Genomic DNA, 72089 nt, shown 5'->3' with positions numbered 1-72089 from the left:
ACCCTGAACCTCCCAGAGGCCACTCCACTGCCAGGAGGGGAACACAGAGGACCGCAGCCTCCTGTGTTCATTGGAGATGAGGCCTTTCCCCTGTGCACAAACCTGATGCGGCCCTATTCTGGCAGAAACCTCCCCAAACAGGAGAGGATTCACAACTACCGTTTGTCACGTGCCAGGTTTGTTGTGACTTCTATACATGCCATTTAATTATTTATGATTTATCATCTATTTTCAGCCCTCAATATACTAACTATCTTCAATATATATATATATATATATATATATATATATATATATATATATATATATATATATATATATCCTCCAAACATATATTTTCACCTACAACACAAAATATCAGAGTATCCACTCCCAGACCATTTCAAACAGTACTTCCAGGCAAATTCCAGTTTTCATTCATATCTACAGGCAAGCAAACCAACTACATGTCCCACTATGTAAGACCACCTGGGCGCCGTTCTCTATCAAATTAGTAGGCGGCCCAAGAACTGGCCCAAAATGTGTTTTTGTCTTTTCGGCTCATTATGTACTTTTATATCATTGCTCTCGGGCAGAAACAAGCGATCTCCATATTTCAATTTCTTTTCCCCCCAGGAAAGTAGTATATTACGCGTATGATATATTCTGTTGTGCAAATCAAATAAATCAAAATCTACTATCCAGTATGGAATACAGTATGGGTGGCTAGGGTTTCCAAGTTTAAACTAACTTAGTAATATGCTACGTTCTGTTCATCAGAATAGATAATGTCTGTTTTGAAAGTAGTTTTAAAATGACCACGCTTTATTCTGCATCTAATCTCATCTTGTTTCCTTTTCCCATACATCAGGATGGTGGTGGAAAACTCGTTTGGCATCCTCGCTTCCCAGTGGCGCATGTATAAGCGTGTTGGTGGTATCAGCCCAGAGAACACAGAGGCATGTGTGAAGGCCACGTGCATTCTTCACAACTATCTGCAGAGGACTTCAAGGGATACACCTGGTCCACATCACCCCGACAGAGAGGATCCTTCAGCAGGGCTCTTTGACGTCCAGAGGATGGGGAGCAATAACGCCTCTCGGAGGGCGATGGACGTGAGGGACACCTTTGCTGCTTACTTTTCAGCAGAGGGAGCAGTGCCCTGGCAAGATGGGGCAATATAAGCCGTACCAAACTGAGAACACTGTATATAGTTTCTATATGTATGTATGTATGTACAGTAGTTTCTATCCTGTTTTTTTTCCCAATTTTCAGTACTTTTACTTCTACTCCACTACATCTCAGAGGCAAATATTGTACTTTTACTCCACTGCAATCATTTGAAATGTTTAGTTACTAGTTACTTTGTAGATTTATTATTACAAACCATACAGACAGTAACCACTTCAGTCCTATACATTTGGACGCTGCAATTTGCAATTTTGGCAATTTGAAAATAGCCCATCTACAAGCTCACAATGCATCGCCATGCGACGCATTGAGCTTGTAGATCTGCTATTTTCCAAAATATTTTGATCCATTTTATACATTTGAAAAGTTGTGAAATGGGATATTCTGCATAAAGAGTACTTTCTACTTTTGGTACTTTAAGTACATTTTGATACCAATACTTTTGTACTTAAACCAGAGCAGGAAAACGTCCTGCTAGGAAGATAGGAAGAGATAGGAAGAAAAGTGGGTCTGCTGGAGGAAGTCCAGTGAAATGGAAGTACTCCACAGTCATGAGTTTCATGGACTCAGTTGTTGTTGAGCAGGAAAACTTCCTCAAATATAGGCAGTGAGTGGACAGGAGCTCCAGTTGAGGAACATGAATTTGAGGTTCAAGATCAAGAGGTAATTTAGTCAGGAGCCCCAAGTTGATACACATGACGTGAATTTTGAATTCCGGACTTCAAGTAAATAAATGTTGTACTTTTTCCACCACTGCTCCTCCTCTCCCCTCTTTCATCTGTGATGTGAGAATAAATTAAACTTTTATTCTGATTCATGATCAACGTTGTTTTGCTGCCAACAGTGATGAAACTCCCAGCACCTCCCCAACCTCTTCCTCTATAGGATTTAATATTTTTAGGTTAAAACAAAGTATTGTTAAAAGGTTAAAGCTCTATATTGTGATAGTAATCATTGCTATAGTGTGTTCAGTAACAGGGATCTGTTCAGCTCTTGAGTCTCCAGCTCTTTATTGAACAGAAAATACATTTTCATGTGGATCGCCAATTTCACCCAATCAGGAGAGAGTACCCATTTATCAGCTTCTATTTTATAGTGTTCCTATTTCACATGTATGAATTCTCTCACCTGAATCACAACCTGAAAATGCATTCCGTTTACTAAAGCGCTGGAAAGACAGGGAGACCACTGGTACAGAACACTACTACATTTCAAATAGAAAAATTGTACTTTTGACTCGAGAATATTTCTAGAAATTATGAATGAACCACTTTAGAATATAGTAAAAATAACTGATCTACAAGCTCACAACAAATTGACGCGTTGAGCTTATAGAGCAGCTACTGTATTTTCACTTTCATTCCATTTTCTGTATGTATATATACATATACGTACACACACGTGGGAAATGTTCTAAATTTAAGAACAGCAATGCATTGATAAAGAGAAAATGTTCCTGGCAATATTTGTACTTGGATATTCAATCGACTATAATCTTGTCCACCCTTTGCACTGAAAAATGTATATATATATTCCTGGATCAATCAATTGTTATTACATCTTCAAGGTAATGAGAACTGTCTTTTATAACTGGATTTATGTATCCCCATAAATCCAGTTTTGGATTTATGGGGTAGCAGTTTTGTACTGCTACAACAGCAGTACAAAACAGTATAGTTACAAAAACAAAATATTTATTCCTCTTTGACCTTGTGAGGGAGACAATACAAACACTACACCTGCTCTGAAGGGCATAGGACAGCGCACGTTGTCGCCGTGCAGTGGTACCGCTACAGACAGAGGCATTGACACACACAGACAAACACAGAAAACAAATATGACTGCTGACGATGATTTTCAGACTGATTCTGAAACAAATTCACCTCAGTTATTACTTTTTAAACATATTTCTATTGTACTTGTAACAAACAAAATTCACCTGTATTCTGCTAATGTGAAGACGTGCACTCAGGCTCTTATCAAAAATCAGCTCCACGTTTCACATATTTAAGGTAAATTGAACAGAATTGAGTGAAAATTTGTCAAATGGACAAAGGACACATCACGCAACAGTGACAAGATTTACAAACTGTCTGAGTGGCAGTCATGACTGCATGTGCATCTGGAAAGCACAAACACATTAGGTAGAGATACAAATGAGATCTAACTGACTTCAACTGTCAGTAAATTAAACTGCCTTGCCTCACAAAAGTCCTGTAGCACTCTTCAGCATAGTCTGTTTTTTTGTGATCATTAACACCGGGCCAACCTGTACCCGTACCAAGACAAAATAATAAATAAAATAAATAATAAAAAAGCATCCATTCTCACTGAAGGTTGAACACATATATTGAAGGAGCAGTTAGCCCAAAACATGACTTATCTTCTATCTATTACACAGCTTGATGAGATGCTGACACTGGTACCCTGCGATGGCCCTTTACAGCTGGACAACACTGCTCAACAGATGACTGTGGAGCTCGTAGAAGCCCTGAAATCAGGGAGATCTTTTTGTTTTTGTTGCATTCCCAAGCCAATAATCTGAGTCTCCTACTGACCGATGACCTGGCCATCAGATTATTGGATCAGGAATGCAACAAAAACTAAAATCTCCATTCATTCAAGGCTTCATGGGGTGTGTAATTGATAGAAAAAATGTAATAAATCCTGGAGCACTTCAACCCTGTACCAAGACAAAATAATAAATAAAATAAATAATAAAAAAGAATCCATTCTCACTGAAGGTTGAACACATATATTGAAGGAGCAGTTAGCCCAAAACATGACTTATCTTCTATCTATTACACAGCTTGATGAGATGCTGACACTGGTACCCTGCGATGGCCCTTTGCAGCTGGACAACACTGCTCAACAGATGACTGTGGAGCTCGTAGAAGCCCTGAAATCCCATGAAGCCCTGAAATCAGGGAGATCTTTTTGTTTTTGTTGCATTCCCAAGCCAATAATCTGAGTCTCCTACTGACCGATGACCTGGCCATCAGATTATTGGATCAGGAATGCAACAAAAACTAAAATCTCCATTCATTCAAGGCTTCATGGGGTGTGTAATTGATAGAAAATATGTAATAAGTCCTGGAGCACTTCAACCCTGTACCAAGACAAAATAATAAATAAAATAAATAATAATAAAAAGCATCCATTCTCACTGATGGTTGAACACATATATTGAAGGAGCAGCTAGCCCAAAACATGACTTATCCAACCCATGAAGCCCTGAAATCAGGGAGATCTTTTTGTTTGTCGCATTCCCAAGCCAATAATCTGAGTCTCCTACTGACCGATGACCTGGCCATCAGATTATTGGATCAGGAATGCGACAAAAACTAAATTCTCCATTCATTCAAGGCTTCATGGGGTGTGTAATTGATAGAAAATATTTAATAAGTGCTGGAGCACTTCAACCCTGTACCAAGACAAAATAATAAATCAAATAAATAATAATAATAATAAAAAGCATCCATTCTCACTGATGGTTGAACACATATATTGAAGGAGCAGCTAGCCCAAAACATGACTTATCTTCTATCTATTACACACCCCATGAAGCCCTGAAATCAGGGAGATCTTTTTGTTTTTGTCGCATTCCCAAGCCAATAATCTGAGTCTCCTACTGACCGATGACCTGGCCATCAGATTATTGGATCAGGAATGTGACAAAAACTAAAATCTCCATTCATTCAAGGCTTCATGGGGTGTGTAATTGATAGAAAATATTTAATAAGTAACAAGGGGTCGCTCAGGATCAAACTCAGCAACATAGAAGTCCTGGAGCACTTTCATCTTCAGCTCTGCTTTTCTGGCGGCAGGCAGCCTCTTGAATGCTGGTAGTAAGCTCTTGAGGAAAAGCTCGTCCTCATCATCTGGGGACTTTGTGGGATGAGAGGTTTGAGAACCAACCTTCTCCACAGCTTCCAGGAGCTGTTTCTCAAACTGTGTTTCGAATGGTGTCGCGGAGCGACGCTTCCGCGGATTATTCTGCTGCTGCTGAGTGGATCGCTGAGTATTCTGCTGCTGCTGAGTGGATCGCTGAGTATTCTGCTGCTGCTGAGTGGATCCCCCAGGTGGCGAGGGGCCCTGACTCTGCTGCTGGGTGGAGGGCCCAAGAGGCACAGGACACAGATTCTGCTGCCGGGTGGTGCCATCAGGTTCTATAGGAACAGAATTACATTGCAGTCATTTAGCAGACACTTTTATCCAAAGCGACTCACAATAAGTCCATTCAACATAGGTAGGCAAGGAAACTACTACTTACCAGAACTCTGCTGCTGAGTGCTGGCATCAGGTTCTATAGGACCAGAATTACATTACATTACATTGCAGTCATTTAGCAGACGCTTTTATCCAAAGTGACTTACAATAAGTGCATTCAACATAGAAGGAAAGGAAACTACTAATCACCAGAATTCTGCTCAGTGATGCCATCTGGCTGCGCAGTCTTCCGCTTTGCCTTCTGTGGAACAGTCTTCCTCTGAACCTGTTCAGAGGAAGCCTTCCTCTTCCTCTGAACAGGTTCAGAGGAAGAGGAAGCCTTCCTCTGAGTCAGAAAAGGGCCCTCTACGAGCTCCACAGTCATCTGTTGAGCAGTGTTGTCCAGCTGCAAAGGGCCATCGCAGGGTACCAGTGTCAGCATCTCATCAAGCTGAGATATTGACAAGCCACTCATTGTGGCTTCCAGCTGAACAAACAAATAAAGTGTCAACTAAAAACTATATATATATTTTATACATATATTCTATATATATATATATATATATATATATATATATATATATATATATATATATATATATATATATATATATATATATATATATATATATGTTATACATATTATATACACACACACACACACACACACGTATGATATAGATATATGTACATACACACAGAGCACACATGACATAACAGTATTTTCCATTCACTAGATAAGATAGATTAATCATCTTTGTCTGCCTGTTCTGACAAATTGAACTTTCTCTCTGTTATCAGCTACACAACATCATGTGTATCAACTTGGGGCTGCTGACTGATCTAAATGGGGTCATCCCTATGTTCCCCGGGTTCAATGTTCCCCCACTAAGGTTAGGTTTAGGTTTAGGTTCAGGGTTAGGTAGGCAGGGAACATAGAACCAGGGGAACATAGACACGCTCCCATCTAAATTACCTCTTGTTCTGGAACCTCACATTCCTGTTCCTCAATGTCTGCAGCTCCTGTCCATTCACTGCTAGTGCCTATATTTGAGGATGTTTTTCTGCTCTCAACAACTGAGTCCATGAAACTCATTACTGTGGAGTACTTCCATTTCACTGGACTTCCTCCAGCAGACCCACTTTTCTTCCTATCTTTGTCATTGTTTTTAGCTCTTCTGTGCTGATCACAGAGGCTTTTCCACTTCCTCCGACAATCCTCCTCTAAAGAGAATTAATAATAGAAAACATGCAATAATAGAAAACATGCATTGTACACTACACGTGTTTGTTTACTTTAGTGCACTCAAGAGAGGATCTCCTCACGTCCGCAACAGTGGTGCAAAATGTACTATTTTTTTGTACTTAAGTAAAAGTATCAATACTGCAATATGGATATACTCCGCTACAATTAAAAGTCCAGAATTCAAAATGTACTTGAGTAAAGGTACCAAAAGTGAAAGTACTCATTATGCAGAAGGTCCCGTTTCACAAGTGTTCAAATGTATACAGATATTTTGCAAATAGCTGATCTACAAGCTCACAATGCGTTGCATGGCGACGCATTGTGAGCTTGTAGATCTGCTATTTTCAAATGGCCGAAATGTATATATGTTGTGATGGCTGATGTGGTTAGTATGTTTTGTAATAATAATCTAAATCTACAAAGTAACTATACTAGTTGTCAAATAATTGTAGTGGAGTAAAAGTACATTTGTCTCTGATGAAGTGGAGTAGAAGTAAAAAATACTGAAAATTGGAAGTATAGTAAAGTAAAAGTACCTAAAAAAGTACGGTACTTAAAATGAGTAAATGTACTTAGTTACTTTACACCACTGCCCAGTAAAGTACAAGCAGAGGTGAGGAGAGCCTCGCTTGTTTTTAACTTAACCATAACTACAATAAATTATATTTATAACTTATATTACTCAATACCTGTCTTTCAACGTGCAAATGCTGTCAATTTTGTCACCAAAAAGTTGTGTGTTAAAAAGTCGAGTGAGTTTGCTAGAAGCTAACGCTAGCATAGCATAGCTTCCCAAAATAAGCAGACACAGAGCAGCCATTGTGAGTTTAAAATGTCCATACCTGGTATTCCTGTAATCTCCTGTATGTTCCTCCACGCATCATCCTTTTTGTCTCTTTTTATGTACAGCTTTTTATTTTTATTTTATCGTCCTCCAGTCCCATTCTGTTTGCACACACTTCTGGTTCTGGCTGTAAAGCGGGGGGTAAAAAAATAAAAAAATAAAAAACGTATTTGATTGGTTCTCGCTTCACTGCGTCATCGGAGCCATAGCTGTAGCTTGTATCTTTGTATCTTTAAGTTGGACCCAGCTCAACTTGAATTTGTAGCTTTGTATCTTTGTCGCTAGAGCTACAGCTACAAACGTCGGATGTGTCTTTGTCTCTTCATGTCGCTGGTTTCCATTGGAAATGAATGGTAGAGTGTATCTTTTAATCTGCCCGTGTGAACGCACCATAACACCAACTTAATTCTCAACAAGTCCCAGCAACGGCTCTTCTTTCTAAGAAGACTAAAAGAGTTCACTCTCAATGGTCAGATTTTCTTAATTTCTATCGCTGCATTATTGAGAGTATTCTTACTAGTTCTTTTACAGTTTGGTTTGGTAACCTCACAGTGAAGGAGAGAAAATCCCTGAATAGAGTAGTGCGCCTTGCCCGAAAAATAACTGGTGCCAACCTACCAGCTCTAGAAGAGCTCTATAGTACTAGACTCTTATCTCGGGCCTCCAGTATCATGGAGGGGTCTGCTGGTCATCCGGCCGCAGGCCTCTTTGCTCTACTCCCCTCGGGCAGACGCTAGCAATCTATTGGTTGCTCCACAAACCGCTCTGCAAACAGCTTTTTCCCAAGCGCAGTGCGTAAATTAAATGAAAAATTGCCCCTGTCTAGATCGGGTGCAGTACGTTAGTCCGACAGCGCATTCCTCCGACAGCGCAGCGCTCCGACGTTTCAATACTAAACCCGAACCAAACCCGCACCCTAACCCTAACCGCACACGGATGCCACATAGTCGGAGAAAAGGTCTGTCGGATTATCGCATGCCTCCCGTCTAGATCCTAGACCACGCTCCCCTTCTTCTCCTGTTATCAATCTCCTGTAAAGGAAGGACTGGTCCAAGGTGTATCCAAAAAATGCTCATGTCCCTCTCGTATTTATTTCCTCATGCCTCTATGAATTGTTGATGTCTTTTTGTACCTTTTTGTATCAATGTCTTGTAAATGTTTTTAAATGTTTTTAGCTCTTGCACCCCATTTCCAATGTAGTTCACTGCAAATGGCAAATAAAATCACTCTGACTCTCTGAATCAAAACAAAGACAGAAAATTAGCACCAATTCACAGGTTCAGATTCAAATTTAAAATGTGAGGTTGGTCTCCCTCAACCTCTCAAATTGTGAAAAATGCTCAAAGCGGATCAGAATAAGTTTTGAACTAACTAAATGCTAAAGGCCAAGTGGCATAACAGTAAAACCGAAGCAATGAAAAACAAATTTAAACTAGAAAAAGTGCTCCTCGGAGCACAAGTCTCCGCCAGCAGACTTGTGTTGGGAATGTTGGGAATGTTCTAATTCTTATGTTCTAATTCTTACAAAAAATAGAACATGTTACTGTGTCATAGTAACATGACACAAGTGTCCTATCCGTCTGTATAACTGTCCTATCCATCCTGTCTGTATAAGTGTCCTATCCGTGTCCTATCCGTCCTGTCTTAATAAGTGTCCTATCCGTCCTGTCTGTATAAGTGTCCTATCCGTCCTGTCTGTATAAGTGTCCTATCCGTCCTGTCTGTATAAGTGTCCTATCCGTCCTGTCTATGTAAGTGTCCTATCCGTCCTGTCTGTGTAAGTGTCCTATCTGTCCTGTCTGTGTAAGTGTCCTATCCAATTGTTACAGTATCCGCCATTTCTCAGCCATTTAGTGATTATTCCTGTCTTACCTCACTTTGAAAGAGGCAAAGACTCTTTCAAAGTGACACATGTATTTATAGCCCGTTATATGTCACTAGCCAATCAGATCACACTATTTCACCGTATTGTCAAGTGTCACGTGAGGCTCGACCAATGTTTGCTTGGCTGACGGAAAGTGAAAACAAACTCTCCTGGCGGAGACAATTAGTATGTGATGGTATCAAATACCGTTTCACAATTTAGAATTAGTGACAAAAAAGGGGAAAACTTGACTAGAGCATATTCACATCACACAAACGAACGATAGAACACACGATCATGGGGCGTGAGAGTGTCCCCTACCTTCCCATGGTCGCTGTCGGTTAGGGAGGACGTGTCAGCCATCATCTCCACAATCCACATCCTCACCTAACCCCCAGACGCACTCACCGTGGCAAAGAAGAAGGTTTGAAGAAGGTAAGAAGGTTTTCACCGTCAGTCAGGATAACCTAATCAGTAAGCTGCTTTGACACAATTCCTTTACCTCCGCCAGATATTGAAAAATTTAGAGACCAGCAACAAAAGTGCAATGAACTGTTTCTCTAAGGGTGGACATTTGCGCAAATGTATGACACAAAACATACTAAACAAGACCGCAATCTGTCAATTGCTAACTTGCGCCTTGAGAAAAAAAACTGAAAAAAAGATTGTAAACAAACCAATGTTATTTTTAAAATATAGTCAAAACTTCAATCTAAAAAAAAATGCAGTGTTAGTAAATAAAAAAAATATTGAATTAAAAAAAAAAAAAAACAGTGATTCAAGTATATTATGTTAATGTAGTAATTATTAGGAAAAAAATAGTTCAGTTAATATCAAGTACAACATTTTCTTGGTTTGTAGATAAATGTATCCTAATTAAGTCATGATCTGAATAATATGTGTCTTTGACTTCAATAGTTATATTATTTTCTTGACCATTGTTGTAGTACACGTGATCTAGAAGACTTCCATGATCTGTTGTTGGAGAATGTACTAATTGTTGATCTTCAACAAATCTAATGCATCTAATATTTTCTCAGGTTGAATTAATTGATACATGTAATGGCCTTTATATTCCAGTTTCCTTTTCAATTTAAGAGCGATAATCTGTACAGTTGCAGGTAGATGTGGGAGTAATGTACATATTGGTGTTAGGTTGCTTGGAATATTTACTGCTGGACCAATATTTTTTCTCTGTTTTCCTCTAGGAAGTATAACCATTTTCATAAAAGGTATACGTTTAGCTATGAGTCTGATTTCCATGCAATTCAAACCACTCAGTTCATCTGGTATAGTATCAAGCATTAGATTATTTGCAAGTAATGTTCCAGCAAATCCCTAGACTGCGTTGCATGGGGATATCATCAATAGAGAGGTTAAGGTCCTTTATGCTTTTGGTGTGATCACTGGAAGGGAAAGCGGCCATGACCTCTGTTCTGTTAAGAGGCCACTTTGTGCAGTCTGAGGTTAGACCGTGCCAGCGTGTCCTGCATCTCTGGTTTCTTTTTCAGAGTGTGGCAAGGTGAGGTTAGGCGCTTGTAGGGATACTCCCTGTTGTTAGGCTGCTGCCTTCTTGGTGAGCAGAAGGGTAAAGGTGCAACCCAACTATTTGTGTTGTCACAAAAGACCTCTTTGTCCATTATCTGCATGAAACGCTGGTCATCAATGGAAGGTCCAAGTTTATGATCATTCTCGGTACACAGGAACACTAAGTGACCTATGGTGCGGGTCAGCCGAAGTCATAGCTGCGCTGACCAGGTCAGATTGTACCAAGGTAAGTGGTCTGTAAACAGAGTCTTTGACACTCTCCTTCACTTGTACGAGACTGTCGCAAGGAGTAAGGTAGTTTGGTTGGCAATTTTCAAGAATGTCTTATTAAGGACCAGATTAATGGACGAGATTAATGTGAATTAATATGTTTTACACTATATATAGCATCGGTCTTTGTATTCATGACATAATAGTCATGTCATCAATAGTCCCTATGCCTATTTGTTCGTGCCAGTGCCTGAGCTCAATTTGATTGGCTGGACTTCACTTGACATATGTGCATAGTGCCTATAAAATACTAGGACGCCGCCGGATGAGACTATATATATACATAATAATTATACATATGTACATATGTACATATGTACATATACTAGAAGTTCGGGCCGCTACGCGGCCCGAACGTCTAGCGCGACGCGTCGTCCACTTGGCAGTGCCCCATGACAGGCACTTCACAGTGTGAGACGGGCGTTGTGTCCATATTCGGGACGACCGTCTCATCGTCATCGTCGTCTTGGTAACAGGTTACCGGCACCTCACAGTGTGAGAGAGAGTTTTGTGCTCCCCTAAATCCACGCCAGGCTATGAAAATACCCACTTGACAAACAGGTGACGTGCATGACCTCTGCAATGACCAAAACCCACTTTGTGATTACTCACACCTGGCATGGCAGACCTGTGAGCACGGACCTCTGACGTCACGCTCATGTCACACGACAGCCATAACCATATAAAGAGTGGACGGAACGTACATACAGACAGATTCAAATTGTATTAGTAGATACATATGTACATATGTATCTACCTTACAATTTGAATCCTGCGCCATGTCGGTTGTCAGTATGTTTGTCAGTATGTACGTTGTATGTACGTTGCACCGAATATGGACACAACGCCAGTGTGACGTAATCTCACGACAGCATGACATCACGATGAGACGGTCGTCCCGAATATGGACACAACGCCAGTGTGACGTAATCTCACGACAGCATGACATCACATCCTACCTATACATTCTAGGATGCCGTCAGATCGCACCAGTTCGACGGCTTCCATCCTCAACACAACCCACGCCGCCAAAATGACCACCACTTCACCCCATGAAGGAACTCTCTCCACCACACTGCACACTCCCCACAGGTCTGCCATACCAGGTCTGAGTAATCACAAAGTGGGTTTTGGTCATTGGAGAGGTGATGCACGTCACCTCTTTCTGAAGTGGGTACTTTCAAAGCCTGCCGTGGATTTAGGAGAGCACAAAACTCTCTCTCACACTGTGAGGTGCCTGTAAGGTGGCACTGGCCGAACTTCTAGTATATAAGCACTTTATATTTAAACGTTTATATAGATGTACGGACCGCAAATGGAGAACACCAGGTTGAAGTTGATCCATGACTGTAACAGGAGTTTTCATGTACCGCAGGGTAAGACTGCAGTAGCAGTTAATAAATAGACGAACAAATGAATTAATATACTTTAACGTGCGGAATCCGAAACAGGCAGCGATGTGATTCTGAATTTTGTTACGATTACGGTGATTAGTAGCCTATTTTTGACATCACCTAGGCGAGTGAGTCGTGTAACTTTCCTGACGTTAAGCTGTGTACTGTATGTGTTCAACAACACAGCCATGCAGCCTTGCAGTTTAAGTGCAGATTTCAGCTTGGGAAAAGCAGCCTCCAACAGGTTTGGGTACGTGGTTCATAGTCACCATTGCGTTATCGTGGTATTCCTATTCTTGCTATTATGTTGCTATATTATCCTTCTCCGTTCTCTGCACTGGCTCCCCGTAGCAGCTCGCATTCAGTTTAAAACCCTGGTGCTAGCCTATAGGGCAGTGAAAGGAACAGCTCCTTCTTACCTCCGGGTTTTGGTCAATGCCCACACCCCTGCCCGACCACTCCGGTCTGCCACCTCGGGGCGACTGATTCCCTCGCCACTCAACGGTCCTTCTGGTCGATCGACACGGTCACAACTTTTTTCTGTTCTGGCCCCACAGTGGTGGAATGTACTTCCCACTGATGTCAGGACAGCAGAGTCACTGCCCATCTTTCACCGCAGGCTGAAAACCCACCTCTTCAGGAAACACTACCCTTCCTCTTTGCCTGGCCTACTTGTTGTTAACTAGTTGTACGAACTCTTGTTTTATTTTTGTATTGTTTTATTGGATCTTGTTTAGTCGATACACTTATTTGTTTTAGCTCGTGCTCATTTGATTTTGCCATTTTTGTCTCATCTGTTTAAGAAAGTAGGTAGCTGATATATTGCACTTTTACCTTAGCGCTAGGTATACTCTTGGTTGCTTGTTTTTGCAGGAAATGCACTTAAAACTTCTGGTGATTAGTAGTTTTCGTTCCCTACCTATGTTGAATACACTTATTGTAAGTCGCTTTGGATAAAAGCGTCTGCTAAATGACTGTAATGTAAATGTAATATGTTGCAAATGATTGTGTGTGTGCGGGCGAAATAACATTGACAGCTATGGCAGGTGACGAAAGCTTGCCAGACCTATGCCAGGCTAACAACGGTTGCTAAGCTGGCATTGGACAATCGCTTTTGGGATGGTTTAGCGAAGGGTCCATTGTATTGCTCTCCGCTGACGTTACCTCCTCTCTCCTTGTTCTAGATCTCCAATTCCTGTCTATGTGTAAAGAGGAGGTTTCCCCTGAACACCAGGAGAGGAGTCCCAGTCTGGTCCAGGTGAAACTAGAACCTCCACAGATTAAAGAGGAACAGCAGGAGATGAATCCCAGTCTGGTCCAGGTGAAACTAGAACCTCCACAGATTAAAGAGGAACAGCAGGAGATGAATCCCAGTCTGGTCCAGGTGAAACTAGAACCTCCACAGATTAAAGAGGAACGGGAGGAGACGCTACTTCAAAGACCAGAGGAGGCTGCAGGGTCATCGTTGACATTACTAGCAGTGAAAAGTGAAGATGATGAAAACAGAGAGACAGAGCCTCTAGCCAGCACCTCAACTGAACACATGAAAACACAAGCTGATGTAGAGCACTGTGGAACATCACAACCAACTAGTGATGACCAGCTCCTCTCTTCACACAATTCTGAATCTGACATTACTGAGGACAGTGATGACTGGGCTTCACACTGTTCTGAATCTGATACTGAAGACAGTGATGAGTGGAAGCCCAGTGATGATCAGTCTGTTTTAAACACACTGAAACCACACAAGACACAACGTGTGGAAGGACAAAGGTTGTCTTTGAGCAAGAAGTTGTCAGCAAAACAAACACCATCCATGAGGAGTCAAACAGGAAAGAAAAGTCTTTGTTGTACAGAGTGTGGCAAAGTCTTTGTTTCCAATGGTAATCTGAAAAGTCACATGAGGATTCATACAGGGGACAAGCCCTTTGCTTGTTCAGTTTGTAACAAAAGTTTTACCCATTCTGGAGATTTGAAAAGACACATGAGGATTCATACAGGGGACAAGCCCTTTGCTTGTTCAGTTTGTAACAAACGTTTTACCCATTCTGGAGATTTGAAAAGACACATGAGGATTCATACAGGGGACAAGCCCTTTGCTTGTTCAGTTTGTAACAAAAGTTTTACCCATTCTGGAGATTTGAAAAAACACATGATGACTCATACAAGAGAAAAGCCATTTTCTTGTTCAGTTTGTCGCAAAAGCTTTAATATTGCTCATAATCTGAAAAGACACATGAGGACTCATACAGGGGACAAATCCTTTGCTTGTTCAGTTTGTAGCCAACGTTTTACCCATTCTGGAAATATGAAAAAACACATGAGGACTCATACAGGGGACAAGTCTTTTGCTTGTTCAGTTTGTAGCAAAAGCTTTACCCTTAATGTAACTCTGAAAAGACACATGATGACTCATACAAGAGAAAAGCCATTTGCTTGTTTAGTTTGTCGTAAAAGCTTTATTATTACTCATAATCTGAAAAGACACATGAGGACACATACAGGGGACAAGTCATTTGCTTGTTCAGTTTGTAGCAAAAGCTTTACGCGATCTGGAGATCTGAAAACACACATATGGGGGAAAAGCCCTTATCCAGATTGTGAGAAACCCTTCAATCTAAAATGTTCCCTGAAGATGCGCATAAGGATCACTCGGGTGGCACAGTGCTAAAAACCTCCACCACCACGGAGGTTTTGGGTTTGAATCCACCGTGGTGTAACCGGCTTTGTCGGGCGTCTATGCGAACACAATTGTGTGTTTGCCGTGTTCGGGGGAGGGAAGCCGGACGGGGAGGCTGATATTGGTCATTGCATGTAATCCTCCGGGTTGGGGGCGGAGCCTGTCAGCGGGGAGTTTTGGGCAGGAGGAGTAGGACGAAGGCTATACATCCTCCCGGTGGGGGCTCCTCACTGGCAGGTGAGTCAGGAAACAACAGCAGTGACAACACAGACGTGTGTGGGGAGGAATCATTTGGCTTAACGACTTAATTGGGGAGAAAAGGGGGTAAAAAATGATTGGCTCTCTAAATTAAAAAAAGAAAACAAAAAGATGCACATAAGGACACATACATCGTAATAACGCATTATAACACTGTAACCCTGCCTAACTTTAAATCCTGTCATTTCTGTATTAATGTTCTTTGAAAGAAAAACGGAAGACCTTTCTGTTTGACACAGCCTTATACTGCGGTTATTGATTCTAATCTGCATTGTCATTTTTTATATATATTATAGTATATTATATTAGTGTAATATATATAGTGTGGTTGCCCTTACAGGGCAACCACACTATAATACTCTATACACTTTATTTATTCTAGATAAACTTATTTTGGCGCGCTACTCCTCCCACAGTTTATTTTTCCCAATTTTGTGCCATATGTCAAAATGACCGGCTTCACCGGGAATCGTGTGCATCCATTTTGCTAAGAGATTGGTTACATAGTTTCATTGATATTGATTTATTAGTGCATTAAATTTCCCCATCCACTTTAATGGGAAAATGAAAAAACTCCCATTCAAGTATTTTTTTCTCAGAAACCGTAGGGGTGAGTTACAAGCCTTGGAGGGGTGGTTTATGATTTAGTCCGAAATTATTTTTAAAAAATCGCAAATAGGCCTATATAGGGAGTTGCGTAATGACCCAAGGAATCCAGGGAAAAAAAGGATTTTTATTTTACGACCAACGGTTCAAGAGTTATAGGCCAAAACGTAAAGTGGGCTGTCATAGCGCCACCATAAGGCCGATTGGTGTAATTATTTTTTAAATAATTTCGCACTAAATTATGAACCTCCCCACCAAATCTGGTAACTCTAGTTCTTACAATTTCTGAGAAAAAAATACTAGAATTTTTGTTTTTTCACTTTTCCATTAAAGTGGATGGGGCATTTAATGCACTAATACATCAATATCAATAAAACTATGTAACCAATCTCTTAGCAAAATGATAGCACACGATTCCCGGTGAGGCCGGTCATTTTGACATATGTTGCAAAATTGGGAAAAATAAACTGTGGGAGGAGTAGCGTGCCAAAATAAAGTTTATCTAGAAAGCGGAATAATGAAGTGTATATAGTCTGGTTGCCACACTAATAAAAAATAATCACTTTACCATTTCAAACATTTAGCTATTTATATGAATATTATTGTTAATTTCATATATACTCTCAGTAAATTTTAATTAATAATTTTAATCCAACTACATCATAAAGTCTTTATCTAGCAAGCTACCCTGTCCATAAAATTCAGTGGTGGGAAAATAAAATACAATATGCTCTGACACGTGACTAAATGGCACACTTGCAACTAGAAAAAGTGCTCCTCGGAGCACAGGTCTCCGCCAGGTCAGGTAAATTGTGGCAAATTGGTAGGCTATTGTGGCCTCCTGGTGGCGCTATCATAGGCCAATCTGAAAAGGGTGCCATTTCTTCTTAGGCCTTGCACGACAATCGGACACTGACTGCATTCATGATTTGAGGCATTTTGTTAAAAACATTTGTTTTGCTAAATTAGACCTCCTGGTGGCGCTATAACAGGCCAATGTTAAAAGGGTGGCATTTGTTCCTCAACATAGTGTGAATGTGTGTGCAAAGTTTGACCGCAATCGGAGGCTGCGTTCATGATTTGCGGAATTTTATTTAAAACAAGCCAATAATGCAAACTTTAGATGTCAATCTTGATCACATGACTATAGAGGTCATGTGTACCGATTTGCGTGAAATTTGGATAAAATTGGAAGTTGTAGTATAAAATAATGTGTTTCACATAAGTCGGCCTCCTGGTGGCGCTATAAAAGGCAGATGTGAAAAATGCAGGGCAAAGGTTTTTCCTTGACCTCTAGGGAGTGTGCATACAATTTTTTACACAGATCGGTGCAGTTATAGGTAAAAAAAAACCGAATCGGCCTGTTATAGCGCCACCATGAGGCTGATTTGGGAATGTGGGTGCAAAACTTGACGGAAATTGCATGCTATGTTCATGATTTGAGGCATTTTGTTCAAAATGGAGCACTCCTGCAAACTTTGGAAGACAGTTTTTTTTTTTTTTTTTCTCATTGTTGTTTATGTTTATTCAGCTTTCAGCATTATCACAGATGTTTAAAAAGACAGGTGCCATTAAAAACACTGAATTATTTTGCTGATTACAATACAAAACTTCAAATCTAAAAAAAGCAATTGCCTATCTAAAAATCTAATACCCTAAAACACAAATCTAAAATCCACTATCATTTAAAAGTCTGCACATATATGGGATTGGTGATTTCTTGTATCTCTCAGTTCGGCAATGTAGAGTGTCCAGTTCGTCTCCATTCCTTGTTTGGCGACCAGAGATCTCCTTTCTGAGGCGGGGAAGCCAGTTTCTGAAGTTGGACTTAAACAGCTTCCTGGCAAAGTCGAGACACAGTTGAGTGCGCCTCTCTGCTAGGGTGCACAATGTGAGGCTGCGTAGAGCCTCTATGTATCCCGAGTACCTCCGGCCAAGTATGATTTTGCAAGCCCGTTTCTGAACTCTTTCCAGTCTTTCCGTCTGGTCGACAGTCAAGGAACTGTGCCAGACTGGGACAGCATACTCCAGCACCGGGCGCACATAGCCTGTGTAGATCGAAACCAATTCAGGGTCTTGGACCCCAAATTTCTTCTGGCGACATAGGACGAAAAGCTTTCTATTGGCTGAGGTCAACATATAGTCCACCTGACTGTCCCATTTCAAATCAGCTTGGATGGTGACCCCCAGAACCTTTACTGTGTCACAGACTTCTAGTATGTTTTGGTCAATGGAAAGTGTTGGCAGGGCCGGTTTTTGTCTCATGAAAGTGACATGTACAACTTTGCATTTTCTTGGATTGAGTTTCATTTTGTGCTCGTTTACCCAGATGTCCAGACCATTCAGGGTCTGTTAGAGGGTGCAGGGTACCTTGGGCCGCCACGACTGGGCCATAGTCATATCATCCACATATTTCCAGTGGTTTGGTCCATCCTGGAGGGCACTGTTAATCAGTGCAAGGAAGACTATAGGCCCTAATACGGTCCCCTGTGCAACTCCACAAGTGGGATATTCCCAATCAGACAGATGTCCCTGGTAGCGCACTTTTTGCTGCCGGTCAGTCATGAAGCTGCAAATCCATGGAATCAGACCCGGTCTCACTCCTAGATCAAGGAGACACTGCACTGCCACTGTGTGGTCTACGGCATCAAAGGCCTTGGCAAAGTCAGTTTTAGCCAATCAGGTTGGAATATGAAAAATCTGAAAGACTTCTTTCGTTTAATGACTATAGAGATACTGTGTACCGATGTGCGTGTTTTTTGGACAAAATCTGTAGGAGTACTGTCAAAAAATATATTTGCACAAATCGGCCTCCTGGTGGCGCTATGAAAGGCCCATGAGTGAGAATGTGGGGCAGAGGTTCTGAATTGGCATCCAGGGAGTGTGTGTGCACAGTTTCGCTGCGATCAAGCCAACGGTGCCGGAGATTAGCTGGTCACAGACGGACGGACGGACGGACGGACGGACGGACGGACACATGGACGGACGGACAGGGGGAAAAACATACTCTCTCGCCATGCCTTTCGGCTTGGCGGAGACAATAACACATTAGTCATTTGACACATGACCTCATTATATTTATTATTTATCCCTTTACTGGAGTATTTCCAATGTTCTATACTTTTACTTTTACTCCACTAGCCTTCATCTCAGAGGCAAATATTGTACTTTTTACTCAATAACATGTTTAAACAACATTCATTAACCACAAGTCTTCAGCCCTTTTTAAACTTTGGCTATTTTACTTTTTATACATTGTGAAACGGGACATTCTGCAAAATGAGTACTTTTACTTAAGTACATTTTGATTACCAGACTTTTACTTGTAACAGTCTGGTAAGAGTATTTCTACATTGCATTGATACTTTTACTTAAGTAAAGAAATTGAGTCATTTTTCCACCACTGGGTATCACTTTATATTGCTTGCTGGATAATAAGACTCGTAATTTGGGGATTCTGCTGTGTTTTGACTCGTTCATGAATTTGTATTTCTCGTTGATCAGACGTCGAGTTGAAGCTAGCTAAATAAATGCGCACCGTGCCGTTAACCACAGAAGACTCGCCCCAAAACACGCTCGCCCCCATTTTTTTCGCGGACCCGCGGTTCTTGTAGTCTTGTATTTGTTTGATGATAAGGTTATGAATACGTTTAGGGTTAGGCATAGTTTTACTGAGTTTAAGTTTAGGAATAAGGTTGGGTGAATACTGCCGGATTTTCCCCGGTGCGAATTCATTTTGGGGCGAGGGTTTTGGTATTCACCGCTCAGAAACAGCGTGGAGCGGTTAAGTAAGTTAACATCGCAGACAATCTTTGTTCATATATATTTCTTACTTATATAAGAATATATATATACTTATATATATATATATTTCATTACTACATAAAACATTATGAGGAAAACAGGGCCCCCTCCCCTGGGACCAAGCCAAATGTTGGTCCCAAGGGAACATAAGAAGAGGAAGACCAGGAGAGAGGAAAACAAGGCCCCAGGCCTTCTCAACTCCCCCCTCTAACTAGTGACAGCAGCCACGCCCAGGACCGCGTGCGCCACTGATGACGCCGCCACGTCCAGGCTGTAGCAGGCCGCAAAAGTCGAAGCAGACGACCAGTTTGCAGCCGCGCATATCTCCTGAACCGAGACCCCCCTGGAGAGGGCCCAGGATGCCGCCACGCCTCTAGTAGAGTGAGCCCTCAGTCCCAACAGAACTGGGGCACCACCACTAGCGTAGTCCAGCTAAATGGCATCCACGATCCAACCAGAAAGCGCCGCCTTAGCAACCGCCTTCCTTTGACCACCATGGGAGACAAAAAGGTTGCGTTGACGACCGGCCGGCCACCGTCCTGTGGCAATGGAGCCTCAAGACACTTACAGGACAGAGACAGTGCAAACGTTCATCCTCTGCTGAATCAAAAGGAGGTGGATGGAAATCCACCAGTTCTTCCCATGCCCCAGACAGGGGGCATGGTCCACCACTCGGTTCTCGGGTACGAACACAGGTTTTGAGCTAAGCAGAACCCACCCTGCTGCCCAGCACCCTGCTGCTCGGCACTCCGCCGCCCTGCATTCCTCCGCCCGGCACCCTGCTGCCCGGCATTCCGCCACCCGGCACCCTGCTGCCCGGCATTCCGCCGCCCGGCACCCTGCTGCCCAGCATTCCGCTGCCCGGCACCCTGCTGATCGGCGCTCCGCTGCCGAGCACCCCACTACTCAGCTCTCCCAGCATCTACGAGCCCTCTCCAGCTGCCTCCATTGGTGACCTGCCTGCGCCCTCTGCACCCTCGCTGGCTGTATCTGCTGCTGACCTGCCTGAGCCCTTGCAAGCCATCTCCCGAGATGACCTGCCTGCGCCCTCTGCACCCGCAACAGCCCTATCAGCCAATGACCTGCCAGAGCCCTTGTCAGTCATCTCCACGGGTGACCTGTGTCTGCCCGAGGTCATGGAAGCCCTGGTCCTTGGTTTTCTGTTCAGCTTCTTCCTTCAGCTGACTGGTGCGTCGGACGATGGTTCTCCAGGGTCTGCAGCGTCGCCTAGGGTCCCATCTCCAGAGCCTGCAGCTTCGTCGGTGGTCCCGTCTCCGAAGTCTGCAACGTCGCCGGTGGTTCCGTCTCCGGAGTCTGCAACGTCACCGGTGGTCCCACCTCCAGAGCCTGCAGCGCCGTCTGGGGTCCTGCCTCCAGAGCCTGCAGCGCCGTCTGGGGTCCTGCCTCCAGAGCCTGCAGCGCCGTCTGGGGTCCTGCCTCCAGAGCCTGCAGCGCCGTCTGGGGTCCTGCCTCCAGAGCCTGCAGCGAAGTCTGGGGTCCCGCCTCCAGAGCCCGCAGCGCCGTCGGGGGTCCCGCCTCCAGAGCCGTCCGGGGTCCCGCCTGCAGTGCCATCTGGGGTCCCGCCTACAGAGCCTGCATTGCTCTCTGGGGTCCTGCCTCCAGAGTCTCCAGCATCTGCAGCATCTCCTGTGGCGTCGCCTCCAGCATCTGCAGCATCCACTGTGGCGTCGCCTCCAGCATCTGCAGCATCTCCTGTGGCGTCGCCTCCAGCATCTGCAGCATCCACTGTGGCGTCGCCTCCAGCATCTGCAGCATCTCCTGTGGCGTCGCCTCCAGCATCTGCAGCATCCCCTGGGATCCCATCGCCAGAGTCTGCAGCGCTGTCTGGGGTCCCGTCTGCAGCGTCCTGTGTGGCTCCGTCTGGTTATCCTCCAGATCCTTCTCCATGGGGTTCTGAGTGGCCTCCAGGCCGTCCACACGATGTCACCTATGCTGCCATATCCCAGTCTCCAGGCCGTCCGCCAGACGACATCTCTGCTGCCTCGTCGGAGCATCCAGGTCGCCCGCCAGACGACATCCCTGCTGCCTCGTCTGAGCATCCAGGTCGTTCGCCAGACGACAGCCCTGCTGCCTCGTCCGAGCATCCATGTCGTCCGCCAGACGACAGCCCTGCTGCCTCGTCCGAGCATCCATGTCGTCCGCCAGACGACAGCCCTGCTGCCTCGTCCGAGCATCCATGTCGTCCGCCAGACGACAGCCCTGCTGCCTCGTCGCAGCCTCCAGGTCGTCCGCCAGACGACACCTCTTGGACCTCGTCTCAGCCTCCAGGTCGTCCGCCAGACGACACCTCTTGGACCTCGTCTCAGCCTCCAGGTCGTCCGCCAGACGACACCTCTTGGACCTCGTCTCAGCCTCCAGGTCGTCCGCCAGACAACACCTCTTCGACCTCGTCTCAGCCCGCAGGCCGTCCACCTGACGTCACCAGCTCAGCCCCGGTCCGTCCTGGCCGTCTGCCTGATGTCACCCGCTCAGCCCCGGTCCGTCCTGGCCGTCTGCCTGACGTCACCAGCTCAGCCCCGGTCCGTCCTGGCCGTCCGCCTGGCTTCACCAGCTCAGCCCTGGACCGTCCGTCTGATGTAAGCAGCTCAGCCCCGGTCCATCCTGGCCGTCTGCCTGATGTCACCAGCTCAGCCCCGGTCCATCCAAGCGTTCCACCTAATGTCCCCATTGCCTCTTCCCAGCTTCCAGGCCGCCCACCTGAAGTCACCACTGCCTCTTCTCAGCGTCTAGGCCGCCCACCTGAAGTCACCTGCTCGGTCCAGTCTCCAGGCCGTCCGCCTGCGGTTCAGGTTCCCAGACCGCTCCTCCAGACCGGGCCAGCATGGTGGGACGTCTGGCAGCCGTCCCTTGAGAGGGGGGTACTGTCACGGTCTGCCCCCCCACAGACCGTGTCTCCACTTCGGCCACTCCCACATTCCATTCCATCTCTCAGTTCTAGTTGCACACCTGTCCCCACTCCCTCATCAGCCCTGCAGTGCCCTGCCCTTTACGAACCTGTGAACACTTCTCCAATCAACCTGCTCCCTATAAGACTGGACTCATTGCACTCACTCATTGTCAGTTCATACCTTCATACCTTCATGTTCTGTGTTGGAGGTCTTGCCTTGTATTTAGTTTCCACTGGACTTTTGGACTCTGTGTCCTGCCTTGAAGCTTCTGGTAATTTGCTCGTTCCTATTGTTGTTTTTGTTGCATTTTTGGTCTGCTTTACTTCTGCCTGTTTTCACCAGTTGTAAACTTGCCATTCTCTGCTTTATTTAATAAACCCCTTGTTTGAACACTATTCTGCTGGTTGTGACTCTGCATTTGGGTTCAGAACATTCTGCAATCGTGACATCGTGCAATAGTGGGACTCGCTTCCAGACAGGTCAGGTGATCAGAATGATGTTCAAGTTCTCTGTCAGTGTGAAGGCAATGCGGCCAACATCTGTAAGTTTGGACGAGACCTTAAACTCCTGCAGCACCGGTGTTGCCAGATTTTGTGAGAGAAATAAGCAACCAGGTCTATGAAAATAAGACCAAAAGAAGCTAGCCTTATGAGAACTGTAAACCTATACTTTATACATTGAAATGATATACTGTATACATTGGAGATAGCCGATCTACAAGCCAATCTACAAGCTCACAGCGCTTCGTGATGCGATGCGTTGTGAGCTTGTAGATCTGCTATTAAAAAAAAAATCTGAAATTAGACTATGACATTTAAAGTGAATTGTTGAGAAAGAAAAACTCTGAGCTGTGATCGCTTATTCCCTCCGGACCCTATTTTCTGCCGGTTGCTTATGGCTAGATATGACAACTCGCAGATTGGTCTGATTTCCAGGCTATAGAGTCACCATTCCAACTTTGATGAGACATTTGATGAGGCTTTGATTTGAGTGATTTCCTGATTAAAGTTAATATTTTGAACACAGCTGGTTTCTGCCCGACAACAGTGATATTATATAATAATAAGTAGGGCAACATTTCAGAGCACCATTGACATTATACATTTAAGGGTTAAAAAGTTGAATATAAAAAAATATAGAAATGTCGTTCTAATGGACCAAGTCACCATCAATACATGTCACTTCCTGTTGGCCCATATATGGTAAACAACCATTAGTCCATTAAACTACACCATTCTCCATTCATAGAATCCCCAGCACACCCTGGGTTTACCATATATGGACATACAGCACTACTCTATTATCCAATCAGCATTTTACAACACGCTCTCCTGGGTTTACCATATATGGACATACAGCCACCATCTGATTAAGTGTCAGTGACAGTGTCACAGATCTACAAGTTAATAACACATTGTGACGACATGTGTTTGTAGTTTGTAGATCTGTTCTTTTTGACAAGAGACATCCTCACACAATGCAGTATGATTTAAAGGAGCACTTCACCCATTTTCAACCTTATCTTCATATAATTTGTCATCATTAATATTATAATATTATGTTATACCTTATCTTCATATTATTGGTCATACTTAATGCTCATTATAATATTATATTGTATCTTATCTTCATATTATTGGTCATCATTAATGCTCATTATAATATATTATATCTTGGCTTCATATAATTGATCATCATTAATGCTCATTATAATATTATATTATAATATAGCAGTATATGTCCTTACCTGAGTGACGCTGTGCCTTCCTTCAGCCATGAGCAGATGTTTGTGTATTTGATTTAATAATAAAGGGTCCATCCATGTGATTTGTATGGGATTGTAATCGCTGAAATTTAACAACACACTTTCTTCTCATTTGAAAAAGATCTAGACACTATTTGGATTACGATGACATTATCAGGGGTTAAAACTTTTTGTATTACACTGTTATTGTTTCAGTGTTTTTTTCTTTATTTTTTTTGTGTCGTGTTGCCCTGTGTAATTGTATTGCCTGTTATGTTGATTGATCGCGTAACGTAAGTCATATCAAAGTAGGGTGACGCCGACGTAATATCTAAGCTAAAAGGTGTAAAAACATAAATAAATATGTAGACTGCCTATTATTATTTCAGGTTATTTCAAGAGGTTATTCAACTCTCTCCAACTGTCTTTCAATCGCACGTCATTTGCGGCATGCACGACTGACAGCTTGCACTACCTGCCTACCTGCCCCCCCCCCCCCCCCTTCTTGGAGGGCCTACCATGACGTTTCCAGGCCTTACCCACAAAGACATTCTGCGTCCGCCACTGCTTCATGGGGTGTGTAATTTATAGAAAATAAGTATTTTTTGGGGTGAGCTATTCCTTTAAGTCCTGGCCTATAGAACTGATGTGTCTGTAATAAGTTATCACCTGATCTAGCTGGTTCTCTGTCAAAACCATGTGCAGAGGACGTCTCTTACTGATTTAGGGATCATGTTTTCTGACTTGCTGATATGTAATGCAGCCGTGTCTTTGTCCTTGGACTTTAAAATCTGTAACTCTTACTCAATTCTAATTGTATTACAAACTAGTTTATTAATGGACAGATTGTTATGGGTATAATTGGATTTAAGTTATGTGCAATAATAATGCAGGAGGGGTTGATGTTCACAGATCTGGTTTATCTTGTAAGTTATTACAAGATAAACCAGATCTGTGAATCTGTAGCCCATGGATTTAACCCATTCAAACCAGGAAAACATCTGTGTGTCATGTTAGATTTTAACTATATTTTATACTTTTAACTATTCAAAAATAACACCTAAAAAAACACCGTAATCCAGTGGTTCCCAAACTGGGGGTCCCCAAATTATTTTAGGGGGTCCCCAGATGATTATCTTAAAGGGATATTTCACTTTCAAAAAAACTTTTGGTCATTTTATCGTCTACTCAGGCTTTTGAGAGCCCCCCAGACAGTTTTTAAGTTGCTTGATTCAGTATTTAGATATTTGATAATCATATTATCAGACACGCCCCCTTCCTATACAAACCCATTATAACTTCAAATTCCATTTTTAACATGTTAGATTCATCAAAAACATCCGTCCTTGGTTCTGGTGACTCACCCTGCCCTCCTAATGCGTGAGGGGGCCGTGGTTTTTCGATAACTTTTTTCATTTATTTTATTTTATTTTTTTAATGTATTTAATTTTTTTCATTTTCCAAATAAAATATTAAAAATAAATGAAAAGAGTTATCGAAAAAACACGGCCCCCTCACGTATTAGGAGGGATCCAAGGAGATCCAGAACCAAAGACGGGTGTTTTTGATGAATCTAACATGTTAAAAATGGAGTTTGAGGTTTGTATAGGAAGGGGGCGTGTCTGATAAAATGAATATCAAATATCTAAATACTGAATCAAGCAACTTAAAAACGGTCTGGGGGCTCACAAAAGCCTGAGTAGACGATAAAATGACGAAAAGTTTTTTTGAAAGTGAAATATCCCTTTAATGAGCACTGAAGTCCTGACGTTCTGCTAGTTCGTGGCTTTATTTTTTTATGTTGAAATCCTCATTGGGGAATCTTTGATCGCCTCATATAAGAACTTTGTTAAAAAAATAAACACACCACCCCAGCGATGGTACTCGGGTGCAGTACGTTAGTCCGACAGCGCATTCCTCCGACAGCGCAGTGCTCCGACATTAAACAGTAAACCCGAACCAAACCCGCACCCTAACCCTAACCGCACGCGGATGCCACATAGTCGGAGAAAAGGTCTGTCGGATTAACGCATGCCTCCCATGGTACTCATATGGATACGAAGCATCGACTGAAATGTACACATTTACCGAAAGAGTAACACAATATACGCTAGAAACGAGTCAAACGACCCAAAGACCACATTTGCCATGAATGAGGCTGCTGTAGGGACAGTGATTTCAGACCCGGAAGTAGTAGTTCTTAAGACTTTTAAGGCAGAATTAATTCAATTTTTGCCATAAACAGGCTGTATCAAATATGAATGAATAAACGATGCAGAGCCACCCCCCTGACAGAAACGTACCCTAACCTAACCCTAACCCTAACAGGGTGGTGTGTTTATGTTTGGAACACAGTTCTCATATGATGTGATCTAAGATTCCCCAATGGGGATTTCAACACAAAAAAATAAAGCCACGAACCAGCGAAACAGCGCCCTCTAGTGGCAGTGACGTCAGACTTCGGTGCTCTATGTGCAACATTGTTTTCTCTCTCAACAGTAAACAAACCAACATGCAGTATAAGTGTATACAGGGTATCTGTCTGTACATTTATAAAGAGACAATTTAATGACTTTTAAGACCTTTTTAATACCAAATTGGTAATGTCAAAAATGACGTAAGAAAGAGGCAAACATTATACAAATAGCCGATCTACAAGCAGCTTGTGAGCTTTATCTGTGGAACCGAGTCTAACTAAATCTAACGACTACAATTTCAAGTGCTTGTCAGGGCGGGGGGTCCCCAGCTCAAATATGAATATGTTGGGGGTCCCCAGTTCAAATATGATTATTTTTGGGGGGTCCTCACAGTTCAAATATTAATATTTTGGGGGGTCCCCAGTTCAAATATGATTATTTTGGGGGGTCCCCAGCTCAAATGTGAATATGTTGGGGGTCCCCAGTTCAAATATGATTATTTTGGGGGGTCCCCAGTTCAAATAGGAATATTCTACGGGGTCACGGCCTGAAAAATGGGAACCCTTGCCGTAATCTATAATAGACCAGTAGTCCAAAACCTGAAACAGTTTTAATTACATGTTTATTACATTTTTTAATTACATTACACATTGTAATTGATGACAACAATCTTAAATTACATTCTCTAGAGTTGTGCTTTATAAAAAAATGTGCTTGTGTAAAAGTAGCAATACCACAGTATAAAAATATTCTCTTAATAGTAAAAGTACTGTATTGAGCATTTGACTTAACCGTACAATACACGCAATACAATGAATCCATTGGAACAGCTAAGCAGCTTCTTTTTGACATTTCCTGAAAAGTAATAGTTTTGGACAAACAAGGTTTCCACCTGACAGTGACACTTATCTTCCTATATCAGGGGTCTTCAACGGGGGGTCCTCAAAGTTACTACAGGGGGGGCTGCAAAATCTTTGTGTGATAGAAACATTATGTCTTTTTTACCACTTGAACCCCAGCATCCTTCATATTCTAGAGAACATTCGCAAAAATAGCAGATCTACAAGCTCACAGTGCGTTAAATCTGCTATTTTCGAGGTTTGGTGTAGAAAGGGAAAAAAGAGCAGACCAAATAAAGAGCCAAAGGTTAAAGTTTACAAGTATTGAGGGTTTAAGTGGTTAAATGTCTGAAAATACACATTAACATGAATCCAACATATTAATAGAAAAAGATAATGTGTAAACAAACAAACAAAAACAAATACATTTACACACTGATGACAGTGTCAGTCAAACAAGTCTATGAAGCTATCTATGAAATCTATGAAAAAGTTTAATACGTGACACAATTCTATACAATATGTAGTGAGGGTCCCTGCTTCATCTCTCTCTCAGCTAAGGGGTCTCTGCTTCATCTCTCTCTCAGCTAAGGGGTCCCTGCTTCATCTCTCTCTCAGCTAAGGGGTCCCTGCTTCATCTCTCTCTCAGCTAAGAAGTCCATGCTTCATCTCTCTCAGCTAAGGGGTCCTTTGGTCTGAAAAACCTTGAAAGACCCCTGATCTACATCATAACAGCGGCCTGCGGCCACGTGACGTTAGGGATCGCCAAGGGCAACCGTCTGTCACACGAGGGTAGTGTCTTCTCTTGACCAATCACATCCCATCCCTCCTCCACAGGCCCCTCCTCCTCCCCCTCGCTCCGTACGCAATCCGAGACAAAGTATACGCCCACAGACCCGTCCCGGAAGCCAACAAACACACACGGCCGCCGTGCACGCGCACACACACAAAGCACCAGGAGGGTGGAGGGGTTCTTACACAGACGCACCCTCCCCACCCTCTTCCCGTCCGCCAGTCGCACCGCCGTGAGGACGGGAGCAGCGTGCAGCGAACACACGCAGCCGCCGCCATCCGAAGGGGTCGAGACGTAGACGGCGTAACGTCCCGTATCGTCCAGGCGGGCGAGGGATATGGGACCGTCGGCCCTGACCGAACACAGCCTGCCACGGGATAGGTCCAGCAGGGAGATGACATTATCACCAGTTGACGACAACAGCAGCGTGAAGCTTCCGTCGGAGGACGCCTGGAAGACGTCGGGCGGTCTGGGGAACGACGACACGGCGGGCAGCCGGAACTGAACGCACACCGTCTCCTCGGCCACCTTCCAGGTGTAGAGGCCGCCAGAGGCTGTCAGCACCAACACGAAGTCCGGGTGCTCCGCCAGGGTGCTGAACGCCACGACCACCGAGCGCTCCGAGCTAGTTTCCGCCGTGCGATCCGAGCTAGCTTCCGCCGCGCACGAGAAACGCTTGCTGACGGAGCCCGACCATAGGCCGACCGCCAGGAGGTCACTCCCTTGTAGACCAATCAGGTACGTGCTCTCAGGTGACACCTGGGCGTCAACCAACTGTGGGTGGATGTGACAGACCACGCCCCCGTTTAGCAGCTTCCAGACACAAGACAGACCTGCCTCGCACCTGGACACACTCGTCTCACACCCGGACACACCTGTCTCACCACACAGACTCACCCCAAACAGGCTGTTCGGGGTGATCAGGACATCGGAGGCTCGGCTGCCAGCGATACGGAACAAGTTGCTTCCCGTCTCTAGATGCCAAATGTAGATATCTCGCCCTCCCAGCGTTACCAGTCGGCGGCCGTCGGGAGAGAGGCGGAGCTTCGCCACCGGCCCGTCGTGCAGGAAGTGAGCGTGCGGCGCCGTTGCCCGCCAGCGCCACGCCCACACCGCGTCCGAGCCGTCCGTCACGTAGAACCTCCCGCCCGTCTTCCTCTCCACGGCCATCTCCCGCACCGCCGACGCCATTTTGGGGGCGGCGCCCGCCGCCTCGATGAGCTCAGAGTCCCACATGGCGAGGCGACGGCGACCGCCGCCCCCATCCCGACTGACGGACACGACGTGATAGTCCGTTTTGAGGAGAGCGAGAGGCGGCCGCACATCGGAGGAACCCGTGTCCAGGGAGAGAACGCACCGTCCGGAGCCGATGCTCCACACCAGGACCAGCGGGCAGGAGCTCAGCGAGGCCAGGAAGTGGAGGCCGTCCCGGGCCAGGAGCGCCTGGGAGAAAGCTCTCCCTCCTGGAGCCGAGAAGCTCTCCCACAGCTCCCACTCGCTGGCGTCCCACAGAACCACCCGGTGGTCTTCACAGACCAACAGAGTGCTTGTTTCCTCTGAGAAGTCCACCTTGAGGACCATGCTGCTTCTCCTTCTGGTTCCACTTCTCTCACTCAAACATTCTGTCACCAGACCGGTTGATTGTGTTAAACATTCTGTCACCAGACCAGGTGACTGTGTTAAACATTCTGTCACAAGACCAGGTGATTGTGTTAAACATTCTGTCACCAGACCGGGCGACTGTGTTAAACATTCTGTCACCAGACCGGGCGACCGTGTCGCCACGTTCCACACGGTTATGTTCCCTGTGACGTCGACGCACACCATAAGTCCTCTCTCTTCTTCTTCTTCACGGAGGAAGACCGAGGTGATCGCCGTGCGGTTTGGGTTTGAACAGCTGCCGACCAGAGTCCTGCTGTCGGTGTCGAATACGGACACCGTTCCGTTCTCCTGCCCGCAGTACGCCCAGCGGCCATCGGAGGAGCAAGCCACGCTGGTCACCGAGCTCTGACAGCGGACGTGTGTTAGCGGCTCGTCGAGGCCGTCGCACATGCTCACGGCGCTCCGGTCGCTCCACCAAACGCATAATTTATCTCTGCGCACCACAAACCCCTCGACCGTGTTCAACGTGCGTCCGTCTGACTCTGACTCTGACGCCTCTGTTGTCAGAGAGTCTTTAACTTCCTGAAACGTCTGAAGGCCTCCTGTCACGTCCCACAAGAACAGCTTACCGCCATCGGCCGACAGCAAGACGAATCGCCCGCTGCTCTTTACACTTGTAAGCGTCAGTTTGTTCTCCTGACGTCTCAGACACAGCTCCTCCACCTCGCCACACGGGCCGTTCCACAGCCACGCAGAACCGTCCCTCCTAACGCCCACCACACTCCCACATTCTGTAGAACCACCACTCCTAACGCCTACCACACTCCCACATTCTGTAGAACCACCACTCCTAACCCCTACCACACTCCCACATTCTGTAGAACCACCACTCCTAACGCCCACCACACTCCCACATTCTGTACCAACCACTGCTTTGACTAAACCTTCCCCACATTGTGTACCAGCCTCTGCTCTGACTAAACCTTCCCCACATTGTGTACCAGCCTCTGCTCTGACTAAACCTTCCCCACATTGTGTACCAGCCTCTGCTCTGACTAAACCTTCCCCACATTGTGTACCAGCCTCTGCTCTGAGTAAACCTTCCCTCCTGGCTCCATGGTGGACTAACCGCTGGACGGAGGGGACGGTGGAAGGAGCAGGACACAGCGCTACACCCATCCTCCCCTCGCCTCTCCTCCTCCTCCTGCTTTGCACCACCTGTGTGACGTAGGCGTCTAGTGCAGGGCAGACAGACAGGTGAGGGCAGACAGACAGGTAGGGCAGCAGTCTGCTCTCCATCACCACGCTGAGCTCCAGAGGGTTTCTCTGCAGGAGGCAGGCGGAGGTCCTCAGGACGCCCGCCAGCAGCGCTTTCTCTCTGGGTACAGAGCGTCTGGGAAACCCTTCCTCCCATTCCTCCCCTCCTCCCTCCTCCAGCATGGCGAGCAGATCGTTGAACAGCCCCGCCCGGAGCATGGCCTCGTGGAACTCCAGTGACAGCATCAGGCCACTCAGTAGCTCCTCCCACCTGCAGAGAGAGAGAGATCAACCAGGTGCTCAATGGAGATGCAAACGTTGAGTTAAAAACGTAGATTTGGTGCTTCTAGGATCAACGAGATCCAAAACCTGAAAAAGAGGAAATAAGATCTGATCACTCAAACAATAACGGAGGAGAGGGCGTAAAATATTATGTACTTTAATTATGTCTAAGACATTTTAAAAGCCATGTCTTGACCAGAACTGGTCTTCATCAGGGCAATTATGATGAAACCCAGTTCTGGTCGAGACATGTTGGCTTTATTAATTTTGTAGACATGATTAAAGTACTTTATTTCACACCCTCTCCTCCGTTATTGTTTGAGAGCTCGGATCTTTCCACTTTTTCAAGCTCCTCCCACCTGTTGCTCTCTCGCAGGTGATAGGGCAATTCCAGGAATATCCTCATGTCGACGGGAGAGGATGTCGATGATGGATCTACGGAGGTGAAGAAGAACGGCCGCCGCCTCTCGTCAGCGTCCGTGGGCGTGGCCTGGCCCGCCCACTGGGGGGCAGCAGCGAGCGGCGGTGGCTTCCATCGGCTACTGAAGTAGTAGGCCATGTTGGAGTGGATGTGCCTCCTGGCCTCGGGGACGGACAGGTACCTCCTCCTCAACACCAGGATGAAGTGTGAGTTCACCCAAAAGAACACTCTCACCCCCAACACTGTCCTCCTGAGGAGAAACACCTCCTGAAGGTCCTGGAGGAGAAGCTCCACGGCCACCTCTGGCACCCCGCTCCCACAGGGAGGGAACTATAATAGAAACATTTATAGAGTACATTTTTATTAAAAAAAAAAGATAACTAACTTAAAGGGATAACTGAAATCATAGAGAAAATGTCCAATATTTCAAACATGCATAATTTTGCTGTCCAGTTTTAAGCCCTGTTGTCAAGAATTGTCTACAAGCTTTTTGGATCAAACTATGATAAAAAAAATTCAAACTAGAAAAAGTGCTCCTCGGAGCACAGGTCTCCACCAGGTCAGGTAGGTTATTGTGGGGCAGCAATGTTCGGAATTCGCCAATCAGGATGGAATATGAAAAATCGGACAGAACCATCTTGACCACTTGGCTATAGAGATAATGGGTACCGATTTGCATGATGTTTGGACAAAATTTGTAGGAGTAATATAAAAAAGAAAAGTGTTGCAAAAATTGGCCTCCTGGTGGCGCTATAATAGGGTGGCATTTGTTCTTCAACGTAGTGCGAATGTGCGTGCAAAGTGTCACTGCAAGCGGACGCTGTGTTCATGATTTGTGGCATTTTGTTCAAAACGGGCCACTCCTGCTTTAGATGTCAATGTTAGCCAATCAGGATGGAATATGAAAAATTAAAAAATCCATCTTGATCACATGACTATAGAGATCATGTGTACCGATTTGGGTGAAATTTGGATACATTATGAAGGCTTAATATCAAAAAAAATGTTTTACATAAGTCGGCCTCCTGGTGGCGCTATGAAAAGCAAATGTGAAAAATGCAGGGCAGGTGTTTTTCCTTGGCCTCTAGGGAGTGTGTGTGCAAAGTTTCACGCAGATCGGTGCAGTTATAGTTAAAAATGCAAATCAGCCTATTAGAGCACCACCATGAGGCTGATTTGAAAATGTTCAAGTGGCCTAGTGGGAATGTGCGTGTCTTCATCACCCCCACGGACGGACGGACGGACAGACAGACAGGGGGTAAAACATACTCTCGCCATGCCTTTCGGCCTGGTGGAGACAAAACCTTGGACAGCAGTTCCTGATCCATGGTGGCTCCAGAGGGAGGGGTGTCACCCTGGGGGTCCCTGGCTCCAGAGGAAGGGGTGTCACCCTGGGGGTCCCTGGTTCCAGAGGAAGGGCTATCACCCTGGGGGTCCCTGGCCCCAGAGGAAGGGGTGTCACCCTGGGGGTCCCTGGCTCCAGAGGGAGGGGTGTCACCGTGGGGGTCCCTGGGGGGTCCAGAGGGAGGAGGGGTGTAGCACAGCAGGTCAGTGAGCTCAGCCTCAGTAAGGCCAGTCCTGCTCAGTGAGATGTAGGAGACACAGAGAGACACCAGACTGGATCCATGTCTCTGTTCCAGATGATCCAACAGACCTGAGATGGAGTCATGAACTCCTTCTGGAAGATATGATGGAGTCACCTCTACTGCTGATGGTGGAGAGAGAGAGAGAGAGAGAGAGAGAGAGAGAGAGAGAGAGAGAGAATATGATAGATGGATTCTTTATTTAGTACTAGTGAGCAATGGTCACCGAGTTATGGCCATTTTAAATGTTTTAAATAAGCACAGCAATGTAGTCTTTTTTTGTGTGACTATTGTCCTCTGAATGTGTCTCTTTATTGTAAAATAAATAAAATAAAATAAGTGGTACCAGAGCTCCAGAGTTTGACGTGTGCGTGCAGGAGGCGCGCGTACAGCGGAACAGGAAATGACATCACAGCCTGGTTGATGAGCGCCTGCTGTCCGGACGACACCGTCCGTCCTGAGCGCAGCAACATGGCCGCCAACATCCTCACTTCCTGTTTCCTGTCCAAACAACCCATCTCCATGGAGACCAGACCTCTGCTCTCCTCACATCCTGAAAACCCAACAAACAAACACACTCTGAAACGTATGAGGTGGGGGTCCACCGCTAAATATATATACATGTGGGGGTCCTTAACATGAAAAGCTTTGAGAAACACTGTGCTGTCTACCTTTATGTGTAATATACTGCCACCTTGAGGCCTTGTATGTATATTATGTGTGGTATGTACCTTAGCCAAATTAGTAATCCTCTACACCTGGTCAGGCTCACCAGGTGAGTTAATTAGGGGATTAGTCAGTTTCTGAATCAGTTCAGTGCAAACCAGCACACCATCAAGAGCACACTGCATGTTGAGTGAATCCTTTATATCAGGCCTTGGACAAGATAAGTCTGTAAGTTTGTGTTTGTTATAGATATGGCTCGGCTCTTAAAGCCTGTTTTTATGTTGCTAAGCTGTCCTATCATGTTTGTGTAAATTAAATCTTTGAATGTAACTAGTCCAGCTACTACAACATGTGATGCATAAGAGTATGTTTTTGAATTATGACACAAATGTTTGTGTTTTCTATTTTCTATATTTTCAGTTTTACAGTGACCCTCAGTAAAGAACCTAAACGATGCCAGTGTCTAAGGAGCTTTTTTGGGACCACTTTGTAAGCTCTCTGCCAAACCATACAGACTGTATATGTGACAGGGGGGAAACGGAGTATTATTATTATTTTTCGTTATTTATTTATTGTGTAATTTTTCATCTCTTAACCCTTTTTAAGCCTACATTTATGATGATCCGAAATGTATTGTGTGCTTTTATTGTTGGACAATGTTTCCCCCCGGTCCCCAAGCCACTTAAACAGCAATGAGTGACAATGACAGCGAACAGCTGAGACGCTGACAGAGACTCGGGCGTGGTTTCCACTGCCCAATCCCTTAGTAGGCGACGTCACCAGCGGCCAATCGAGAGAGAGGAGGGCGCGGTGAGCGGAGCATGAACGAGAGCCGCGCTCATTCAAAAGTAGACAGCACAGAGGAAGGTCGTGTGTGAGAGCTGGTGAGGAAGCCGAGTGTGAACCGAGAAAAAGACCAGTGCATTGGAGCAGTAAGAGGGACCAAGGGCGAGTACTCACACCACCGAGACAGTGTGAGACGCTGTGTGGACGAGGAACCCTGCGAGAGACCAGAACATGCAGAGGAGGAGATGAGCCTGGAAAAGCAGCGAATTCAACAGTGACCAAGTGATCGAACGGAGCGGGACCTGGAGCGAGCCAAGGACGACGGGGTGGCTACAGTGTTGCACGCGCAACCAACGCAGCGGCAGGTTAATACCTGCCGTCGTTGTAAGTACCATCATATGCAACACTAGCTGTGTAAACCCACTGAGTTAGACCTCGCAGTATATTATCTGGGAACAGATGAACTGGCCCCTGCTCTTGTGATTACAGATTGAAGACGATGATGTGGAACTAGAAGATTACAGAAGATTACCTGCTTGGTCCCTCCCCACCGAAAACCCCCCATTTGCACTCAGTATATGGTCTTTATTTATTATAGCACTTTAACAGCATTTGGCACTTTACTTACAATTAAGTTAAAGTTTGGTTAAAGTTAAGTAAAGTTTGTCCGACGAAAAGAGAGCTGAGCCAGAAGGCAAAGCTCTCGGTCTACCGAGCAATCTTCGTTCCTACTCTCATGGTCATGAAGTGTGGGTCATGACCGAAAGAATAAGGTTGCGGGTACAAGCGGCCAAAATGAGTTTTCTCAGACAGGTGGCTGGCATCTCCCTTAGAGATAGTATATAATGTATTGCGACCAGAGAAGGTGAAATATTTGCTGGGCCATTAATAGGAATAGCAGGCTGAACGAGAACCCGGAAGTGAGCTTCAATTCCCACGAAGAGGGTTTTCCCCTTGGTTGCGCTGCATAGCGTTGTGAGCTTTGAAGATCGGTTATTTTCAGCTAAAGCTTTCCCCACAATACTGATGCTGGGGTTTAAGTGGTTAAAAGCTCACCTTCTGACTTGCCAGGAGACGTGCTGCTGCTGCTGTTGCATTGTGGGTAGTGTAGTTGGATGGCGTGTAGAAGACGTGTCCGTCTGGAGCTGACGGCCAGGATGAGTCTGACGTGGGGGGGGATAGGCGAGGGGAGGCAGGAAACCATGTGGAGCCCAGAGTCTGTGAGCTGATCCATTCCATCTAGGATCAACACTATGGGCTGATGAAAAACAACCACATAATGAACAATAAACAAAACATTCAAGTTAAAGGTAGGGTCAGTGATATGTTTTGGTTCAAACAAAAAAGTGTTTTGTTAAAACGTTAAAGCATTATATTGTGATAGTAATCATTGCTATAAAGTGTTTGTTCAGTAACAATGATTACTATCATAATATAGAGCTATTTAACACTGTTACTGAACAAACATTCTATTTTAATGATTACTATCACAATATAGAGCCATTTAACACTTAATTTAACAAATATATCACATACTTTACTTTAACTGATATAAAAACAAAAAAAAAGACAAAACTACACTAACCCTTGTGGAAGAGGGGAGGAGCCTGAGGAGGAGGAGCAGATGTTCTGTGAGATCAGACACTCTGAGGTCGGGGTTCAGATAGTCGGGGTCAGAGGTTGTAAGGTCAGGGGTCAACGGTGGTGTGTAAGCCTGAGCGATGTGGTAACACAGACTGGACAGCAGGTGTCTGGGCGACGGGTTGATTGACATGTTGAGAAAATACGGAAAGACCATCGGATATGTGTCACCACCAAGCCACGCCCTGACCTGAGAGAGAGAGAGAGAGAGAGAGAGAGAGAGAGAGACAGACAGACAGACAGAGACGGTATTAAAAAATGCGAGGCATATCTGGATGATATGGTGGCATACTCGTCCACATGGGCGGAACATATCCAGACCACCTATGAAATTTTCGGTGAGCTGCGTGAGGCTAATTTGACAGTTAACACATGGGGTGCCAAAACCGTACCGGTGTGGTTTTGCAAATACACCCGTGGAGTGCCAACTTTCCTAAAAAACGTATAAATATGTGAGTTTTGTGTTTTTGTTTTTTTTCGTTTATATCCACATGGGAGGGGCTGGAGCAGCTCTGAGAGTACCCATTGTGATCCTGAGAAGGATAGGCCAAATGGATCACTGGAAACAAAAACATGGCTCCCATCCGCTTCCTGTCTATTTCCTTCTTTAAAACGCCTATATCTCCGAATCTGTTTCCGGTGGAGAAAACCGGTCATGCGCGATGCGCGATCCGTCCCCGTTGTAACTCGCGAGTGAAATGTTATTGTTGCAGGATGTAGCTAGGGTCCTCGTGCTACATGAATGGATGTTTTTTTTACGTGGATTTGCTCGTCGTGGAGTCTAGAGCTTTAAACAGCAAAGCGCAGTCAATGGGGAGAATGCTGGCACCCAACGTAAGTTATGAAAAAATGCTGGCACCCAATGTGTTAATTTGACAAAATATGAATTTGGGAAGGCTATCGTTACCTATTTGGGTAAGGAGGTGGGTCAGGGACATGTGCGCACAATTGCGTCAAAGGTGCAGGTGATTCTGGACTTTCCAGTACCCCAGAGTAAATGCGATCTTCACCGTTATATAGGAATGGCCGGCTATTATCGCGGGTTCTCCAGGAATTTGCCGAGGTAGTAGCGCCGTTCACAAGTCTGGTTAGTTCTAAAACTCTGTTTAGTTGGTCCCCTTGTTGTCAGGTGGCATTTGAGTGTGCTGAAGCTCTTCTGTGCGCGAACGGCCTTTTTGCATGTAGTTTAAGCGCAAGGGGTCGGGGGGCGGGTGGGGAGAGAGCCTGGCGACGCGAGCTATGTTAGTGCACTGACTGGCAGTTGGGGCAAACGCAGTCCCCACAACATCATTTACGATTCTGTGCCTATCGGTACATAACTCGGACGGCGCTAGTCGACTAGCAGACCATCGGCCGGTCGTCATGGGCACTCGCGCCTGGAGGCGCTTGGGCGCGACTCCTCTGCCTCAAGGTCTGCTGAGTCGGCGCGCCTCCGTCATGGTCCAAAACTATACTTTATCGGCGAAAAAAAAGAGTCCACGGTTGTTTGAAAAAGTATTGTCCCAAGCGGGAGTCTAACCCAGACTCCTAGTGATAACGGTTTTAGAGTCTAGTGATTAGCGAGGTGCGCCACCGAGGCCGGTGCTAAGATTGGGTATTTGGGCTGTATTAGAATGTGACGTCCTATCTCTTCTAATGTAGAGGAAAGAAGTCCCCGCCCGCGCGCCCGCCCAATAGGGGAAGCCTCGCCCCTTCGGGGCGAGGCTTCCAAATTACATGCAAAAAGGCTGTTCGCCTTCTGTGCAGCGTGCCTGTCCTTGCAGCCCCGGATTTCTCGCAAACTTGAGGTTGATGCGAGTGCCCGGGGGGCAGGGGCAGTGCCCGGGGGGCAGGGGCAGTGCTGGTGCAAGAAGGATGGTATTGATCATCCAGTTTGTTAAATTTGAAAAACGTTACTCTGTATACCTAATGTTATGACTTGTTTTATGTTAATAGCTTCCCCCCAATATCCCTTAAGGGCCGTGGATGAAATGAAACTGAGTTAGGTTGGTAAATCTTTTAGCGCCCGTGAGCCGGGTGGTCTGACTCCTTTCTCACTACGCTAGCTGAGGAGTGTTCCATTAAGAACCAGTGGTGGAATGTACTCAAGTACTGTAGGCCTACTTAAGTACAATTGTGAGGTATTTGTACTTTACTTGAGTATTTCAAATTACTAATACTTCTACTCCACTACATCTCAGAGGCAAATAGCAGATCTACAAGCTCACAATGCATCGTGATGTAACACATTGTGAGCTTGTAGATATGCTATTTTCAAAAAATTGTTATACATTTGAAAACTTGAAATCAGAGTACTTTTACTTTTGGTACCCACGAGAGAGCAAAAGAGAGAGAAAAAACATCATGAGAGTAAATTGACGTGTGATCAGTTAAACGTGTGTTCTCTCCTCTCTAAGTTTGATCAGTCAGTAAATAAAAAACAGTAACGTTGAAATCTCTCTCTCTCTCGGCTGTCTGTGTTGATAACAGAGATACAGTGTATCTGTCTGTGTTGTTAACAGAGCTGTGTATATAACGCTTGACTGCCATTGACTTCCATAGACGTCATTTGGTGTTTTCAGTGATTACGATAGAGGGCGCTCTTCCGCAACCTGTGACTGATCCTGGGACTCCCGAAGAAGAATACACCTGGACATCACGTGTTCTAAACAAATTACAGCCCGTCCAGTCTAACGTTATGAGATTTATAAAAAACATTTATCTCTGATTTATTTTCGCAGATTGTGTTTTTTTGTGAAAACAAGCCATATTCAACTGTCGACAACTAATAGTCTAGGACCTGGCTAAGATATGTATGCACTTAATTTAGGAGAGAATATCTCAACTGTTCTAGGCTAATATGACCCCAGGGAACAATTTAGGAACGTTGACTAATTCTCTATCCGGGACGAAATACCTGAAAATGACCACGCCCTTTTTAAAATGACCATAACTGGTGCACTGCTTCCAACATGGGTCTATCTGCTAAACTGTTGGAGCTGCAGATTTACTGAGATATTAAGTGTTCAGAATACTGGTTTAGGGAAACATAGTAAAGTGTAACATTTCTAAATTGATATTTTATGACAGCTAAAATAAACCACAAAAAACATACAGTCCAGGGCCATATGGGATATTTTTGCACGAATCAATCTAAAAGCACCACATTTGTCCCAGACGTAACCCAGGGCATGCTCTAATGATTTAGCAAGGGTGCCCGAGCCAGCGACCTTCAGGGTCATCATAGTGGCCAAATCCAATATGGCCGCCACCTGACAAAGTTTTTGGCTATAACGTTTGAACCAAGCGTTTTTTTGACAATTAGAAACATGTTTGAATGCTTATCTTTATGATTTAATATATCTAGAGGACACTAATTTGATTATCACAAATATGGCCACTATGTTATGAAACAACCAATGCATCTTACAATGTAATTTTGTTGAAACAATAGAATGATTTAACAGTAGAACTCATTCCTAATGATACAGCTACAGCTAATACAGTATGTTCAACAATGCTCAGCATAAAATGTAATACTATATAGTATTACTATTCTATATACCATTGACTAGTATGATATCATACTAGTCAAAGGTGTATAGAATTGTTTACAATCTTACAATCAAGTTCTCCCACACAACTATCCTTCTCCGTTCTCTGCACTGGCTCCCCGTAGCAGCTCGCATTCAGTTTAAAACCCTGGTGCTAGCCTATAGACGGGTTTCATGTTTGTAAACATTGAGAGGATATGACCGCGCAGAGGAGGGGGTAAGCCTATGGGTGCGTTTGGAAATTACGCACCGGAGCACACTCGCCTATTAGTTTGTATTGGCCAGTGCGCTCACTGCCGCTCAGGGCTGTATTTTCGAACGCGCCTTTCCCCCAGGCATGCGCAGATTGCGCATTCTGCTCTGTGATGACGTCGCTCGGAAACCCGTCTATAGAGCAGTGAAAGGAACAGCTCCTTCTTACCTCCGGGTTTTGGTCAATGCCCACACCCCTGCCCGACCACTCCGGTCTGCCACCTCGGGGCGACTGACTCCCTCGCCACTCAACGGTCCTTCTGGTCGATCGACACGGTCACGACTTTTTTCTGTTCTGGCCCCACAGTGGTGGAATGAACTTCCCACTGATGTCAGGAGAGCAGAGTCACTGCCCATCTTTCGCCGCAGGCTGAAAACCCACCTCTTCAGGAAACACTATCCTTCCTCTTTGCCTGGCCTACTTGTTGTTAACTAGTTGTACGAACTCTTGTTTTATTCTTGTATTGTTTTATTGGATCTTGTTTAGTCGATACACTTATTTGTTTTAGCTCGTGCTCATTTGATTTTGCCATTTTTGTCTCATCTGTTTAAGAAAGTACGTAGCTGATATATTGCACTTTTACCTTAGCGCTAGGTATACTCTTGGTTGCTTGTTTTTGCAGGAAATGTACTTAAAACTTCTGGTGATTAGTAGTTTTCGTTCCCTACCTATGTTGAATACACTTATTGTAAGTCGCTTTGGATAAAAGCGTCTGCTAAATGACTGTAATGTAATGTAATGTACAATATGTTTATATCACATGATGGTGTTACAACAGCAACAGCTTTACTGGCACCTGCAAGATAGGTCCAGTAAGGTTCACAAGTCTTAGTCATGGAGTCCCATACCAGCCCAACCTATTTGAATCTGGGATATTTTGTTGGACGGAGGTTGTCTGATTCCAATAGAAGCTGGTCTGCAGCAGTGTTTACATGCTGAATCAGTGCAGCTTGGTGGGAGGAATGATCTTGAGGGACTGAGAAAAGCCACTGTCAAGATTCATCTACTCTGCTGTGGCCACCACGGCTCTTGCTGTATATGATGATGACCATACACACTGTCCAATCTTTGGACATGGCCATTGGAGTTGATCTTTTCAGGCTCCAAGGGGATGGTGACCAGGGTTTCTTTGAGATACCTGCACTCCTTTTCCCATAGTCAGGAAAGGGTGATGTTGGTCAAATGGTATCAGGTCCCTTGAGAACCTTCCTCCCACCCAAGCTGCACTGATTCAGCATATCAGAACCTGGGAACCTTACTGGATCCATCTTGCAGATGCCAGTAAAGCTTGTGTGTGTGTGTGTGTGTGTGTGTGTGTGTGTGTGTGTGTGTGTGTGTGTGTGTGTGTGTGTGTGTGTCGGGTGCAGTTATTGCAGTGCTGTTCTGTCAGGGTCATCATAGTGGCCAAATCCAATATGGCCGCCACCTGACAAAGTTTTTGGCTATAACGTTTGAACCAAGCGTTTTTTTGACAATTAGAAACATGTTTGAATGCTTATCTTTATGATTTAATATATCTAGAGGACACTAATTTGATTATCACAAATATGGCCACTATGTTATGAAACAACCAATGCATCTTACAATGTAATTTTGTTGAAACAATAGAATGATTTAACAGTAGAACTCATTCCTAATGATACAGCTACAGCTAATACAGTATGTTCAACAATGCTCAGCATAAAATATAATACTATATAGTATTACTATTCTATACACCATTGACTAGTATGATATCATACTAGTCAAAGGTGTATAGAATTGTTTACAATATGTTTATATCACATGATGGTGTTACAACAGCAACAGCTTTACTGGCACCTGCAAGATAGGTCCAGTAAGGTTCACAAGTCTTAGTCATGGAGTCCCATACCAGCCCAACCTATTTGAATCTGGGATATTTTGTTGGACGGAGGTTGTCTGATTCCAATAGAAGCTGGTCTGCAGCAGTGTTTACATGCTGAATCAGTGCAGCTTGGGTGGGAGGAAGGATCTTGAGGGACTGAGAAAAGCCACTGTCAAGATTCATCTACTCTGCTGTGGCCACCACGGCTCTTGCTGTATATGATGATGACCATACACACTGTCCAATCTTTGGACATGGCCATTGGAGTTGATCTTTTCAGGCTCCAAGGGGATGGTGACCAGGGTTTCTTTGAGATACCTGCACTCCTTTTCCCATAGTCAGGAAAGGGTGATGTTGGTCAAATGGTATCAGGTCCCTTGAGAACCTTCCTCCCACCCAAGCTGCACTGATTCAGCATATCAGAACCTGGGAACCTTACTGGATCCATCTTGCAGATGCCAGTAAAGCTTGTGTGTGTGTGTGTGTGTGTGTGTGTGTGTGTGTGTGTGTGTGTGTGTGTGTGTGTGTGTGTGTGTGTGTGTGTGTGTGTGTGTGTGTGTGTGTGTCGGGTGCAGTTATTGCAGTGCTGTTCTGTCAGGGTCATCATAGTGGCCAAATCCAATATGGCCGCCACCTGACAAAGTTTTTGGCTATAACGTTTGAACCAAGCGTTTTTTTGACAATTAGAAACATGTTTGAATGCTTATCTTTATGATTTAATATATCTAGAGGACACTAATTTGATTATCACAAATATGGCCACTATGTTATGAAACAACCAATGCATCTTACAATGTAATTTTGTTGAAACAATAGAATGATTTAACAGTAGAACTCATTCCTAATGATACAGCTACAGCTAATACAGTATGTTCAACAATGCTCAGCATAAAATATAATACTATATAGTATTACTATTCTATACACCATTGACTAGTATGATATCATACTAGTCAAAGGTGTATAGAATTGTTTACAATATGTTTATATCACATGATGGTGTTACAACAGCAACAGCTTTACTGGCACCTGCAAGATAGGTCCAGTAAGGTTCACAAGTCTTAGTCATGGAGTCCCATACCAGCCCAACCTATTTGAATCTGGGATATTTTGTTGGACGGAGGTTGTCTGATTCCAATAGAAGCTGGTCTGCAGCAGTGTTTACATGCTGAATCAGTGCAGCTTGGGTGGGAGGAAGGATCTTGAGGGACTGAGAAAAGCCACTGTCAAGATTCATCTACTCTGCTGTGGCCACCACGGCTCTTGCTGTATATGATGATGACCATACACACTGTCCAATCTTTGGACATGGCCATTGGAGTTGATCTTTTCAGGCTCCAAGGGGAGGGTGACCAGGGTTTCTTTGAGATACCTGCACTCCTTTTCCCATAGTCAGGAAAGGGTGATGTTGGTCAAATGGTATCAGGTCCCTTGAGAACCTTCCTCCCACCCAAGCTGCACTGATTCAGCATATCAGAACCTGGGAACCTTACTGGATCCATCTTGCAGATGCCAGTAAAGCTTGTGTGTGTGTGTGTGTGTGTGTGTGTGTGTGTGTGTGTGTGTGTGTGTGTGTGTGTGTGTGTGTGTGTGTGTGTGTGTGTGTGTGTGTGTGTGTGTGTGTGTGTGTGTGTGTGTGTGTGTGTGTGTGTGTGTCGGGTGCAGTTATTGCAGTGCTGTTCTGTTGTTGTAATAACACAGAGACAAATTCCTAGCAACCATTTTTTGTTTAGCAATTCACTTTTCTGATTCTAATTTAAATGTATTGTTCAAATTCCATACACCTTTGACTATTAAGATAGTATTACATTTATGCTGAGCATTGATGTGCAAGTCCAGAGTGCTCTAGATGGATTCAATCATAAATATGTGTTTCTAAAAGCATAAAGTAGACACCAAGTTTGCCAAAAATGACAAATATTAAAGTAAAACACATTTTCAAGACAATATTTCTTTGGAATATGCAAAATAGAGGTCCAGCCACACCCAGCCATAAAGATAAGCATTCCAACATGTTTTTAATTGTCAAAAAACATGATTTAGACACCAAGTTTGCATTTATAGCTCATCTGGTTCAAAAGTTTTAGCCAAAACCTTTTTTCTGGTGGTGGCCATTTTGGATTTGGCCATTGGTGTAAAGTAACTAAGTACATGCACTCAAGTACTGTACTTAAGTACAATTTTGAGGTATTTGTACTTTACTTGAGTATTTCCAATTTCCAATACTTTTACTTCTACTCCATTACATCTCAGAGGCAAATATTGTACTTTTACTCCACTACAATTATTCGAAAACTTTATTTACTGGTTACTTCGCAAATTATTACATTATGAAACATACATTAGCCGCTTTAGCCCTATTTTATACCTAGGCTGTTTGAAAATAGCCGATCTACAAGCTCACAACGCGTCGCGATGTGAGCTTGTATTCTGCACATTTTGAGCACCTCAGTAAATCTGTAGAGTTAACGGTTTAGCAGATAGAGCCATGTTGGAAGTAATGCACCGGTTATGGTCATTTTAAAAAGGGCGTGGTCATTTTCAGGTATTTCGTCCCGGATAGAGAATTAGTCAACGTTCCTAAATTGTTCCCTGGGGTCATATTAGCCAAGAACAGTTGAGATATTCTCTCCTAAATTAAGTGCATACATATCTTAGCTAGGTCCTCTACTATAAAGAACAGAAGTTTATTTTCCAGATGATAGAAGATACCCCCCCCCCCCCGACATCTGTCGTTTACATTTTCTTTTTCTGTGAGATTAGTAAAAACACTGGCGGTGGCGGATTAATTAATTAATTACAATTTACAATTTAGGTATTTAGAAGACGCTCTTAATCCAGAGCTTCTGGCAGTCAATGTGTTAACACATCAATGTGTTAACACATTGACTGCCATTGACGTCTATAGAAGTCATTTCAAATCTGTCTGTGTTCTGGGACTTTTGCTACTTAGTCAGGTTCATGAGCTCCGGCACTTAATAATTTACAAACAGAAGCACTGTGTGTACAAAATATAGTGTACATGGTGTGTACATAGTGTGAACACAGTGTGTACATAGTGTGTACATAGTGTGTACATAATATAGTGTACCTGTTGAGCACAGTGTGAGAGTAGCACAGTTTTTCCGCTGCACGGCCCTCCTGTCACCACCAGAGGGCAGTGTGGCTCCTTCTGCTGCACATAGGCTTTGATCTACAGTGGAAGAGAGAGAGGAAGGGAGGAAAAAAAGAAAGAAAGAAAGTTGTATTGATTAGTGCTATTAACTGTTGCAACCTAAACAGCCAATGAGAAGCCAGGGATCTGACCTGCTGCTCTTCTGGTCTAGTGATGTCATAAAGGTGCGACAACAGGCGGCACAGCTCCTCCTGTTCGCCCCGCTCCGCGGCGATGACATCATCCAGACGAGACACTGCGTGACGATTGGTGGACGGTGCGACGCCGTCCACCAATCGCAGCAGGTCAGAGTACGCCTGTTGACACAGCGCCTGGGTGTAGCTCCGCCTCCTGGCGGCAGTGTAACTGTGGCGACCGTCGCAGCACGCCGTGGCGGTGGTGTAGACCAGCGCCCACCGCCGACAGGAAGTGACCACGCCCGGCAGGAAGTGGTCACACAGCTGAGACATGAGGTCATCGAGGTCACCAGGCTGTGAGATCAGCGGCATCGAAATGTAGAGCGAAGTATTTCTTTACCACAAATATGCTTTTATAAAGAGTACTGATCCTACAGCTCTGTGATTGGTTAAAGTATTCATTCATTCAATCAATCAATCGTGAACCTGTTCTGTTGCTTTCCCCGCTATCTTCTCCCTCTTCTGATTGGATGGTTTAAGTCCCTCCCCCTCTGCCTGGCCTTTCTCATTAGTGATCTTGTGGACGTAGACCAGGCAGCGTGTGATGATGTCATCAGGGGGGCGGTCCTCCAGAGTGATGATGTCACCAGGGGGGCGGGTCTCCAGGGCGAAGCGCAGCTCAACGTCTAGAGCTGGAGGGAGGAAGTGAAACACGAAGTAAAACTATAAAAACGAATGTGCTGCGGTCAAGAAATGATATGAACACACACACACACGAATGCCAAACGCACGCACGCACGCACGCACGCACGCACGCACGCACGCACGCACGCACGCACGCACGCACGCACGCACGCACGCACGCACGCACGCACGCACGCACACACACACACACACACACACACACACACACACACACACACACACACACACACACACACACACACACACACACACACACACACACACACACACACCTGATCTGTAGAACCTCTGTGCTCTCTCTGATGTCATCAGACCTTCGTGTACACACTGACTGACAGCTGTCAGAAACATGTCAATCACTTCCTGATCCTCGTCCTCAGACAGAAGAAGAAGAAGAAGAAGAAGAAGAAGAAGAAGAAGAAGCCATTTAAAGCAGTGGTTCTCAAAGTGTGGTCCGGGGACCCCCAGGGGTCCTTGGGGGGGGGGGGGGGGGGTCCTAAGAAAAATGAGTTAAATAGCTTCAACAACTTTAACCCCACAGTATATACATCAACTGCTTGAAGATCTACAAGCTCATAACATGTCGCTGTGTGATGCGGTGTGAGCTTGTAGATCGGCTATTGTGTACTAATTGAATGGATAACTTTGACCCTTATATAGACTCAGTGTAAACATCAGTAAAATACTAGAGCTATTATTCATATGGTGTGGGGTGTAATATATATATATATATATATATATATATATATATATATATATATATATATATATATATATATATGCGAATAAAGCAAAAATGAAGCATTAACCGAGTCTGAGTCCTGGTCCATCGTCATTGGAGTGTGCGGTGGGAAGGTTTTTATTTCTTTTATATATACTGTATATGTATATATATGTATATATATATATATAAATATATACAAATTGCTTGTTCAGGGTGGGATTGTCGGGTCTCTTCTCTACATGTAAAGTGTCTTGAGAAAACTTGTTGTGATTTGACACTTTAATAAAATTGAATTGAATATATATATATAAAAGAAGAAAACCTTCAAAAGAAGGGACCGCACAACTCCAGGACTGATTTTGCTTTCTTTCTTTCTTTATTCGCTTGTTTGCTTCTTCAGGTGCTATACAGCAGGTGTCAGTGATCATCAGTTTATACAGAATGCTCCACCCCCACCAAGTAATATGCCAAGTTCATTGGCTCTTCAATTATTGTACTTTAGTACACATACTTAGTTACTTTACACCACTGAGTATCATCAAGTAGGGCGTTAATTTAGGAAAAAACACAAATAGTTAAAATGTGGAGATAAGAGGCTTCTGTCCGACAGCAACGATATAAAACATGTGTATTTAATGAAAAGTATTAACAAGAGCTGGTGACTAAATGAGAACTACTTTGGATCCATTGGAACACATAATAAATAAATACAGGTTACAGTACAGTATATGGAACCACAGCTTATTTTTCTTTTCTTTTTTTTAAATAAAAATAATATATTTAGAACATATACCCTAAACAAATATGGACAGCGTCACGCCAATGGTTTCTACAGACCGTAAATTAAGCCTATTTTGCAGCAATTTCAAATCCGCCATCTTTCTATATCTGGTTGATATCCGGTCCGAAAGGCAAACGGAAATTAATGCTATTGGCTGCAACCGCAGCGAGGGCGGGTCTTCACTCGGTAGAACCAGTAGAAACCCTAGAAACATTCCCTGCTTTATCATCAATTTAAAAATAAATGGGACCATAATTTACCAAAGCACATATCATGATGATTGAAAGAAGACTTTAAACTAGCGACTGGAAGCATAGTACTTATGACAATGTTTATTAAGGCACAACAGCGAGACTATATAGCCTTAATTCACAAGCCCGATGCTGCTAGCCCATTGGTTTAGAATGACCAAGTCAGACGGAAAAAAACACTGAGTTGGAGTTAGGTGGTTTGACTGACAGTTTGAGGATCCAATGGAGTTAGGAGGTTTAGTCACAAGAGCTTTTTTAATACAGGAAGGTTACCTGGGTTGGGATTGGAAGGTGCAGGCAGTAGTAAGTTACCATGGTTGTGATTGGCTGCTGCAGGCAGTAGTAAGTTACCTGGGTTGTGATTGGCTGCCGCAGGCAGTAGGAAGTTACCTGGGTTGTGATTGGCTGCTGCAGGCAGTAGGAAGTTACCTGGGTTGTGATTGGCTGCTGCAGGCAGTAGGAAGGAGGGACAGCGTTCTCATCTCTCACGTATCTCCTCTCCAGCTCCTGGGTCCTAAAGCCCGCCGTCTGCAGCACCTCCAGGAACATGTGGAACTGTGCCACCTCCACACAGCCTGGCAGACTGGCACTTCCATACTGAGGACCTACCAGGGCCTGCAGCGCCCCCACGTGGACACAGAGAGAACAACATGATGACCTACAGAGGCTATAGAGCCCCCATGTGGACACAGAGAGAACAACATGATGACCTACAGAGCCTATGGCGCCACCATGTGGACACAAAGAGAACAGCATGATGACCTACAGAGCCTATAGCGCCCCCATGTGGACACAGAGAGAACAACATGATGACCTACAAAGCCTATAGCGCGCCCATGTGGACACAGAGAGAACAACATCACCCCCATAAGACTATTGTTTACAAATAGGTAGGGTCCAGAATTGTTATTGTTTACCAGTGGTGTAAAGTAACTAAGTACATGTACTCAAGTACTGTAATTAAGTACAATGTTGAGGTATTTTTACTTTACTATTTACTATTTATTTCCAGGAGAAGGTGGATACCATCCATCAGCAGCTGCAGACATCTTCCATCCCTCTGCAGGCACCTCAGTTGCAGGACGTTGCTCCCTCGACTGCATGTCCCCCTTTTGCCTTCTTCGCTCCAGTGGACGCCACCTTGACCACTGAATTGGTCACCAAGGCCAAGGCCTCCACCTGCTCCCTGGACCCCATGCCCACGACATTGGTGAAGGCCTGTCTACCCACCCTCTGCCCCATCATAACAGACATCATCAACTCCTCTCTGAAATCAGGCATTGTACCCACCAGTTTCAAAAACGCCTCTGTCACCCCAATACTGAAGAAGCCTGGTTTGGACCCTGATGACTATGCTAACTACCGGCCAATCTCCAACCTTCCTTTCCTCAGCAAGACCCTGGAAAGAGCCCATCAGCACATGTCCAACCATGAACTTTTCGAACCTCTTCAGTCTGGCTACAGAGCCCACCATAGCACAGAGACCGCCTTGATCAAGATCACGAATGATCTCCTCAGGGCAGCTGATCTAGGCCACATCAGTATCCTGGTTCTTCTGGATCTCTCTGCAGCCTTCGACACCATCTCCCACTCCATCCTCCTCGACCGCCTCTCCACCCACCTCAGACTCACCGGATCCGTTCTCTCCTGGTTCCACTCATATCTCACCAAAAGGCAACAGTTTGTCTCCATAAACGGATCCAACTCCCACCCAGTCCCAGTTAACCATGGTGTGCCACAGGGTTCTGTACTTGGTCCCATCCTTTTCACCATTTACATGCTCCCGCTCGGTCAGATCATCCGCCACCATGGTCTACATTTCCACTGCTATGCTGACGACACCCAGTTGTATCTCAGCACCACACCAACCACTCTGCTACCTCCACAATCCATCGTCAACTGCCTCCATGAAATAAAGACCTGGATGACCACCAACCTACTCAAACTCAACAGCAAAAAAACAGAGCTCATGGTAATGGGTCCCAAGGCACAGCTTCAGAGGATTGGCGACTTCCTCCTCCATGTGGATGACGGCTCCATCTCTCCATCCCCTGAGGTTCGCAACCTGGGTGTTATCTTGGACTCTACCCTCTCCTATCAATCCCACATCAAATCCGTCACCAAATCCGCCTTCTTCCACCTCAAAAACATTTCCAGACTCCGGCCGTCACTCTCAGACTCTACTGCTGAGACCCTCATCCACTCTTTCATCTCCTCCCGCCTGGATTACTGTAATGGTGTCCTGTTCGGGCTCCCCAATAAAACCCTGGACAGATTGCAGTATGTGCAAAACTCAGCTGCCAGAGTGCTCACCCGCACTAAACGCTGGCAGCACATCACCCCCACCCTCAAACACCTCCACTGGCTTCCGGTCAAGTTCCGCATCAATTACAAACTACTCCTCCTCACCTATAAAGCCCGCCATGCCCTAGCCCCAGGGTACCTCTCGGACCTCCTGGACGATTACATCCCAGAGCGGGACCTGAGGTCTTCCGACTTGGGGCTTCTCACCACCCCTCGTAGCAACAAGCGGACCCTTGGCGATAGAGCTTTCAGCGTGGCAGCCCCTGACCTCTGGAACTCTCTCCCAATGGAGATCCGCCAGATGCATACACTGGACTCCTTCAAGTCTGCACTGAAGAGACACTTATTTACTCAAGCTTTTGGCAATTAATGTGTTTATTGTGTGTACTGTAAAGCGTCCTTGGGTTTCTGAAAGGCGCTATATAAATCCAAGTTATTATTATCATTATTATTACTGGAGTATTTCCAATTTTCAGTACTTTTACTTCTATTACACTACATCTCATATCCAAATATTGTTCTTTTATTCCACTACAATTATTTGAAAACTTTAGTTACTAGTTACTTTGTAGATTTAGATTATTATTATTAAACATACATTAACCACTTCAGCCCTATATATACTAAGGCTATTTGAAAATAGCAGATCTACAAGCTCACAACGTGTCGCAAAGCAACACATTTCTATACATTTTGAAAACTTAATGGGGCATTTCTACATAATGAGTACTTTTACTTTTGGTACTTTAAGTACATATTGATGCTAATACTTTTGTACTTCTACTCAAGCAAATTTTGAATATCAAACTTTTACTTGTAACTGAGTATTTTTACATTGTGGTATTAATACTTTTACTTAAGTCATAAACGTGAGTATTTGTTTACCAGTAGGAAGGGTCCAGTATTGTTGTCTCTACATCGCTGTATCAGCTGCAGTCTGAGGTTCTGATCAGGCCAATGGTTCTGATTACTGGATTCATACGGATCAATTACCTGTAAAACACACACACACACACACACACACACACACACACACACACACACACACACACACACACACACACACACACACACACACACACACACACACACACGCACATACACCAAGCAAGAGAATAAGGAAGGGTTCAATCACAGTGGCTCAAAACAGGTGCTCTTCAGTGGAACAGGTATAGGAATAGAAGCAAAGGAAACCAAAGTTCTGCTTGTGGTGAGGCAGACTAAGGAAAAAATACTGAGGCACTCCGTCTTCAGGTGAAAAAATATAGGGGTTTATGTTGGCAGATAGCAGGGCAATAGCTGACCGACGCGTTTCGACACTTAGGTCTTCAACAGGGTCTCGAGTCTTCACCTGAAGACGGAGTGCCTCAGTATTTTTTCCTTAGTCTGCCTCACCACAAGCAGAACACACACACACACACACACACACACACACACACACACACTCAATTTCTTTATTTGAGTCCACATTTATAAAATACATTACAAGGGCACAAAAAAAAATCAGTTGCTTCTGATCTCCCACTCCCTTGAAACAACATGTGTCACAGTGCTTGAGTCCAAACAAGTCCAGAATATAAACAACAAATGCGCATGAACTTATTCACAGTTAACATTGGTCATACACACCGGAGAAAAATGATGGGTACAGGAAGCACCTTCTCCTCCAAATAGATCGACTGTCTATAATGGAGGAGATTGAGCAATATTTTGCAAGCTGCTTTGCCTTACACTTGGACAACCCCATAATCCTCAAGCCCCTGACTACCAGACTGTGGACATGGCCCAAGCTGCCAAATATAAAAACAATGAGCTGACACTTATAGCCTAGATGTATAATGGCTTGCACTAATGGCTGGTATTTTACTTGTTTAAAAGCTTCCTTTAAACTTGAATCAAAAGTACAGCCAACTTCCAATAGGAAAACCTCTCTGCTGTTCTCATGTCAATCACAATGACATCTGGTGTATAGAGCGTCGCAGTTCCCGCCCACTTCCAGTTGCCGGAAGTAAATACTCAATGCATTTTTCCCATTGACTTTTCCGAAAATATTTATATAAATTAATTTAAGCCTAGAATCAAGCTATCCAGGATCCTGGTGAATCATGACCATAAAACGTTTGATTCTGTGAAAAAACTTTTTTGAAAACGGCAAAACAAAGGGTATTTATTAAACATAGTATATCATATCATTAAATATAAAATTTAAAAAATCACAGAAAAAAAGGTTTTATGGTCATGATTCACCAGAATCCTGGATGGCTTGATTCTAGGCTTAAATTCATTGATATAAATATTTTTGGAAAAGTCAATGGGAAAAATGCATTGAGCATTTACTTCCGGCACCCGGATTCTGCGCAACTGCGATGCTCTATTAGCTGTTATATTTGCAAATACATGGGGGTCATTGCATTGAAACATTTCTGGTTTCACACAGGAGTTTTTGTAAAACACAACAGAGAAATCAAACATGGGTGACACAACTTTGGTAATAATGTCAACAATTCCGTCATGCTGTCAGGCTTTGTACAGTCCTTTCTCCTTTGTAAACATTACAACTGTTTAATATATGGGCCATGGACTCTATGGTCTGATACTGTCCATGGTGTAGGCAGTAAGAGTCATGTTTATTGGGGTACCAGATGGACAGATTCAGTTTGGTTGGCAGCACTTGGAGGCGTGCCTTTACCGTGAAGATGAGAATATCCTCATCAATTGCTGCATTTTAAAGAATTGAGTGGGACACGGAGTGATCAGCTGACTGCAGACAAGCAAGTTTCCCTTGCAGCCGTAGTTCTGTCCATCGCTGTTTCCTCTGCTGCGCTCTCAGCGCTAGAAGGTGCGCGCGTCATACAGTACCTTTTTCGGTATATGAACGTTAGAGAAGAGAAGAGATGGTGTATTTTGGACAGGGCGACCTGTCCAAATAACCAGTGGGGAGGAGTTTATTAGGTCTAGCCTGGCCGTGTAGTCTTTGACAATCTCGTCCACTTGCGCTGTCCACTCCCCAGCGATATTACATTTATGGCTGAGGTAGCTGTATGTTTTGTGGCGTGCAAGGACTCTGATTGGTACATTGTTTATTGTGAATGTTGGGATTTTGTCTGATTTGGCGTGATACCAGCGATTGCCCCCGCTCCTCCTCTCATAAAAGACTGCGCATTTAGATGGTTTAACTTGTAGTCCAAGACCAATCCAAAAAAGAGTCAGTCCTGGAAAGCATGTCTTTTATAACTCCCTCCTGGCGGGAACATAAGACCACGTCGTCTGCGTACCCCTGCACGGGGTTGGGGGAGTAGATGTTAAGAGGCACACACTGGCACATCCACTGTATCCACCCGTTGATTGCCAGCACAAAGTTCACTGCACTCCATGGGCAGCCTGTTTTTATGCCCAGTTGTAGGGGGATTGGCAAAAGGCATGTTCATTCATTCCTTGCCTCTCTATATTACTTTTGGTACTTTAAGTACATTTTGATTTCAATTAGGGCTGGTACTCAATTAAAACAAAATCTAATTAATTAGAGGCTATGTAATTAATTAATCGAAATTAATCGCATGTTTAATCGCATATCAATATTTCACCTGAGAAGGCATTTCTTTTCAGTTACAACTGATTTTGGTATATGAGTGAATCAATGAGTGATAAGTTTAAGCAACAAAATATAGTGGGTTTTTTTCAAGGTGGTACTAAACAGACCAACAGATCAGTGTAAGTTTTACCATAAAGTGCAGCAATTTTAGGAATGAATATATTCAGAGATTCAGGTAACCTATATAAATTCAAGGACCTTCCGTAAACTCAAGCGCAAGCAAAACACAATACTTTCAAGTACATTCCAGAACAGTGGAAACCCTCACCATTAGGAGAAATAAAAATGATGTCTTGATTGACCTTATTGTCCAATATCCTGTATGAACAAACCAGACTAACAAAAACAAAACTCTTTGTTGCTTCAAAGGACATTACATTATCAGCAACTTAGTTAGTCCATATTGACTTAAAAATAAAATAAGATGGGGGTTAATATCTTTTGTGTAGATGACGTAGAAGTTGAAAAAAAAAACATGATCCGGTCACGTGATCACACAAACACGTTCTTACAAAGGAGTCTAAGCCGCCCGGCCACGTCTAACATGGTCCACCATTACAAAGCGAAACACATCTGCTGGCTCTAAGAGCCAGGATCAGGCGCGCGTCCCCGTGAGATTAACGCGCACGCGCTCGTATGTGCACACGCCTGCGGGTGATGATCTTTTCTCCAGGATGTTGGCGTGCGAAAGCGCTTCATAAACAGCCCGATGATCCGAGGCGAGCAAAAAAAAAACAAGACAGTAAAAGTCTGCAAACTAGTATCACCCCTCTGTGTGTCAGAGGAGAGATGGGCGAGTGGGCGACACAAAACAAAAAGCCGATCCGGAGCGCCAGCCCACGATCCTCAACCCTCGAGGAAAACGAACGTGGACCCCCTCTCCCGTTGAAACAAACGCACCCCCTCCACCATCGCCGCCGTCCCTCGACAGACGGAAGAATTGACCGAGTGATTCCGCTGATCCGTGCCAGAGAGCCATGAGAGAGGAGGAGGTGTGTGTGTGTGTGTGTGTGTGTGTGTGCGTGTGTGTGCGCGTGCGTGCGTGCGTGCGTGTGTGTGTGCGCATGCGCAAATAGCCGATCTACAAGCTCATAACCTCTGAGCTTGTAGATAGGCTATTTTCCTAATAGGTTTGATTTGCTGTGTTGACTATTAGTCAACTTTAGTTTGTAACAAAGTAAGATATGTACTGCTTATATAAAACTTTGTTTTCATAGACTTGGTTGCTTATTTCTCTCACAAAATACCTGCCACCCTTTTGTTTTGACGTCACTGCTAGTTACCAGTGATTCTCAGGGTCGGGACCACAACGGAGCTTGTAGATCTGCTATTTTCACAATATTTATCAGTGGAACCGAGTCAAACAAAGTGGGGGTACCCCAGTTCAAATATGATTATTTTGGGGGTCACGGCCTGAAAAGGTTGAGAACCACTGCATAGATTTTGAATCGGGTCCATTTGGTTCCATTTGTGTACTTTCAGTTGTAAATGTGAAGTTAGAAGAACCACTGTGTGAGAGGGACAGACAGACAGACAGACAGACAGACAGACAGACAGACAGACAGACAGACAGAGGGGAGGAAGAGAGGAAGAAGAAGAAGAAGAGAGGGCTTTTGTAGATCTGCTATTTTCACAATTATCTGTGGAACTGAGTCAAACAAAGTGGGGGTCCCCAGTTCAAATATGATTATTTTGGGGGTTCACAGCCTGAAAAGGTTGAGAACCACTGCATAGATTTTGAATCAGGTTTGTGAAGAGAGACATCTCACTGTGTGAGAGAGAGACAGACAGACAGAGGGGAGGAAGAGAGGAATTAGAAGAAGAGAGGGCTTGACAATCTGCTATTTTCACAATATTTATCTGTGTAACCGAGTCAAACAAAATGGTGGTCCCCAGTTCAAATATGATTATTTTGGAGGGTCACGGCCTGAAAAGGTTGAGAACCACTGCATAGATTGAACCAGGTCCATTTGGTTGCAAATGTTTTTGTGAACAAAGACATCTCACTGTGTGAGAGAGAGACAGACAGACAGACAGACAGACAGAGAAAGACAGACAGACAGACAGACAGACAGACAGACAGACAGACAGACAGACAGACAGACAGAGGGGAGGAAGAGAGGAAGAAGAAGAGAGGGCTTGAAAATCTGCTATTTTCACAATATTTATCTGTGGAACCAGTCAAACAAAATGGGGGTCCCCAGTTCAAATATCATTCTTTTGGGGGGTCACGCCCTGGCATCCCTTATTTTAATTTATTTATTTTCACAAATTGTCATAAATGGCATGAAAGAATGGATCTACAAGCTCAGTAAAAGCTTGTAGATCTGCTATTTGTTGCTATGAATACAGGTGTGGCTTGAGATTTTGACTTGCCCATTGGTGTGGCTTGGGCACAAAAGGTTTGAAAACCACTGCAGTATAGAATATTGGACTGGAAAATAAGTGTTCTCATGAAGCTCCCGATGACCGATGTATTGGTGTTGCACTTTGAACTTTGCATTATTATTATTATTTATTATTTGATGTATATAACTTGAGTTGAAAAACTTTGTTTGAAATGAGCTGAAATAAGCTTTTCACTTTGGAGTGAAACAGAGCCATAAATGTCCATTGAAAAGCAGTTTTTATTTTTCATTTTTTTATGAACAAGTATTGTTTACATGACTGATGTCAATGACGGCGCAAAATAAATGTCAAAGACTTGAAATCATTGTATGCATCTAAAGTGTGTCTTTCCACCACTGCATGTACGGTCAAACACACACACACACACACACACACACACACACACACACACACACACACACACACACACACACACACACACACACACACACACACACACACACACACACACACACACACACTCACCTTGATGTCTGGTCTCAGAGTGTGTCTGCAGTATTCTCTGAGTCTGGGAAAAACTTCCTGTCTGAGAGCTGTACGCTCTACCTCTGAATCTAACAAACACACATGTTAAACATATAATACACACTGTGCGCTCTACCTGTTTATAGAGTTGGAGAGTGATTTAATGTAATATAATTTAATATAAGAGACACTTGTGTGATAATACTTTAACCTGTATACATTGTTATTGATGATATTCTTACCTTCAGGGTTGGACATCAGGTATATTTTAATGCAGTCAGACTTGGATGCTCCCATTTCAGAAATAAATAATAAATGTAAAGTTTGAAAGTATCTTCTTTGTTATTTGTATTCATTTGCCGGACGTTAAATCCCTATTTGACGACAAAAAAAATGCAAACTTTAGTCCAGCTACTATAATGTTAAATTAATGTTTAATAAAGACATTTAAACTTCGTAAAAATGTTAAATTAATGTTAGATTAATAAAGACATTTAAGCTTCATAATGTAGTTCCATTAAGTCTCTCTGTTGAAGTGGTTCTGAGGTCTAGACAGGAAGCTCTGCTAACAATGTGTTCTCTACTGGCCTGAATGTGACACACACTCACTCACGCACGCACGCACGCACGCACGCACGCACGCACGCACGCACGCACGCACGCACTCACTCACTCACTCACTCACTCACTCACTCACTCGCTCGCTCTCTCTCTCTCCCCCTCTCTCTCTCTCTCTCTCTCTCTCTCTCTCTCTCGTACACGAACACGAACACACACACACACACACACACACACACACACACACACACACACACACACACACACACACACACACACACACACACACACACACACTATTACATAGTATATAGTTTAGACTGATTCTAGGTTCATTGTTTACCTGTGATCCGAGTTTACTGAGACACTACACTGTCTCTCTGCATTCTATGTATGTGTTTACCTTGTTTAGTCACTCTGGATAAAGACTGTCTGATAAATGCCATTGTAAATGTCTCTGTCGGGTGTAAACCTCATGTGTTCAAAACTGTACTTTTCAGGATTCAAATTCAAAAACAGCAGAAGTTGTAGATCTAGAAGCTCAAAATGTAAGTCGCTTCGCGCCGCTTCTCGAGCTTGCAGATCTGCCCCCCACACACACAGCTCTTATCAGCCGTGCTGAAAGCTGTATCTCTCCAACAGCAGCTTCAATGACAGGAAGGAAACAGCCTCTCCCTGTAGCAATCAACCTCAGACATAACACACACACACACACACACACACACACACACACACACACACACACACACACACACACACACACACACACACACGTTTGTTTCACAATGTTTTTCAGGTCAAGGACCCCTTACATGAGAGAGAGATGAAGCATACTGTAATGGTTAAGCCCAGACTTGTCCCGGAGAACGTACGCTCCGAGGATCTGAGCCTGTGATGGAGGAACAATCTTTACCTGTCCTTGACATGAAACAGGAAATTATACTCAAAATAATCTATTCAGTCAGATGAAAATAAAATGAAGGTAGCCTACATGAGAAATGTGACAAGTAGTAGGCCTACAGTACATCAGAGGTGGACAGAGTACTCGACCCCAGTACTTGAGTAAGAGTACAGATTACTCCTGGTTAAATTTACTCCACTACAAGTAAAAGTAGCTCAGTCAAAATGTTACTCAAGTAAGAATAAAAAAGTGCTTGCTTTTAAATGTACTTAAGTATTCAAGAGTACATGCTTTTAAAAATACTTAAGTAAAAGTAAAAGTACATTTCTTCAGAGCTGCCAAGTCTCACCCTTTGAGAGTGAGAGTCACGCAATTTAACCTTTTCTCACACCTCACGCCACACTTGCCATTTCTCACGCCTCCCCCCATCTCACAGCAAAAAAAAAAAAAAAAAAGAGCAACCAGTTGGAAAACGGAAGCCTCGTCCTAAAACACACTGCCACCTTTTTTTCGTGGACCGTGGCTGCCGGATTAGACCGGGGGCGAGGGTGTTTAAGACGCGCGATGGGATGAACTGTAGCCATGGTTCACATGACGCTCGTCAAAACCAATCAGAGGCCGCTTAAGGCGGGTCATAGCGTCTCTCTAGCCAACAAGAAGGATTTAAGGAAGCACAAATGAAAACAGTACACAACGTGAAACGCCGACCAAAGCAGCGCCTCAATAATGCCGTGACTGATTCAGTGATTCTGAAGCGGGAGGTCAAACGGTAGGTAATTTAACCACCTCCTTTTTACAAACACATTATCTTTACAAAACATTTTATTTTGATGAAATTGTGGGTCTGACTACATGAGACTTAAACTTTACACAGGCTGCTGGTGAGCAGCATATGTTGCTGGTGGGTTTAACAACAAACCGTGACTAGCAAATCACTGGTTCTCAACCTGTGTGTCGGGACCCACAAGGCCCAGGGGGGTCCCCACGTAATTTTTTTGTTTGTGGGGGGGTCCCCAGATGACAGTAAAGTGACCATTTTTTTAAAAGACCTTTTTTAATACCAAAAAAAGAAGAAAGAAATGAAATGAAAAATATCATCACTGCATCAAAAGTAATCAACAAACAATACTATAGCAAATTGTAAGAGGCCACATTTGTGAAAATAGCTGATCTACAAGCTCGCAATGCGAAGCGTTGTGAGCTTGTAGATCTGCTATTTTCCACAATATTTAGGCTCTATGCACAGCAGCCAAATTGGGAATGAATTGGGCCCCTTCCTTACTTCCTTCACAGGTGTTATCAATGATACTAATTAAGGCTCTGTTCCATTTAGTGTGGTATGTGGTTGTCTTATTTTCAAGGACCCCCATAACTCTTGAGTGTACAAATGGAACCAATGGACCTGTAAGGGTCCATTTGGTTCCATTTGTACACTCTCAGAGTTACACACCCACCATAAGGGGCCATTTGGGAACCAAAATGGAGTGTTTCTAGTGAGCCAACATGCACCCTGATCAGAATGGAACAGAGCCTTCATTAGTATCATTGGTAACACCTGTGAAGGAAGTAAGAAGAGGCCCAAATTATTTCCAATATGGCTGCTGTGCATAGAGCCTCCTGGGGGACCCCCTTGTCAGGGTGGTTTTCTTTTGTGGGTGTAGCGGCCTGAAGATGTTGAGAACCACTGAGTTAAATCATGTATTTGTGTGTGAGCAAATGGATACTTACTATGAGCTAAGGGAATTTACAGCACTGTATCCGTGCTGTTTGCATTTCTGTCTAATAAAATATGAAGTCAAGCAAACAATAACATGTAGCTATTTGAGACCGGATCATTCATTCCTTAACTGTACACTTTGGTTTCTGTCTGTTTGTTAGTTTGAAAGTCTGACAGATGTCACAGTCCGGTAAAAAGAAGCAGCAGCAGAGAGATCTGCTTTCATTCTGGGCAGGAAAGGGTCAACCACCCCCTGCCAAACTTGCCAGGTCAGAGGAGGCTTTGGATCTCTCAGTGACTGACAGAGTGGAGGAGGCTTTGGATCTCACAGTGACTGACAGAGTGGATGAACATGAGAATCCAGAGGGCACAGAGAATGAGAATGCAGAGGAGACGGAAGATGATGATATAGAGGAGATTGCAGGGGTACGGTGGCGCAGTCGGTAGCGCTGTCGCCTCACAGCTAGAAGGTCCTGGGTTCGATTCCCGCCAGGGACGCTGTGGGCGCTGGGGGCGTGTCTTCTCCTCCGCGTCATCAGCGCCCATACTGGTGGGGTTGGCGAAAGGGCCTACTCTGTGTGGAGTTTGCATGTTCTCCCCGTGTCTCCTAGGGTAGTTAATACCCTCACAAAAACATGTAGTGATCCTGGTCACTAAACCGCCTCCCCCATGACAGCCGGGGCGCCTGATGGAGGGGAAGGGAACTGGTTGGAATAACGTGTTCCTTCCACGCGCTACGTCCAACCAGGAAAACTCCCCCCTGTCAGGTGACAAGAAGGTCAGTTGGCTCTCATGCACTGAAGGAAGCATGAGGTCGGCCCTGACCTCCCTGGCTGTGGGGGACTGGTGTAGTGCTGGTGTAGGGCTGGTGTAGCGCCCAGGATCACTTAGGAAATTGGCACCGGGTGAAAAAAATGGGTTACAAAAATCGCGGGATAAAAATGATAGAAGTAAAAAAAAAAAGATATAGAGGAGATTGAGGCTCCAGAGGATGAGAATGCAGAGGAGACAGAAGATGATGATATAGAGGAGATTGAGGCTCCAGAGGATGAGAATGCAGAGGAGACAGAAGAAGATGATGATGATGATGATGTTGTAGAGGAGATTGAGGACACAGAGAATGAGAATGCAGAAGAGGAGACAGAAGATGATGATGTAGAAGAGATTGAGGCTCCAGAGGATGAGACCGAAGAGCCAGCAGAGGAAACTGTGTAGATAAATAATAATAAGGTACAAACAGGGAAAAAGCCGAGGGCTAAGAGTGGAGCCGCCACCTACAGGTGCACTTTCAAAAAGGAGTGGACAGTACAATGGCCATTCATCACTCTAGGCACCACCACCTCTTACTATTGGTGCTCTACATGCAGACATGAGAACAGCTGTGCCCATCAAGGAAAGGCAGATGTCATCAGGCATATAAAAAGCAAAGGGCATCATGCCAAAGACCAGGCACTAAAGTCAACAACCACGATTGCACCTTATTATGCCCCAGTCTCTGTTGGTGGCATGACAGCACAAGAAGCCAAGGTGTATGTGTGTGTGTGTGTGTGTTCTGACTATCATAAAAGTAGGATCAAACTTGCCAAAAGCTTCAATAAAGGTCTCGAATCCCACGTAGCGAAACTCAAAAAAGAGAAAAACAAGCTAAGAAACAAGGTTAATGGCATGCTGTTGTTAGCAGAAAAAAGCTACCTCGATGGCAAAATTGAGGAAAATCAAAACTCAATCAAAACAACAATCATTCAACAACCTACTAGGCTGCAGCAAGAAATTGAAAACCAGGTTTACAAACATAAACCTCAAGGTGAATGACACTCTCATTTCATCCAAACGGGAAGTGAGTAAAATCCTCAACATATTCTTCACGACCGTGGCCTCAGAGTTAGTTGAAAAACTACCCCCTCACTCTGGGAGTCATGGTGGAGAGTATGTTGATTCATTTTACGATAAACAGGGTGTACGCAAAGATGATTTTAAACTCTCCCCTGTGTCAACAGATGAGGTGTTTAAAAAATTGAGTGCACTCCAACAACACAGAGCCACAGGTCCCGACAACATCCCCGCTAAATTTCTAAAAGACTCAGCCGCCTCCATTGCCCCAATCATTACCCACATAATAAACCTCTCCATCATACAGGGACGGGTCCCTAACGACTTCAAAAAAGCAAGAGTGACCCCTCTGTACAAAAAAGGAAACCAATTAGACCCTGGCAACTACCGCCCTATTTCTATTCTTAGCTCCATCTCGAAAGTCATGGAAAAAATAGTCTATGAACAGGTTGATAAGTACCTTGCCGAAAAAAATCTAATTTACGAATTCCAATCTGGTTTCAGAACAAACCACTCCACTGACACATGCCTTCTCTATTTGAACGACTCTATCAAACAAGATGTCGACAAGGGCAAATATTGCGGCATGGTCATGCTGGACCTCCAGAAGGCTTTTGACACCGTTAATCACCCAATTATGATCAATAAGCTCAAAGCAATAGGCTTTGATGACACGTCGGTGAACTGGATGAGATCCTACCTGGAAGGGAGGGAGCAAGTGGTGGAAGTAAACGGCACCCAGTCCCCTCCCCTCCCAGTGACTTGTGGTGTTCCTCAAGGAAGCATACTAGGACCACTACTGTTCCTGATATATGTGAATGATATGTCCTCAGCTTGCGACTGCAAACTGTTCCTGTTCGCAGATGACTCGGCTCTGCTGGTCTCGGACAGGGACAGGCTGCAGGTTGAGAAAACTCTCAGCACTGAACTCAACAAGATCTGCATCTGGCTCTCCGACAACAAACTCTCATTACACCTGGGTAAAACTGAATCCATCCTCTTTGGGTCCAACCCTAACCTTAGAAAGGCTGAGAGTTTCACGATCAAAGTGGGTGAAAATGTTATCACAAGAAAGGAGGAAATTACCTACCTGGGTTCCATCTTGGAGGCAAACCTCTCAGGTGACAAAAACGCTGAAAAGACGATCAAAAAGGTCCACAAAATAACACGGAGGATGTGGAGGCTTGTTCGTAAAGTCAGTAAGAATACTCTGAAGATTCTTGTAGGGGCCCTCATACAAGGTCACTATGATTATGCATGCACTTCATGGTATCACAACACCTCCAAGGCCCTAAAAACAAGGCTCCAAACATCCCAAAACAAACTTGTAAGGCTACTTCTTGGCCTCAATTACAAAACCCATCTAACCCATGCCCATTTTGCTAGGCTTGGATGGCTTAGGGTTGAGGACAGAGTACAGCAACTTGCTATGGGCCTGGTCTTCAAGATACACCACAACATTGGGATCCCCCTGTATTTGTCAAAATACTTCCAAAATGTTAATCAAGTCCATGATCATAACACCAGAGGCAGCTCCACAAACCATGTTCAACCCAGATTTGGCACAACAAAGGGAATGAACTCTTTCTCATGCTATTCATCTAAAATGTGGAATGCCCTACCAAAAGGAGTAAAGGAGTGTAAAACCCTACTCACTTTCAAAAATGCCCTAAAGATACACCTTCAGGAGGCTGCAATTCAAAAATGGCCCCTGTCCAAGTCCTAACCTACCCCATGTCCTAACCTACCCCCCCCCCCCTCTCTTTCTTTTTTGTACATATTTTTCACTCTTCATACCAGTAACCTGTAAACTGATTGTATGACATTCTGTATAGTAGTGTGTATATCTGTCTGTCTCTTATATGTCAACATGATTTGTGTGCATGGGGATCTCATCTTAAACAAGCTACGTGCTTAACTGAGCTATCCAGTTTAGTAGACCTTGTATTGCGAATTTGTACTTCCATGTACTGTTATGTACTGCCATGTACTGTTCTCATGTCTTACTAAATAAAGTACATCAATCAATCAATCAATCAATCAATGTGTGTGTGTGTGTGTGTGTGTGTGTGTGTGTGTGTGTGTGTGTGTGTGTGTGTGTGTGTGTGTGTGTGTGTGTGTGTGTGTGTGTGTGTGTGTGTGTGTGTGTGTGTGTGTGTGTGTATATATATATATTCTGAACAGTGGCAGTAGCTGAATTGTACTTGTAGGTTATATCAGCATAAATAATAGTAAATGAAAGAAACTGTCACAAATGCCTTGTCTGTTCATTTGGACTGTTTTTATTTATGTTTATTACTATGTAGTTGTGTTTTTCGAGGGACCTTGAGTCCGCAATAAATCCATTTATTCAGTCCAAAAACACTTGAATGTTTTATGGAATGTTTTTACATGATTTGCTCTTTGATTACCCCCTTTCTGTTGCAGACAAGGAGAGCTGAGGTAAAGGTGGCAGTGTCAATGGTCGAACACAATGTGCCATTTGCAGTAGCAGATCACTTCAGCCCATTGCTAAAAGAATGCTTCAAAGATTCCCCTACTGCACAGAACTACAAGTGCGCCCGCACAAAAACATCGTGCATAATAAATGAAGCAGTGGCCCCACACTTCAGAAAGGAACTGGTCATGAAGATGAGGACCAATCCTTTCACATTGATCACAGATGGATCAAATGGTGTTCACTCTCCATTCCGACATCTCACCACTCCGACTAGTGGCTTCCGCGTGCGGTTAGGGTTAGGGTTAGGGTTAGGTATAGGGTTCGTCAACGTCGGAAAGGCGACATGTCGGAAAGGAGAAATGCACCCGGATCAAATGATACAGGTCATTACATTTTCCACACTTGACCAGAAACATGACCAGAAACTCAAAATCAAACTATTACAACGAATCTCTTACCCGTGATTCTAAAAATCCTAAACAATTTTGGGAAAAAATAAAAACTCTAACCAATGCATCTGATGAAACTGCTAGTTGTAATCAGTTAAAAGTCAACAACACCATATTACATAATCCTCTTTCAGTAGCTCAAGCTTTCAACCAACATTTCTCCTCAGTCTTTACTCCTACTATGCCTGATCCCTATGTTGTTTTCAACAATACACCACCTTGTCACAGCTCATTATCTTTCAGGAGAATTACACCAGGTTCTGAATGCCATTAATGACCTCAAAGTCTGCAGTGGCCCTGGTTTAGATCGAGTAGAAAGCAAATTCCTTAAACTTGCTCAACACATTCTTATGTACTCTCTCTGTGATCTCTTTAATGTATCTCTCTCGACTCATGACATACCCTCCATCTGGAAGTGGTCACGTATCACTCCACTGCACAAAGCGGGTAATGAACTCGAAAAATTAATTTATAACCAATTGTCCAGTTATCTCTCTAAATACACTATTCTATCATCTTCTCAATCTGTTTTTTGTTCAAATCACTCTACAACTACTGCTCTATTAAAACTCACCAACAATATATATTCTTCAACTGGCAATAACAAACTTACCGGTGCAATCTTCATTTGACCACTATATCCTACTTGATCCTACTTATAGAATATAGCACCTGGTGCTATATTCAATTGGTCTGTCTCACAATGCTCTACTTTGGTTCAACTCTTATCTGCACAACAGAAAACATCGTGTTGTCATACAAGGCAGTAAATCTGACTTAGCAGTGCATAAACATGATGTGCCTCAAGGTTCAACCATAGGCCCACTGTTGTTCTCCATCTTCATCAATGATCTTCCGTCTATTTTTGAGCGGTGTAGCCGCTCCTATACGTGGGGTTGGGACACCTCATTAGTACACCCTTCGCTGTACTGTGATTGGCTCATAATAGCATACCCCTCTACATTAGTACACCCCTAGCTGTACTGTGATTGGCTTCTTTTTTTTTTTACTAATAATAATCAGGCATGCAAACAGCCCGAGTTGAAAAGGGTGACAACATGTTGTTGTTATCTTTCGGGTCAGGTGTCACACTATTGCCCTATTTGGATTCAAAACGGCTATTGTAGCTGAAAAGCTACAAAGTTTGCATGTCTGAATAATGCATCTACGTCAGTTGCCAAAAAGTCATTTATGTTTAAAGCTCCTTCTGACTGGAACAACCTACCTGTTCATATTCGTTTAATAACATCTTATCACTCAAACAGAGAGCGTCTCCTTTCAAACCCCAATGGTTCTAATCAGCCCCCCGCCCACAGGAGTGGCCCAATTCTCTCACAACTTGCTACAAAAATCCCTCATGAAAAACTATATAATCTCCTACCTTTCATTTTCAACCTTCACATGTGTCTCCTTCTCTAATAATCAAAAAGTGCTATATATTTCATCTCGCAATTTACTTCCGGATGGTTCGTTTTGCACTTTTTTTGCCACATCGGTCACAGGAAAGAAATAAGCGCTGCCGTGGTCTATGGAAACGAGCCCAAAAGTGCACCCAAATAAGCCCAAAATCGCTTATACAAACAGTCAGACCTGGCAACGCAGCCTACGCCAATCATGCGTGAGAGATCTACAAGCTATGGGGCAGAGACGCCACCGTATCTTAGCAACAACTACAGCGCTCACTCTCATTGGTCGCGTCACGCTAAGAGCAGTCTCCAGACAATGGCATCGCAGACAGCTTGCTGTTACTGCTGTAGCCATCACAGTTAGCCCCAGCGACGACGGACAGGGCGCTGTGATAGCTGCCATGTCGCTAACGCTAACGTGGTTGTCATGCCTGCAGCGGCTGTGCAATCACTTTGTCAACAATGCACGTTCGTGTGGTGAATGTCAATATTGCTGCTCAGTTAGTCCATTGTAGATGGTGTATGTTTGTGTGTGTCTTCTGGAGAACTATGTAGCTCCACAGCAACTACAGTAACTAACGTAATGGCAGGACCGCCCCGTGCAACGCATGTTAGGCTGCATTATGGTCATGTAGTAATTTCAGATAATTTCGCTCCGATTACAGCAGTGCTTATCAACCCTTTCACCCCCCCCCCCAAATAAACGTACTTGATCTGGGGACCCCCCCCATTCTGTTTGACTCCGTTCCACACATATTGTGAAAATAGCCGATCTACAAGCTCAAAACGCCTCACGTTGAGAGGCTTTGTAAGCTTGTAGATCGGCTATTTTCTACATGACTGCCTCTTTCTTACATTCTTTGACAATGTGGCCCATGTTTTCATAGTATAGTTTGTTGACTACTTTTGTTGCAGAAATGCTCATTTCCTTTACTTTCCTTCTTTTATTGTCTCCGCCAGGCCGAAAGGCATGGCGCAAGACTATGTTTCACCCCCTGTCCGTCCGTCTGTGATAGCTAATCTCTCACATCGTTGACTTGATCGCAGCAAAATAACAGCCCGATGAGTCAGTGAGAGCTGGATAAACGAGGTAAAATGTGTCAAAAGGAGTCTGTACGGCTGTCGATAAATGAACACATGACGTCGGTGGGAGAGGAGATATTGTGTCTTTTGGACAAACAGCAGCGTCGTGCTGATGTTTGTTGTGTGAAGCAGCTTAATGTCAGAGTGTTTGTGTTGGAGCGCCTCAGTGCGGCTGCAGAGTTCATGTGCAACCTCTTCCAGAGAGAGACAGAGACACTAGAAACTCTGCTGGGGAAAAAAAACACTGCTGGGCATTGACTTTCATATGGACATTGATCTACACACTGCAGGTATATCTGCTACACACACAACATCAAACTACACACTGCAGGTATGATGCAGCGTTTGCATTACAGCCAGCATGCCAGCGTAGTTCCCATATGGTTTCAAGGTGGGCTAAACCATATGGACCCCATGTCAGCAATGTCAGCGGCATCCACTTCAGTCCCAACTGCGATGCCCATGCAGGCTATAAGTAGCTTCTACCTGGCCCTTAGGTGGGCCCCAACTACCCATGTTTATGTGGGACCAAGGCGGGTCCTACCTGGGTTTGCCCATGCAGGCTTTAACTAGGTTCTACCTGGGCCCTAGGTGTACCCTAACCAACCACAGTGCAGTGCCCATCGCTCCAATTGTTGTGACGTCAGGGCTCTCAATACTGCACATTGGTGGAGGAGGAGGGGCCGCAGGGCGACCGCACACATCGCTGAACCAATGGTAGCCCACGGATGTTTCCTCTGGGGATTTACAATCTGCCCCTCTATGCCACATATCATCCGCACTACAGGGTCTTCACTGACCGAGCCACGGCCCCACTGACCCTCATGACGCTACGCCACTTATATGAGTTGCCAAGTGGCCGCGGGCGCTACGTGGGCGTGGCCGCGGGCTAGACGCGAGCCCCCGCGTAGCGGGGGCGAGCTTCTAGTCTTTTCAATTGTTCAAAACTGCGCTGTCCTCTCACCTTGACCTTCACCTTGATTACCTGTTCATGTTTCGTCTAATCATCATTATAACTGATCTATGACGCAATGATTCATATAGTGCTATGTGTACTGTTGTAGTTGTTGTGTTATCGTTGTATGTTTTTTTTTGTCTTGTTTCTTGTTTTGTTTGTTTTGTCTGGTTGTTGTCAGATTTGACTGTAAAAAATATTTTGTTTTAATGTGTATTTTGTAATTTGAGGACCCCCTCGAAAACGAGATGATTCATTTCATTTCATTATTCATTATTGTTCCGACTGCATATTGTGATGGTCTGAAATGTTACATACTGTATCTTCCTGTTTACCAAACCTAAACAATGTTCACACTGTAGGAATGAAATAAACCCAGCACTTAGGTCCAGACAATAAATACTTCAGTATTATAATTCTGGCTTTGCCCGCCGTCCCAACATAATTATTGGGTAGAGGTTTTTAATACTCTGTTGGAGAAAAAGTGGAACCAAATCCTTTGAGTGCATTGTTTGGGGTTTCACCCTTATTGCCTCACCTACCTATATCAAGCTCACGCTGTATCACGGTGCGATGCGTTGTGAGCTTTTAGATCAGCGGGCAGAAACCAGGGGGCCAGGAAGGCCAGGATGGCTGATCCCAAGGTCACCGCGATCAGGTAGTGCAGGGGGACGTGGAGCACGGACACTAGGAGCTGTCCCAGCAGGGAGCCTGTCGGCGAGCCCAGCAGGCTGACGCCGCAACAGTACCTGCTCACCCTCTGGTAGCGGGCCGGCTCCACCACACTGTAGATGTAGAGATGTATGCCACCTCGGTGGCCGAGGCCAGGCCGAAGATGAACTCCATCAGCTGCATGGCCGGCACGCCCCGAGCCACCAGCAGCATGGAGTATGTTGCTACTGATCTACAAGCTCACACTATACAAGTAAGACGTGCGAACGCTTGAAGCGAACGCAGCTCGAAAATATTGTATATTTACAGACTTTGTGTGTGTGTGTGTGTTTGTGTTTTGACTGTAGCTGCACTCTGGCGCACTCTGTTGGCCGCACCCAGGCAGTGCACTGCACACAGACACACACACAAGCCGAGCAGACTTTCATAGTAAGCTCCACTTGGGCGGAGGCGCGCCTCCTTCCGCGTTCGCAATCACGGTGCGATGCGTTGTGAGCTTTTAGATCAGCTTTTTTCAGTAATTGATTTTTTATTTGTATACATTTTTTTCAGGAAAATATTTGCAGTAATGCATATATTAATTCACAATATTTATCTGTGGAATCGAACAACATGTGATGCCTACAATTCAAAGTGCTTGTCAGGGTGGGGGTCCTCTTTTCAAATATGATTATTTTGGAGGGTCGCGGCCTGATAAGTTTGGGAACCCTTGGTCTAGAACAGCTCTTAATCAAGGCCCACTTAAAAATCTAGAACGCGTCACGACCCACCCATCTGACCACTTAACAGATGGTCAGATGGGTGGTCTGCATGCTTTTTCAGAGCATGTTTATTTATCTACGCAGTACATACTTGAAGCCTGTTGTTGTTTTTTTGGGGGGGATCACTGGTCTAGAAAGTCTCAATGGGGTTCTCTGAACGGGCTGGGACGTCCGGTGTAGATAGCCCCCTGGAGGCCAGCCTGTAGAACCCCGCCAGGAGGAAGATCGCAGTGATGGCGGCAAAGTAGTTAGCGTAGATGAGGAACTGGGTGAAGATGGGGAGGCCTAAGCCAACGCTGTCCACCACCACTAATGTGAGCAGAGACTGCAGCAGTAGAGCCACAAAGGTGTTCACTCCAAACACCAAGGCATAGCGCTGCGCGCTCAAGCTAGCCGCTATCTGGTACGAGGCGATGGTGATAAGCAGCATGTAGGCGGCTTTGAAGAGGATGTAGGAGCCGTAGCACACCCAGATGTTCCTTACCGTGTCCATGACGTAGACAGACACGGCCATGAGTGCGGAGAACACACAGAGGGCCAGCTCTCCCCACACGGCCCAGGACACCTGCACATAGCCCACGGCGAACGCCGCTGTAGCACCGAGCAGTGTGGATAGTGTCTCCACGTAGCCATTGTAAATTGCAAAGTCCTGCGAGGGCAGGAGCTCCTCCCACAGGGCCTGGGCGTAGTTGATCACCTGAAAGTATCCGCAGGTGGACAGGGCCCACCACACCGACCAGGCCAGCAGTGGGCGACGTGAGTAGCACTGGAGGAAGTTCTCCCACAGGAGGCGCAGCACCTCCGCCAGGCCAGCGCTGTGTCTCCCTCCAGCCTCGCCGGCCTCAGGGGATGTCACGGCGTCCTCAATGCTCCGAGGCACTTTGCTCCCGGCATCCACAGGGCCGCCATCGTCCCCCTGAAGCTCAGCCCCCTTGCCCATCCCGGGGCTCTTGTGGAAGAACAAGCTCTTACTGGCCACGGGCAGAAACCAGGGGGCCAGGAAGGCCAGGATGGCTGATCCCAGGGTCACGGCGACCAGGTAGTGCAGGGGGACGTGGAGCACGGAGACTAGGAGCTGTCCCAGCAGGGAGCCTGCCGCCGAGCCCAGCAGGCTGACGCCGCGACAGTACCCGCTCACCCTCTGGTAGCGGGCCGGCTCCACCACACTGTAGATGTAGGAGATGTATGCCACCTCGGTGGCCGAGGCCAGGCCGAAGATGAACTCCATCAGCTGCATGGCCAGCACGCCCCGAGCCACCAGCAGCATGGAGTATGTCGCTACGAAGCTGGTTGCCTGTAGGATCACAACAGGCTTGTAGCAGAGGTAGTCCGTGGCCAGGAACACGGGGAAAGACAGTGCCAGGAAGGAGTAGGTCCATACGGGGTAGATTTCATTCACCACCTGCGTGTCAGTGAGGTTCTTGTCGGGTCCCATGAGGAACGCGGTGAGGAAAGGCTCAGACGGCCTGAGGCTTGAGAAGAAGCCGTACACACACAGCAACAGTGTCGGGTAAAACGCAGACATCAGTTCAATGTATTTTTGTTGTATATAAATTAAATATAGTGTAAATCACGTTCAAATCAAGTTCAAATACTCCGTCTTAAACAGTCTGGGTTACAGGGTGCAAAGGTTCTTGCAAGATGTTAGTGTATCAGTTACCCACTCAGTCAGAGCGATTACCTCACAATTACTGAGCCTTATTGCACCGCGGGCAAGCCCGGTGTTACCTCCTGTATTGAGATTCAGATGAGGCACCCAGCTCCCGGGAATGGACGGCAGGTAGTTGAGTAAGAAATCCACTAATCCGATTAAGAATGATGTCAGTCTAATAACTTAATGGATATGACACATTGCCAAAGATAGGCTATCTCAGACAGCTTTGTAGTACAAACCATTCAACCTTGGAAGTGACCAGTTACTTCTTATGAGCTGTTGTGAGATGCTACCTGCTGCAGTACTTGGATGTCAGTACTATGACATCAGTAGTATGATGTCAGTCATCCCCATATTTGGGAGGAACCCAGGGGAACTACCGATTCCCAGGCAGCCTCTCTTCCTATTCAGCTATAGGCTCTATGCACAGTGGCCGTATTGGAAAGAAATTGGGCCTCTTCCTTCCTACACAGTCACTTTACTAATGAGGGCTCTGTTTCATTTAGTGTGGCACATTGATCCTCAAACGTTTTAATTTCAAGGACCCCAATAACTCTGAGAGTGTACAATCTCAGAGTGACACACCCGTAAGGGGCCATTAGGAACTTTAAGCTCCAAGAGTTGCACACCCGTAAGGGGCCATTTGGAGCCCCCTCAAGGAACCATGAGGGTACGT

The 72089-nt window shown here is 44.7% G+C and overlaps 3 protein-coding genes across 6 annotated transcripts in view; 1 reads left to right on the top strand and 2 right to left on the bottom strand.

Annotated features, from left to right (window-relative positions):
- The window catches only part of LOC311058982 (uncharacterized protein), a gene marked incomplete at both ends in the record, with an annotated part of 6123 nt that extends 4960 nt beyond the window's left edge, over positions 1 to 1163 (top strand). Inside the window, 2 exons of the mRNA XM_084076550.1 lie at positions 1 to 176; positions 851 to 1163. The exon at positions 1 to 176 is cut by the window's left edge and continues 97 nt beyond it. Of these exons, the coding sequence (XP_083932676.1) occupies positions 1 to 176; positions 851 to 1163 (489 nt within the window). The remainder of the gene's footprint in view (positions 177 to 850) is intronic.
- Positions 1164 to 27676: 26513 nt separating this feature from the next.
- Positions 27677 to 57384, bottom strand: LOC311058445 (NACHT and WD repeat domain-containing protein 2-like). Of its 4 annotated transcripts, none has more exons than XM_084075898.1 (14): positions 57230 to 57384; positions 56988 to 57076; positions 51407 to 51514; positions 48569 to 48832; positions 46734 to 46836; positions 46243 to 46448; positions 45772 to 46110; positions 45557 to 45658; positions 36778 to 37023; positions 36249 to 36450; positions 34087 to 34293; positions 33462 to 33865; positions 32096 to 32487; positions 27677 to 31725 (listed from the first exon to the last, which is right to left on the bottom strand). In XM_084075898.1, exons 1-14 carry the CDS (start codon positions 57282 to 57284, stop codon positions 28524 to 28526), a joined length of 5919 nt encoding a protein of 1972 aa, XP_083932024.1. In that variant the 5' UTR covers positions 57285 to 57384; the 3' UTR covers positions 27677 to 28523. The 4 variants fall into 4 exon arrangements, with proteins under 4 accessions (XP_083932024.1, XP_083932025.1, XP_083932026.1 ...); XM_084075899.1 differs by having other exon boundaries at positions 33462 to 33862; XM_084075900.1 differs by having other exon boundaries at positions 48608 to 48832.
- Positions 57385 to 69889: 12505 nt separating this feature from the next.
- Positions 69890 to 71284, bottom strand: LOC311058107 (thiamine transporter 1-like; the record flags this gene model as incomplete). Its single annotated transcript, XM_084075413.1, has 1 exon — positions 69890 to 71284. One exon carries the CDS (start codon positions 71282 to 71284, stop codon positions 69890 to 69892), a length of 1395 nt encoding a protein of 464 aa, XP_083931539.1.
- Positions 71285 to 72089: the final 805 nt, after the last annotated feature.

Source organism: Gymnoscopelus microlampas (genome assembly GCF_963454915.1).
Source record: "Gymnoscopelus microlampas genome assembly, chromosome: 13".
NCBI lineage: Eukaryota > Metazoa > Chordata > Actinopteri > Myctophiformes > Myctophidae > Gymnoscopelus > Gymnoscopelus microlampas.
This window is presented reverse-complemented; position numbering and strand designations above follow the sequence as displayed.

Bases quoted from the DNA above. Each gene is read 5' to 3' on its own strand.
- LOC311058445 (XM_084075898.1), bottom strand. From the start codon at position 57,284: ATGGGAGCATCCAAGTCTGACTGCATTAAAATATACCTGATGTCCAAC. The intron at 46,449-46,733 runs GTGTGTGTGTGT...TCCTCCCTCCAG, and splicing joins ACAGAGGTTCTACAGATCAG to CTCTAGACGTTGAGCTGCGC. The intron at 46,111-46,242 runs GTTCACGATTGA...CTGATCTCACAG, and splicing joins CGGGGAAAGCAACAGAACAG to CCTGGTGACCTCGATGACCT.